The 62,929-nt window shown below is 40.5% G+C and overlaps 1 protein-coding gene across 1 annotated transcript; it reads right to left on the bottom strand.

Annotated features, from left to right (window-relative positions):
* Window positions 1–12,730: 12,730 nt before the first annotated feature.
* Window positions 12,731–59,502, bottom strand: terfa (telomeric repeat binding factor a). Its single transcript, XM_072279816.1, has 10 exons — window positions 59,205–59,502; window positions 49,766–49,843; window positions 48,401–48,513; window positions 46,969–47,055; window positions 44,082–44,219; window positions 23,255–23,406; window positions 20,996–21,400; window positions 20,182–20,276; window positions 18,030–18,085; window positions 12,731–13,305 (listed from the first exon to the last, which is right to left on the bottom strand). The coding sequence occupies exons 1-10, from the start codon at window positions 59,443–59,445 to the stop codon at window positions 13,147–13,149; spliced, it is 1,524 nt and encodes a 507-aa protein (XP_072135917.1). The 5' UTR covers window positions 59,446–59,502; the 3' UTR covers window positions 12,731–13,146.
* Between the last annotated feature and the right edge of the window lie 3,427 nt (window positions 59,503–62,929).

The following is a 62,929-nucleotide window of genomic DNA, read 5'->3' as shown; positions in this document are numbered from 1 at the left end:
AACAACATCCCGCTCATTGGCTGACATGCTCCGTTATCTCTAGTCGTGACCCAAACATTGCTGCTACCTAGAAACCATTACCTCAGCAGTGGAACATTACAGAGAAGCCATTGCATTAGCAGTGAAACCTTACAGCGTGTTACATTTATATAAGTGACTTACATGAAGGCACCTAAAATGAAATATGCTGATAAAGATGATAAAACTAAGATGTGAAGAGAACACAGAGGATACAAAGAACGAATAAATGAAGTATAATATCAAAAGTTGTAAATTTTCCCATTTATGGATGAAAAATAAAAATAAATATTGAAACGGTGAGATTGCATAACTCAGCTGCAGAAGGATTAGGCTATCCTAATGTCTGATTCACAAAGGACAGCAAGTAACTTGGAAAGCTAGCAAAAAATGTTATGCTTCAGTTCGGTGTTAAATGCTTTAGTTATGCAGCCCGAAAAGAGACCATATTTGGGGTGTGTGTTTTAAATGTTATTGCTTTGTGAATCATTCATTGGAATAGCCTGATGCTTCTATATTGGAAACAGTTCAGAGGTTTATGAAACTGACACCCAGAATGGGTAGATAGTGTTGCGAGTATGGTTTGTATGTAGGCATGTACCTGCTGGAGCTTGGAAGAAGAAAAGAGAATGAGGGTGTGTGTATATCTTGGTGGCTGTTCACAGGGTGCACGTGAAGAGGATGTTTCCTCTTGTGGAACAAAATGGAGTTTTAAGATGAGGTACTTTCCTCTTAAAGGGTTATGAGACTTTGAAACTCTATATCTCAAAGGACAGTAGAACCAGTAATGGATTTTTTTAAAGTGGAAGAAAATAAATACCTGAGAAGCAACAGGGTAAGTGGTTGTGAATGATGGGGAGGGGGGTGGTGGGGCGGGGGCGGGGATAGAATTAAAGTTACGGTGAAATTGGCTTGTGTACATTCTTGTGTACAGCCGCTCTGAAATGATATCGTGTTTGTAAGTAGGTACCATGCACAATCCTGATTTGATGGAGACCGACGTGAGAAGCACGGACGAACATCTGGAGAAACTTCTGAAATGCCTGCTTTGCTGTCGCTGCTACTGTGCAATCGAGAATCTCCAGAAGGCAAGGCCCCAAATCCTCGGCTTTGCCTATTGCCTGTTGCCGGGGCTGGGGCCAAAGCACTCGGCAGAGATGATGCTCGCTGCTCGGTGTCGGAGGGCTGGTCGGAGGCTCAAAGTTTTCGGACAGACTCAAGAGTCTGCTGTGGTCGGGTGCTTCCAGGGTGCTGCATCAGCAAGTTTGCGGTGCTGGAAGTTCGTGGCAGGGAGAGTTTTTCTTCCTTTTACCGTCTGTGTGAGATGATGAGGCTTTTGAGAGACTTTGAGACTTTTTTTTACTGTGCCCATGGTCTGTTCTTTATCAAATTACAGTATTGCTTTGCACTGTTGTAACTATATGTTATAATTATGTGGTTTTTGTCAGTTTTTTTAGTCTTGGTTTGTCTTGTGTTTCTGTGATATCATTCTGGAGGAACATTGTATCATTTCTTAATGCACGCTTTACTAAATGACAATAAAAGAGGACTGCGTGTCCTCATAATCTAATCTAACTGTACTTCCTGACTGTAAGCTGACTGTACTTCTTGAGAAGGCTCCAGTTATTCAATGTCTAAAGTACTATGCTGCAGATGTTCTACATCTCAGTGGTGGCCAGCATTCAGTTCTACGCTGTAGTCTGCTGGGGCAGCAGGGTGAGAGCAGCTGACACCAAGAAGATAGATAAACTTGTCAGGAAAGCTGGTTCTGTTCTGGGGTTGGAACTGGATTCCCTGGTGGTTGTATCTGAGAGGAGGATGCTGTAGAAGCTACAGAGCATTATGGACAACCTCTATCACCCCCTCCATGACATAATGGACAAGCAGAGAAGCACCTTTAGTAATCGACTGATTCCACCGAGGTGCACCACTGAAAGCCACAGGAGATCTTTTCCCCCTGTGGCTATAAGATGACACAACTCCTCCTCCTTAAGTATATAAGTGTATAGTTTCATTGCACATCTGTATTTTGCACTATTGCATTTTAATGCACATTTTGTATTCATTTTCGTATCTCAATGCTTCCATTTTGTATTTTAAAGTATATATTTCTGACTGAACAAACTTGCAACAATAATTTCCTTCAGGACAAATAAAGTTTTATCTTAATCTTAATCTTAACTGAATGGCATATCTAGAATTAAAATTTGAAGCTTTTGTTGAAATTTATTGAATATAGCTAGCATACTTTTCAAACAACAGACTCAGCATTTGCAGTAATTTTCTTTTATTCATCTCATTTTACTTAAGGAGCATTCTGTTGTTTACAAACCAGTGGTTACATTTACTAATAATTACATTAACATATACCTTTGGATAAAAATGCTTTTTAGATGTTTTAAAGGCCATACTAAAATATTCAGTAAATCCATATCATTATGGCTAGGTCTGCACACCATCATAAACTTCAAAGTGAAACACAGTGGTGCTACCAACATCAATGCCTCTCTCCCAGATGAGCTAAATCAGTTTTTACTCTTGGTTCAATGTCATCAACACTGAGCCACTGAGGAGATTAAATTAGATTAGATTCAACTTTATTGTCATTGTGCCTTGAGTACAGATACAAAACCAATGAAATGCAGTTAGCATCTAACCAGAAATGCAAAGGATAGTGTTATTTACAAAATAACTGCGAATAAAAAGTAAGTGCTACAGCACACAACTATAGAAGTACTGAGACAGTACAATACGGATGCAATACTGTTTAGCGATGTGATGAGAGGTTCAGCAGTGTCACAGCCTTAGGGAAGAAGCTCTTCCTGTGCCTGCTGGTGTGGGAGCGGAGGCTCCTGTAGCACCTACCGGATGGGAGGAAAGTAAAAAGTCTATGGTTAGGGTGAGATGCATCCCTGATAATGCTTTTCACCCTGCCCAGGCAGCATTTATGGTAGATGTTCTCAGTGGTGAGCAATGGGGTGCCGATAATCCGCTGGGCAGTTTTCACCACACGCTGGAGTGCTTTGCGGTCCGATACGGGACAATTGCCATATCATACTGAGATGCAGTTGGTGAGTATGCTCTCCATGGTAGAGCCACCAATGCAACCTGCACTTCGGTCAATCTGAGGCTGAAGTACACAGGAGTTTCCAACGAGTGGACAGCCGCAAGGCTGTGGGACCGGACGGCATCCCCGGGGGGAGGGTACTCAGAATGTGCACAGCACAGCTGGCTGCTGTGTTTGCAGACACTTTTAATCTCTCTGTCTCCCAGTGTAGAGTGCCCTCCTGCTTCAAAACATCCACCATTGACCCAACAGACCAACGTAATGTGTCTGAACGATTGCCGTCCTGTCGCACTCACCTCAATAATAAGCAAATGAGATGAGAGGCTGGTCAAGGATTACATCTGTAGCATGTCACCACCCACACTAGACCCCCTACAATTCACCTACCAACACAACCGATCGACAACTCTACACAGCATCCTTACACACCCGGAGAAGAAGGATGTTTATGTGAGAATGTTGTTCTTGGACTACAGTTCAGCATTCAACACCATAATTCCCTCCAGGCTCGACATGAAGCTCAGAGACCTCGGCCTTCACCCTGCCTTGTGTAGCTAGATCCTGGACTTCCTGTCAGATCGCTGGCAGGTGGTAAGAGTGGGCTCCCTCACCTCTGCCTCTCTGCCCCTCAACACAGGAGCCCTCCAGGGCTGTGTCCTAAGCCACCTCCTTTATTCTCTGTATACCCATGACTGTGTCGCCACCCTCAGCTCCAATCTGCTAATTAAATTTGCAGATGGTACTGCACTGAGTGGCCGAAATCTCAAATAATAACAAGGCAGCCTGCAGAGAAGAAGTTATCACCCTGACACAGTGGTGTCAAGAAAACAACCTCTCTCTCAATGTCACAAAATCAAAGGAGCTGGTTGTGGATTACAGGAGGAATGGAGACAGGCTAACCCCCTATTGACATCAATGGATCGGGGGGTTCAGAGAGTGAACAGCTTTAAGTTCCTCGGTATACACATCACTGAGGATCTCACTTGGTCTGTACATACCGGCTGTATGGTGAAAAAAGGACAACAGCACCTCTTTCACCTAGTTGGCAGAAGAAGTTTGGTATGAGTCCCAAATCCTAAGGACTTTCTACGGGAGCACAATTGAGAGCATCCTGACTGGCTGTATCACTGCCTGGTATGGGAACTGTACCTCCCTCAATCGCAGGACTTCACAGAGAGTGGTGTGGACAGCCCAGCGCATCAGTAGGTGTGAACTTCCCATGATTCAGGAAATTTACAGTGACAGGTTCGTAAAAAGGGCCTGAGGAATCATTGGAGACCCGAGTCACCCCAACCACAACCTGTTCCAGCTGCTACCATCTGGGAAACGGTACCGCAGCATTAAAGCCAGGCCCAACAAGCTCCAGGACAGCTTCTTCCACCAGGCCATCAGACTGATTAATTCACACTGGCACAATTGTATTTCTGAGTTATATTGACGGTTCTGTTGTATATCTTACTGTGCATACTATTTATTACAAATTACTACAATTTACACATTGCACATTCGGGTGGAGATGTAATGTAAAGATTTTTACTCCTCGTGTATGTGAAGGATGTAAGAAATAAAGCCAATTCAATTCAATTCAATTTTCCTTATAATGTTGAACTCCATCAACATTTCTGAGTAACTGTCATAACTTTGATTAGAATCCATAAAAGGAACATATTACTTCAAAATATTGAAAGTATTTTCATTTCCAAATTTCAAAAAGCAGAAATCATTGAAAATTACAGAATTTGAAGACAAAAGAATAAAAGATGTATTTAATGTTTGTTGCATTTAATTATAACATAGAAAACATTTACATTTTCTCAATGCTTTGCAAACCATAGTGCTGGCCAGGTGCCTAGCTCACCAATCACCAACATTCCCACCAGATCATAAAATTTATGCAAATCATATTACAAGAATTGGAGGAACTCAAGTCAGGCAGCATCCACAGAGCAGAATAAACAATGTTTCAGTAGAGTCCCATCATCCTGGCCCAAAACATTGACTCTTTGTTCCTCTCCACAGATGCTGCCTGACTTGCTGAGTTCCGCCAGCATTGTGTGTTACCCACATCAAATCTGTAGTTCTCTGTGCCTTGGTGAGTCCTGATGAAGGGTCTCAACCCAAATCATCCACTGTTCATTCCACTCCATTGATGTTGCCAGACTTGCTGAGTTCCTTCAAATTTGTGTACGTGTTGCTCAAGATTTCGAGCATCTGCAGATTCTCTTGTGTTTATGATCAGAATCAGGTTTAATATCATCGGCACATGTCATGAAAGTTGTTGTTTTTGCAGCAGCAGTACAACACAATAGATAATCATACAAAAACTGTGATTTGCATTATATCTACATACACTCTAAGTACAGAGGTACATCCATAGCCTAGGCTCTGGAAACTGCCAAACAATGGCTAACAGCTCTGGCTACCACACCACTGAGGTACTGAGATACACTAAGGGCACAAAGGCCAAGTGAATAAATGCACTCTTCTCCAAAGAACCAGGAACAGTATTTGCACAGTTCCAGAGCAACAACATGCCAATACCTGAACCAACCAAAACAGCAACTGAGGAGTACTGGAAGAGTATATGGGAGAAAGAAGCATCACATAACACCAGTGCCCAATGGCTGAAAAACCTACAAGCAAGCCTGTGCAACCAGTTACCATTACAGCAGTAGATGTCCAGCAACAGGTCGCTAGAATGCGGAACTGGACATTATTGGGGCCTGACATGATCCACGCCTATTGGCTGAAGAGTCTAACAGCATTACATACACGGCTGGCAGCTCAAATGAACCAGCTGCTTGAAGCGGCCTCCCACCCTGATTGGCTAACTCATAATGAAGGATCCTCTCAAAGGACCAACACCATCAAACTATCAGCCTGTAACCTGCTTGTCAACAACATGGAAGCTCCTATCAGGCATCATAGCCACCTGAGCTCTGCTCAGAGGGGCTTGGTGATGAAATCAGAGGCTCTAAGCACCGACAAAGCTGTCATGTGAGACTCCAAGATCAGGTAAACCTGGATCGACTACCAGAAAGCACACAACTCAATGCCTCACACATGGACCCTGGAATGCCCGTCTCTGTACAAGGTCAACAAGGCACTAAGGACCTTCATTAAGAATTCAATAAGCCATTGGAGGACAATGCTAGAAGTTAACTCAAAGGAAATAGCACAAGTGACCATCAAATGTGGAATATACTAGGGTGATACACTATTCCCTCTGCTGTTCTGCATAGGCTTAAACTCCCTCAGACAGATCATCTCAAAGAGTGGATATGGGTACAGGTTCAAGAGTGGCGTGACCATCAGCTACCTCCTGTACATGGATGACATAAAGCTGTATGCCAGAACTGAAAGAGACATTGATTCACTAATCCACCAGACAAGGCTGTACAGCAGTCATTTGGACTGGAAAAGTGCAGCCGGATGGTAGTGACAAGAGGCAAACTCTTCAAGACTGAAGGAATCAAGTTACCTGAAGACACATACAGATGTACAGGACAGCTGCAAATACCTGGGGATCCTGCAGCTGCATGGAAGACATGATGAGGACACAAGGAAGGCTGCAAGATCCAAGTACCTTCAAAGAATGAGACAGGTCCCAAAAAGCCAGATGAATGGGAAGAACAAGATCAGAGCCATCAACACATTTGCCTGCCTACCAGTCATCAGATATCCAGCCGCGGTAGTGTGCTGGCCAAGGAACAAACTGGAAGCAGCTGACATCAAGACCCAGAAACTGCTAACATTATGGAGGATTCCATCCAAAGTTCAACGCCAATGAACTGTACACCCGCTGGAATAAAGGACAGGGACTTGGAAGTGTCAAAGCCACAGTCCTGGAAGAAATTTGAAACATCCATGTCAGGAAGATGGCCCCTGAGGATGACCTACTAGGAGAATATCTCAGACAGCAGGCAGGGGATATGGAAATGGAAGTGGGTGAAGCAGAGCCAGAGGACCAGAGGCCATGGCAGGACAAGCCACTGCGCGTATGTACCATCACCAGATATCAGAGGTGGCTGACGTAAGAAAGTCCAACCAATGGCTGGAAATGGCAGGGCTGAGAGAGAGCACAGAGGCGCTGCTCATGACTGCACAAGAACAGACACTAAGCACAAGAGCAATAGAAGCAGGAGTCTATCACACCAGACAAGATCCAAGATGAGACTGTGCAAGGAATCTTTTGAAACCGTTCAGCACATAGTAGCAGGGTGCAAAATGCAGGCAGGGGCAGCATACACTGAATGGCATAACCAAGTTGCAGGAATTGTGTACAGGAACATCTGCGCTGAGTATGGATTGAACACTCCTGAGTTCAAATGAGGGACACCTGAGAAGGTAGTGGAGAATGGCAGAGCTAAGATCCTGTGGGACTTCCAGATACAGACTGATAAGCAGGTACTAACTAGCCAACCATCAAGGACAAGGAACAGAAGAGTGCAATAGTAATAGATGTGGCAATCCTGAATGACAGTAACATCAGGAAGAAAGAACGAGAAGCTAGAGAAATACCGGGGCTTGAAAGAGCAGATAGAAAGGATGTGGAAGTTAAAGCCAGAGTAATCCTGGTGGTGATAGGAACACTTGGAGCTGTGACACCTGGACTGGGAGAGTAGCTCCAACAAATCCTGGGAACAACATCTGAGATCTCAGTCCAGAAGAGCGCACTACTAGGAACTGCACCAAACCCTCAAGTTCCCAGGTCTTTAGTGGAGGACTTGAGATTGAGGGGAAAACACACATATGCACCACATGTAAGGGGTGAGAATTAAAAAAAAATTAAACAGTTTAATTAAATAAGCAGTGCAACAATAAAAAATTTAAAAAGTAGTGAGTTGGTGATATTACAAGATTTACTTTTTTGGGACATTTGGATTCATTTTAATTACATTGACTAAAATGGCTCGGCTGGGAAGCTTTGTAGGTTTCTTTATAATAACATTTAAAATTACAGGGAAATAGATTTGGTTGGCGGATTGACGTCTTTCTTTTATGGAAGCTTGTTAGGCGTATAGCTCCAGGTTTGTGCTCCAAATATGTTTTTTTTTGTTAGTAGGGTTTTTTTTAGTTAGCAGTGGTTCTTTTTCCTTCTTTCTTTTTTCCACAAAAAAAGCTTTAACATTTTGTTTTTTCTTATTATTATTGATATATTGTTTAGCTTGATTGATAGTTTAACTCTTATTGTATATATTGATATGTTGACTTGATTATTTCAATGTATTTTTTGTTGTTGTTGATTTTCAATAATAATTAATAAAAAGATTTTAAAATGCAATGAAAATTACAGGGAAATACAATATTTATTAAGGTACATTATCATTCACATCTAGCTACAAAAACTGGCAGTCGGACTGCAGACACACTGATGGAGAAAGAAAAATTCCAAGCAGGAAAACTGAATTTAGTTCATGTATATTCATGACTTATCTACCATAACATGAAAAATACATAGCTTATAACCACTGCAGCAATGTGATTGTACAAGTGTAAAATATGCAAGTTTGCACAATAGATCTTTTTCAAAAAAAGATGATTAAAATGATATATATTGTGAATTAATCTGAAGTAGTATATTAATTTACACCTTAGCAAATGAAGCAGCCTATGCACACATACAGCAATACACAAACAACATTCAAATATGGCCTGTTAAATGGCAAGTAACAGTACTGCCATAAAATTTCCAGGTAACAGCCATCTGCAAAGCATCTAACCAGCTTCCTTTGGTATTCAATGGAATTACCATTGTTGAGACCACCCCCCCCCCCCACACACACACACACATTATAGGGTGTTGCCATTGGTCAGAAACTCAATTGGATGTTTTATCAATAGTAGTTACAAGAATATGCTGGCCAGATATACTGCTACATGTAACCCAAAGCCTTGCAATATCTGCAAAGCCCAAGTCAACAGTGGAATCTCAAATTAGTTACGGCAGGTAAATTCAGCTTCAATTCAAGCAGCTCTACACAAGGACAAAGTAGTCTGTTTGAAAAATACCCCAAGCACACATCAGTAGTGACAGGAGATTTCATAGAGGAATAGAGATGAGATTCTGTGGACACAATGGAGACACCCAGATGATATGTTGCCTCCCATGTGCCAGGGTCAGGGATATCTCAGACTGGGTCCGTGGCAGTCTAAAGGGGGAGGGTGAGCAGCCAGAAGTCTTAGCACATATTGGCAGCAATGACATACTGCAGGTAGGAAGGGTGAGGAGATCCCGAATAGATTTTAGGGATCGAGGTAGAAAACTGAAAAGCAGGACCTCCAAGGTAGTAATCTCTGGATTGCTGCCTGTGCCACTCGCCAATGAGGGTAAGAGCAGGATGATGACGCAGATGAATGCATGGCTGAGGAACAAGGACAGGGGTTCACATTTCTGATCACTGGCATCTTTTCTGGGGAAGGTACGACCTGTACAAAAGGGACAGGTTACACTTGAACCCAAAGAGGACGCATATCCTTGCGGGCAGGTTTGCTAGAGCTTTTTGGGAGGGTTTGAACTAATTTGGCAGAGGGATGGGAACCGGAATGATAGGGAGTTGGTTTACAAACAGGGTCAGTGCGTAGTGAGACTGCTAGCAAGGAGAGGCTGATGACAGGACAAAAATTGCAGTTAAGGTTTGAGTTGCAATGTAAAAAGGGGAACAAAATCAAAAAGGGCGATGAATACAGGACTGCGGGTCTTATACTTGAAAGCATGTAGTATACGGGATAAAGTAGATGACATGTAGCACATTTACAGATTTGCATGTATGATGCAGTGGACATCACTGAATTGCAGCTGAAAAATTCAGAATTGATTAGACAGCTTAAGGTGAAGGAACACGAGGGGACCAGTGATCACATGACAAAATTCACCTTGCAATTTGAGAAGGAGAAGCCAAAGTCAGATGTATCAAGTATTACAGTGGAGTAAAGGGAATTACAGAGGCATGGGCGAGAAGCTGGCCAAAATTGATTGGAAGTGAATACCAGCAGGGATGATGGGAGAACAGCAATGGCTTGAGTTTCTGGGAGCAATTCAAAAGGTGCAAAATAGATAAATCCCAAAGAAGAGGTATTCCAAAGGCAGGATGATGCAGCTGTTGCTGACAACAGATGTCAAGGTCAACATAAAAGCCAAAAAGAGGGTATATGGTATAGCAAAAAAAAGTGGGAAGTCAGAAGATTGGGAAGCTTTTAAAAACCAACAGAAGGCAACTAAAAAAAAGTCATAAAGAAGGAAAAGATGGAATACAAAGGTAAGCTAGCTAATATTAAAGAGGATACCAAAGGCTTCTTCAGATATATTAAGTGTAAAAGAGGCAAGGGGTAGATATCGGACTGCTGGAAAATGATGCTGGAGAGGTAGTAATAGGGATCAAGGAAATGGCAGCCGAACTGAATGAGTATTTTGCATCGGTCTTCACTGTGGGAGACACTAGCAGTATGCCAGAAGTTCAAGTGTCAGGGGGCACTTGAATGAGTGAGTGGCATTGCCATTACAAGGAAGAAGGTGCTTGGGAAACTGAAAGGTCTGAAGGTAGATAAGTCACCTGGACCAGATGGCCTATACCCCAGGGTTCTTAAAGGGGTGGCTTAAGAGATTGTGAAGGCATTAGCAATGATCTGTCAAGAAACAATAGGTTCTGGAGGACTGGAAAATTACAAATGTCACTCCACACTTCAAGAAAGGAGAGAGGCAGGAGGAAGGAAACTATAGGCCAGTTAGTCTGACCTCAGTGGTTGGGAAGATGTTGGAGTCAATTGTCAAGGACATGGTTTCGGAGGCACATGATAAAAGTGGACCAAAGTCAGCATGGTTTCCTTAAGGGAAAATCTTGCCTGACAAATCTATTGGAATTCATTGAAGAAATAACAAGCGGGATAGACATAGGAGAACCTGTGGAAGTCGTGTATTCGTATTTCAGAAACCCTTTGACAAGGTGCCACACTTGAGGCTGCTTAACATGTTATGGTATTACAGGAAAGATACAAGCATGGATTGAGCATTGGTTGATTGGTATGAGGCAAAAAAAATGGAAATAAAGGGTGTCTCTGCTTCAACACTACAGAAAGACTTATTAGGAGGATGGGCAAAGAGGTAGCAGATTGAATACAGTGTCGAGAAGTATATCAATGTCAGTCATGCACTTTGGTAGAAGAAATAAAAGGGTTGACTATTTTTGAAAAGGAGAAAAAATTCAAAAATCTGAGGTGCAAAGGGTCTTGGGAATCCTCATACAAGTTTTCCTAAAGGTTAATTTGCAGGTTGAGTTGGTGGTGAGGAAGGCAAATGCAATGTTATTATTAATTTCGAGAGGACTATTAATTTCAAGAGGCAAGGATGTAATATTGAGGCTTTATAAGGCATTTGTGAGGCCTCACTTGGTGTATTGAGCAGTACTGGGTCCCTAACTAAGAAAGAACGTGTTGACATTGCAGAGGGTTCAAAGGAGGTTCACAAAAATGATTCTGGGATTCAAAGGTTCATCATGTCAGTGTTCGATAGCTCTGGGCTTGTACTCATGGAATTCTGAAGAATGAGGGGAGGAAATTGCATTGAAACCTATCAAATGCTGACAGGCTCGATAGAACGGATGGAGTAGATGTTTCCTATATTGAGGGAGTCTAAGACCAGAGGAGACAGCCTCAGAATAGAGGGACGTCCATTTAGAATGGGGTTGAGATTGAATATCTTTAGCCAGAGAGTGGTAAATCTGTGGAATTTGTTGCCACAAGCAGCTGTGGAGGCCAAGTCATTGGGTATATATAAGGTAGAGATTAATAGATTCTTGATTCATCAGGGTATGAAAGGATATGGGGAGAAGGCAAGAGTTTGGGTCTGAGAGAGAAATGAATCAGCCATAATGAAATGGAAGAGCAGACTAACTGGGCCAAGTGGCCTCATTTTGCTCGTACATCTTAAGGTCTTATTATACATTCATTCCCTCCAATCCCTGCAGAAATGTGGCTATTGTGTGAATTATTTACCAAATGTGCTGTGGTCATTCAGCTAGGCTACTCCAACAGAACTTTAACCAGCAAGGACAAGAGCAACAGACTTCACCATAAACAAGTGAAAATCTGCAGATGCTGGAAATCCGAGCAACACACACAAAATGCTGAGGAACTCAGCAGGCCAGGCAGCAGCTAGGAAAAGAGTGTGGTCAACATTTCAGACCAAAACGTTGACTGTACTCTTTTCCTAGATGCTGCCCTGCCTGTTAAAAGTTACTCCAGCATTTCATGTGTGTTGCAAAAGACTCCACCTGCAGGTTTCCCTCAAGTAGCATAGCATTCAGATTTGTAAACTCTGGAGCTCTTGACTTTGCTGACTTGTGGAAGTTCCTCTACCAGATGAACTGCAACTGTTCAAGGAACAAGCCCATCACCAATTTTCAAGGACAATTCAGGACAGGCAATTAATGTTGCCCTTACATTGATGCATAGAGCCCCAAATAAACCAGCTGTGTCATTTCCTACTATTACAGTTGGTGATAAAATACAAAATCTCTTCAAAAACAGAAGAGAAACAGTACCAAGTTACGGTGGAGGGTTTTAAGATTTCCTGAGGAACAAAATTCAGCCTTTTTATGTAAAACTACAAAAGATCACAACTCTTGAAAAATTACAACAAAATTGATGTGTGGTTCAGCACTTTTATTGTCTGATGATGAATCTTGAAATATCAAGTGTACTCAGCACATTTACATTAAGTATAACAAGTCAGATCTGGTTCACAATATTAAAACATCTTTAGCAGGGGTAGTATATTTCACCGAAAGGAAAGAAACCTAAAGCTTCTATTTTTCTTAATTGGTACTGTTGTCAGATCTTGCAGAGGTTTACGGATGAAAATATTTGCATTAATGTACATACTAAACACACAAATATCTTCAACAAACCATGCTCACATGAAATAAGGAGACAACCGAGCAGATTTTACTTCTTTTTGTTCCTGTAATAAATACAAAAGTTTATTTTCCCATATAATTAAAAAAACAATGCTTTTTACAGTTTATTTATGGTAAATAGTAAAACTCTTTAAAGAGCCAATTTTTTCAAGTCATTCCAAGCCTTTGCATTGTCCTCCACCGATCTTTAATCATGACGCTAGTGCGGTCACAAAATGGATAATGCTTCAGGATCTTCAGCCAGTTTCCTGCTCCAAACTTTTGTACACCCTGTTTAATCCATTCACTTTCTTCAACTGTCCATTTCTGGAAAATAATTTAAACATAAACCAAAAACATTCAGGTGGCTGGATATAAAATTCCTAAGTACTGTCTTAAGGTTGGGATACTAATGATGAGTCACTTTTATGAAAACCCTAGCCACACAATCATATGTGTAGAGAGAATAGAGCAATGGGCTAAGTATGCATCCTTGGATTGACAGCAAGGAGGAGATGATATTATTGATGCTCACTGATAGTGGTCTCCTGTTGAGAAAGTCAAGGATTCAATTGTAGCAGGAGGTTTAGAGACAGATTTTGAAGCATTTTGATTAGCATTCAGGAGATGATAGCATGGAACGCAGAGCTGCAATCAATAAACAGTAGTAAGACGTAGGTATTGCTCTTGTCCAGCTAGTCCAAGGCCAATTGGAGATTGTCTGGAAGATTACCTCTTCCTTGGCAACGTTAAAGTCAGAGACATCAATGTGGCAAAGACCAAATAAAAATCAAACCCAAGGTTATCTGAGCCATGAGACTTTATCACACAGTTATTAAATAAGCTGTACATTCACAGTAATGCATATGTTTTGACATCATTTAGTATAGATTTCTAGAATTACAAATTTCAACTCAAAATATTGAAAAGTTATTTATTTCTGAAAGCCAATTTAATTTTGTGCCCATGTTAATACCAAATTTAATACTAAATAAGGGTGGCAATAGGTACTTATCTTTCAAACTGAGCAATATTCTACAATATGACCAAGTCGACAGTGAATCAAGCTGTTGGGTTGCTAATAAACAGTAAAAGAATGATCATTTAAACGTTCATTTACCCTGCAACCATCTCAATCACTACAGTGTATTAATTTATTCATACTGCTGATTTTCATAATTCTAGCATCCAGACAGTGCAAAGGCCTATGTTAACAGCAAAACCTGAACAAAAGATGGGTTGAGGTTGGAACTAATGCCAATTGCTTACCAACACATTAAGCATTTAAATGCAATAGTCTAAGCATAATCTATCACTGATAATACAAGCAGTTTTACACTTGGGTGGTGGGGGGAGGGTTGTGATAAGCAGCATTACCTCTTCCATGATTATCCCTAACACTGGCATCCTGCAAAGCTGCTTCAGGCCTTACTTTACTCACTGTACACTGATGACTGCTCAAATTCCATCTACAAGTTTGCAGATAACACTACCACTGTGGGACAGGTATCAGGCAAGAACAAGTTGGAGTACAGGAAGGAGATGGAGAACTCAGAGACATGGTGTTAAGCAACACACACAAAATGCTGGAGGAACTCAGCAGGCCAGGCAGTATCTATGGAAAAAAAAATACAGTTGGCGTGTCAGACTGAGATCCTTCGGCAGGACTGGAGGAAAAAAAGATGAGGAGTAGATTTAAAAGGTGGGGGAGGGAAGAAAAACACAAGGTGATAGGTGAAACCTGGAGGGGGAGGGGTGAAGTAAAGAGCTGATAAATTTGATTAGTGAAAGAGATACAGGGATGGAGAAGGGGGAATCCTATAATCTTATAGGAAAAGACAGAATGCCAAAGAGTGAAGAAAGAGGTGTGGGGGGAGGCGCACCAGGAGGCGGCGATGGCCAGGCAAGGAGAAAAGGTAAGAGAGGGAAAAGGGGATCAGGAATGGTTCGAGAAATCGATGATCATGCCGTCAGGTTGGAGGCTACCCAGACTGAATACAACAAAGCATTCCTCCAACCTGAGTATGGCCTCGCTGCGACATGGATTGACATATCGGAACAGGAATGCGAAGTGGAATTAAAATGAGTAGGCACAAGGAAATCCCGCTTTTTCTGGGAGATGGACCTTAGGTGCTCGGCAAGACAGACTCCCAATCCACGTTAGGTCTCACCGATATACAGGAGGGCATGCCAGGAGCACCGGACACAGTATATGACCCAACAGACTCACAAGTGTCGCCTCACCTGGAAGGACTGTTTGGGGCCCCTAAATGGTATAAGTGTAGGGGCAGGTGTAGCACTAGTTTTGCTTGCAAAGATAGTGCCAGGAGGAAGATCAGTGGGTAAGGGTGAATGGTAAAGGGAGTTGCATAGGGAGTGATCCCTGCGGAAAGCAGATGGTGGGGGTGGGGGGGAGAGGAGGAGATGTGCTTGGTGGTGTGATCCTGTTGAAGATGGTGGAACTTACAGAGAAGTATGTGCTGGACACGGAGGCTGGTGGTGTGGTAGGTGAGGGCAAGAGGAATCCCATCCCTGGTAGGGTGGTAGGAAGATGGGGTAGGAGCAGATGTGCGAGAAATTGAAGAGATGTGGTTGAGGGCAGCATTGATGGTGGAGGAAGGGAAGCCACTTTCTTTGAAAAAGGAGGACATCTCCTTTGTTCTAGAGAGAAAAGATTCATCCTGAGAGCAGATATAGCAGAGATGGAGGAATTGAGAGAAGGGGTTGGTGTTTTTACAAGTAACAGGGTGGGAAGAGGTATACTCCAGGTACTGAGAGAGTCTGTGGGCTTTTAATAGACATCAGTAGATAAGCTGTCTCCAGAGATAGAGACAGTGAGATCAAGAAAGGGGAGGGAGGTGTTGGAAATGGACGAGGTAAATTTGAGGGCAGGGTGGAAGTTGGAGGCAAAGTTGATGAAGTTGACAAGATCCACGTGGGTGCAGGAAACAGCACCAATGCAGTCGCTAATGTATTGTAGGCAAAGTGGGGGACAGACACCAGCGTGGGCTTGGAACATAAGACTATTCCACGTAGCTGACAAAAAGGCAGGCACAGCTGAGAACCCATGTGAGTGCCCATGGCTACACCTTTTGTTTGAAGGAAGTGGGAGGACCCAGAGGAGAAATTATTAAGAGTAAGGACAAGTTCTGCTAGATAGAGGAGAGTGGTGTGGAGGGGAAACTGGTTGGGTCTGGTGTTCAGAAAGAAACAAAGAGCTTTGAGGCCTTCCTAGTGGGGGATGGGTGTATAGGGACTGGACATTCATAGTGAAAATACAACGTAGAATGGGAGACGACTTCACCGAGCACCAGAAAAAAAAAACAGGATCTCAGGATCTTCCAGAGGCCACCCATTTTAATTCCATTTCCCATTCCCATTCTGATATGTCAATCCATGGCTTCCTCTACTGTCATAATGAGGCCACACTCAGGTTGGAGGAATAACACCTTGTCTTCTGTCTGGGTCGGCTCCAACCTGATGGCATGGATATCGATCACTCAAACTTCCGGTAATGTCCCCTCCCCCCCTTCTCTCTCTCACCTTTTCTCCTTGGCTGCCCATGGCCTCCTTCTAGTGCTCCTCCCCCTCTCTTCTTTCTTCCATGGCCTTCTGTCCTCTCCTATCAGAATCCCCCTTTTCCAGCATTGTATCTCTTTCACCAATTTAACTTCCTAGCTCCTTACTTCATCCCTTCCCCTCCAGGTTTCACCTATCACCTTGTGTTTCTCTCTCCCTTCCCCCACCTTTTAAATCTGCTCATCTTTTTTTCTGACGAAGGGTCTCAGACTAAAACGTCAACCATACTTTTTTCCCCCATAGAAGCTGCCTAGCTTGCTGAGTTCCTCCAGCATTTTGGATGTGTTTCCAGTGTCTACAGATTTTCTCTTGCTTGTGACATGGTGTTAAGACAACCTTTCCCTCAATGTAGTAAAATAAAAGATCTAGTCACTGACTTCTGGCAGTGGGGTGGAGAACACACCCTGTCATTTGTCAATGTTGCTGACGTGGAGAGGATTGACAGCTTCAAGTTCCTAGGTGTAAATGTCAACAATAGCTTGCCCTGGTTCTACCATGTAGACACTATGGTCAAGGAAGCACACCAGCACCTCCACTTATTCAGAAAACTTAAGGAAATTTGGAATGGCATGGTACACCCTCAACAATTTTTATAGATGCACTATAGAAAACATCCTATCCAGATTCATCACAGCTTGGTGTGTCAACTGAAAAAAAATTAGAGTTGTGGACATAACAAAAATCAGCCTCTCTTCGATGGGAAGTCTATACTTCCCACTGCCCCAGGAAAGCAGCCAATGTAATCAAAGAGCCTCCCATCAATCTCATTTTCACTTTGCCTCCATCCCCTCCATCAGGCAGAAGATAAAACAAAAGCTTGAAAACAAACACCACCAGGTTCAAGGGTTGTTTCTATCCTGCTATTATAAGGCCTTTAGAACAATAAAGATGACTTCTTGATCTCTCAATCCTCAATCTATCTTATTTGTCTCTTGCACTGAATTTTCTCTGCATTATCTGAAATACTGTATTCTGTTAATGATTTTCTCTTTGTAATGCCCCAATGCATTTATATACAGAATGATCTGCATTGAAGACATGCAAAAGTTTCTCCACTGTATCGCAGTACATGTAATAGTAATAAATCAATTGCAAAAACCTTCTCTCTGACAGTCATCGTATTGTTTATGACTCAATTTGCAACTGATGTAGAAACCATTAAGAATTTCTGCAGTACTGTCATCAGACAACAAAAAGCAGAAACGAAAGGAAAATTATCAGAGAAGTAACTGCTAGTCAAATGGATGTGCTATAAATTACAAAGCAAATTTTAAATATGAGTATTTAATCAAACTAATCAACTCAATGTAGTCTATTCCTGATGCTCATATTATTTGCTACAGCATATTAAGGAAATTCAAAATGATTTAAGACTTGCAGTTCAATTCAGTTTATAGGAAACTGTGCACGAACCAACTTAAGTTTTCAGGATGTTATTGTAAATCATTAATTTTTCAAGGTAGCCAACTTACCTGACGTTTGCTTGAGATTAAAAAGTTACTCTCTGTTGGTGAGGTTCTTACATTCGCTGTGTAAGAAAATAAAGTAGATCAATAATAGCCAGTGTGGGAACTTTTACATGCAAGACCATAAAACATAGGAGCAGAGTTAGGCCATTTGGCCCAACAAGTCTGCTCTGCCCTTCAATCATGGCCGATTTATTTTCCTGCTCAACCCCGTTCTCCCGCCTTTGCTCCATAACTTTTGACACCTTTACTGAATAAGCAACGTACAAGAACATATCAATGAGAGTTTGTTGTTATTTACACATAACGTTGTATGTCTAAGTTCAAATTGCTTTGCGTCCTGTGGGTTGCTAGAAATGCAGACCTGGATAAAATCATTTTTGTGAACATGACAAGCAACTGTCTTCTTCCTTAGCTAATCAGTTGAAGTAATGAGTACAAGTACCTACAGTAGGTAGGTACTAAGGAAGAAATATAATTTACTTATATAGAAAGACAACATGCAAGAGAATGGAGAACTGTTCATTGAGAGAAAAGTGAAAAGTATACAGTTTAACTTTTCAAAAAAAACTTCAAGAATGTTCAAAACTTGAACAATTGTAACTCTGCATAGGTAATAGTTAACTTTCAGTGCCAGTGCTTTTTTTTGGCAGTGGCAAGACTAATTGAGCCTTTTCATGAATAAGATTCAACTTTGAAAAGCTGGTGGATATAATTGGAATTCAATGAGACAAGTGTTAAGTGTTGCACGCTGGCAGGACAAACCACAGTAGGACCTACACAGTGAATAATAGGGCTCTAAAGGATGTAGTAGAATAAGAGGATCTGGGAAAACAGATCCATAATCTTTGTAAGTATCATCAGAGATAGAAAGGATCATAAAGAGAGCTTTTGCCACACTGGCCTTCATAAATCAAAGCACTGAGTATAGGAGTTGGGATGCTATGCTGAAGTTGTACGAGAAGTTGGTGCATCATATGCAGTTCTGATCAACCTACAAGAAAGATATCAATAAGCTTGAAAGAATACAGAGAGAATTTACAAGAATGTTGCTGGTTCTTGAGGTCTTGAGTTATAAGGAAAGGTTAGAATTTTACTCCCTGGAGCGTGGGGGAATGAGGAGAGATATTATAGAGGTATACAAAATTATGAGGGTTATAGATTGCATGCAGCCTTTTTCCCATGAGGTTGGATAAATTAGAATTAAAGGTCATAAGTTTAGAGTAAAAGGTGAAATATTTAAGAGGAAACTGAGTGAGAATGAGCTGTCAGACGTTCTGGACCCAAGTTCAAGAATTTTGAATAGGTACATGGATGAGAGAGGTATGGAGGGCTATGATCCAGAACCAGGCAGAGAAACAGGTCACCATGGACTATGTGGGCTGTAGGGCCTGTTTTTGTGCTGCAGTACACCATAATTCTAAATTTATTTTGTAGGTTCTACACAAATATTAAATTCAAAATTTTTCTGTCAGAAGCTAATAAACATTGTTTTCATGAAGCTTCAGTGTTATTCTGATAGTTAATGTCACGACAAATTATTCAGCTAGCCAAAACCTATGATATTCAAATATTTATGGACATGTAGGAGTGTTTTGGTAGTCAGTATAATAACAGCACAATCAAACGGCACATACCATGAATGCTGCCTTAAGCTGGAGATTTACAATTTTAGTAAAAACAAAAAAAAACGCTGAATCTAAACATCGCCTTTTTTCTGCTTCCCTCATAAGTGTTATGATCAAATTTACATACATCAAGGTAACACCCCAACAATCTACATTTACCTATCTTCAAATATTTTACTTGCACATTATATACACAGCTAGGAGGCAATATCCATAGTCAAACCCAACCAATAGAGGACCTCAAAATATTTTACTATTTTCTTCTTAAATACTTTAGAGATCTGCTTGAGAAATATTTTGGAGACTTACAGTTATTCTCTTTGGTAGTGACTTCTGCTGTGCTTTGGATTTCTGTGAAGATTGTCTTTACTGTTGGTATTTGACAAAAGATTTGCTATTTTCCCCTCTCAATTTTTTTTAAACTACAAACTCATCAAGTCACTCACACCTTACAAGTCATGTTTAACATCAAGAGGTAGCTTATCCTTCACAGTGAAGAAACAATATTCACAAAGTACTTTTTTACTCACGAACTGAAAGCTTTCGAGGTACATCAAAAAGAAGCTCTTCATCACTCCACTCTTCCTTATCCTCAACTATATTAGGATGATTCAAGTACTTTTGCCTAATTAGCAAATTGAAGACAATTGGACATCAATCATTACCAAAAGCATTGCTGCCCAAAGTAAAACCTTCCCACGATATAGCAAGTGACAATATTATTTTTTTAACCACTTTTCTTCCCCAACCTTATCCCCATTATATTACATGTCCAAAGAAGAATGTGAGCAATATATTAGTGTTGCATTACAACAAAAGTGAAACAGAAACCAATGAATGGGTTTGATGATGGAAGCAAAATAACACTAATGCCTATTGCAGCCAGTTAAATTAATATTTGGAATATAAATTGGATCTATCTGACGGTGGCTGAGCTTAAACCATTTACACAAGCTTTCATAGGAGTAAACACGATGCAGAGACCGTTCCAAGTTATAACATGGTCAGACATTTGTACACATCCTTGGGAAAAGCAGTAAAACTGGCCAGAGGTGAGAAACTCTAGTTGGCTGGGGTTCCCTTTCCTCAATATTGTCTTACGATCCCCAACAGTAGAGTTTATATGTGGATACTGAGGACAAGGAGGCCAGGGAAAAAGAAAAAAATAACCTCTCATGTCTCCATGTTTAAATAAGCTCAAAACTCTTTCAGTCTGAGTTGCAGATACAACCCAAGGTATCAGAAGGCTATATAAATGTTATTCCAGCTGAAGTCAGTGACAGGAAAAAGGGCAAGAGAAAGTTTAATACAAAATTTAGAGTTCAATTGTTGAACAATACTCACCTCTTGGCTCTCAGGCTGGTTTTTTGACTTTCAATTTCTTTTAGAGTGCTATTTCCATTGCACAGCTTAATGGGACACTCTCTGTTATGTTTGATTTCTCTTCTGCCATCAGGTGTGGTATCAACACATTCCACCTCATCCTGACTGTCAGGCTCGATAATAAACCGAGAAACAGCCTGTATGCAATTTGCATTTGGCTTTTTGAATTGTTGAATCTCCTTTGCCTTAGCTTTCTCCTTCATGCTTCTTATCCGCTTTTGCGCTTCACTATTTTCACACAGTTGAAAATCCAACCTATCCAAATTTTTAAACAATGCCACTGGATCCACTGGTGATTTATGAAGGACACAGAATGCAGTTTGCAGGGCTGTGAAACTGCAAGGGAGGCCAGGCTGAGCTTCCACTCTGGAAATAAATTAAGAGTATCATGTTATCAAATACAGTTTCTTGGGATTTAAATATTTAAACATAGACAATCAAAAACTATCAATCTTACTGTCACCATACATTTGATTGATAATCTAAATTAATAATCTAGCCAAGTGAACCAAATGAAACATTGCTAGATTTGCTGATGAGAAAAATCTAGCTAGGGTGGCTATAGAGGTCTGGTCAGTAATTTTTTTTAAAAAATTGAAGTCACATTACAACTGTGCATGACGCTAGTGAGACCATAATTGGATTAATACAGTGGTGCTAGAAAGTTCGTGAACCCTGCAGAATTTTCTCCATTTCTGCATAAATGTGATCAGAGCTTCACGCAAATGCTAAAACTAGATAAGGAGAACCCAATTACATAAATAACACAAAAATCGTTATACTTGTTCATTCATTTATTGAGAAAAATTATCCAATATTACATGCATTTGTTGGAAGAAAAAGTATGTGAACCTTTGCTTTCAGTAATTGGTGCGACCCCCTTGTATAGCAATAACTTCAACCAAATACTTCCAGTGACTGGTGATCAGTCCCGCACATTGGCTTGGAGGAATTTTAGGTCATTACTCCTAACAAAACTGCTTCAACTCTGGGATGTTGGTGAGCTTCCTTCCATAAACTGCCTGCTTCAGATTCTTCCACAACATTTCTATGGGATCAAGGTCAGGACTTTGACTCAGTCTTTACAAAACACGAATTTTCTTCTTTTTAAACCATTCTGCTGATTTACTGTTCTCTTTCCGATCATTATCTTACTGCATTACCCAACTTCTATTACACTTCAGGTGACAGACTGCTACCCTGACAACGTCTTGATAAAACTTTTGTATTTGTTGTTCCCTCAACGATGGCAAGCTGTCCAGGCTCTGAGGCAGCAGAGCAGCCCCAAACCATGACGCTCCTTCCACTATGCTTCACAGTTGAGATGAAGTTTTAGTGTTGGTGTGCAGTTTTCCTCCCCTTTTCCTCCACATATAGCAATGTGCATTTCTGCCAGAAAGTTCAACTCTTGTCTCATCTGTCCAAGGAACACTGTCCCAGAAGCATTGCAGAACAACCAGATGGTCTTTTGCAAACTTGAGACATGCAGCAACGTGTGTGTGTATTGTTTTTTTAAAAAAACAGCAGTGGTTTCCTCCATGGTGTCCTTCCATGAACACCATTTTTGTTCAGTGGGACGTACATCCCACACACAATGTAGGGGTAAATGGAATGAGCTGCCAGAGGAAGTGATAGAGGTGGTAAAATTTTCATGCTCCCTCTCTATAGTCATCAACTTCCTTGTAGTTTAGATGTCAGCCAGTCTCTTCCTCAAATGTGGTCACCTTTACAATTCTCTGGGGAAAAGAATTCCAAATATATACAACTCGGAGAATTTACTTTTCATCTCCACTGACATGGGCAAGCTTTCATATTGAAGCTATAATGCTAGTTTCAGATACCCTAAATAAGGGAATCTAGATCCACCCTGTTCATCCCCCCCACCCTCCAGACAATTGCATCTTTCAATAAGCCTGTCTATACTTCCAACCTACTCAAACTTTTTTTTATTTACTGAATCAACATAATGAACCTTTCCTGCATTGTTTCCAATGCAAACAAATACCTTAAATACAAAGGATAAATGTGAATGCCATATTTCCTTGAAGAAACTCTCAGCAGCAGTAACCAAAAAAAATTCTGATGCAGACCGAGATTAATTCAAGAATTTTGCACTACCTGTCTACTACTCCTGCTCTATATGGTGATCACCCATGCCACTGCCTGAATGATTAAACTGCAACACAATAGAGAAAAAGGTGAAGAAAATCTTCCAATGACCTGCTTGAACATATAAAACATTTATCCTCTGCACTTGATGAGTATTTATTCCCATCAGAAGGCTGCAAGTTCTGATGTGCTGCTTGATTAGAGACCAATCTCACATCTTCATTTTGGGTCTCTGGAGTGCTTGAAGTAGATTTCTTTGCACTCTGAAAATTAAAAAAAAACTATTAATGTTTATTCTTTAGTTGCTTTTGTCAAGGAGTCGACTTGATGTATGAAAACTTTATAACTAGATTATTCTACCTACATGAACAATTAATTTTATAGCCCTGTAGAATATTGTTTATTGCCACCATAACAAACTAATAAGAGAACTAGGATAATGTTTTCCATTTTAGTGTTATTTCCAATACCACCACTACAACCATCAATTCTTTTATAGTCCTTACAAAAAGGAAATGAACAGAATGCTTAACCATGCCACTGCAAAGATTGCTATCTGCTAGAGATGTCAGAACAATTTGAAAGCAAGTAACACGGACATGTTTAGGAGGAAAAAAATGATTTGAGTCAGCAGTAAGACATAACCTAGTAGTTCATTTATACTCCAGTGTTTGAAATGGCAAAAGAAAATGGAAATGGGCAATCTTCTCAGTAATTTCAGAGTTTATAAAGTACACACATAGAAGTGATCTTTCAATATTAATACAAATTCATCAAGACCTCTTCAGCCTTGAAATAACTGGACACCTGATCTCAGCCCAGTCTTCAGCTCAAAGCATTATTTTCCACCACTTCAGCATAATCTTGTGCTGTATATCACAGCACTGAGTTTGCTGGGAACTTAGGACTATCCTAACATGCACAAACATTCAATAAAAAATTAGGAAAGTTTAAATATATTTTTAAAAGTTAAGCAGCATGTAAAAGTACATTCATATACTAAAATTTTAATCAAAAATTGCAGCTAGCTTCAATGGTATTGTTTCATTTTACTTCACAAGTAATTTGCCCATTCACTTGGGCAAGGATTGGGGAATTGGTGCCCTTAGTATTACAGTGTCGGCTCAACAAGCAGACCTGGAACTGGAAAATCTCTAGGACAAGATTATCTGCCCCATTGGAGTCTATGAGAAATCCACTGGAGCAGCAGGGAGGCAGCCAGTACAGGTGTCCCCCGCTTTTCGAACGTTCACTTTACGAAACCCCACTGTTACAAAAGACCTACATTAGTATCCTGTTTTCACTTTCAGAAGGTGTTTTCACTGTTACGAAAAAAATCAACACGCGTCCTGAGCAATGCTCTCCCCCGGATTCGGAACTGCACTCTCACTGGCATTGCTGAAACATGTGCCTGTGAGCAGCCATTTGCAAGATGAGTTCTAAGGTATCGGAAAAGCCTAAAAGAGCTCATAAGGGTGTTACACTTAGCGGAAAACTAGACATAATTAAGCGTTTCGATCGTGGTGAACGAAGTAAGGACAACATGAGTTTGGCTTGTGGAAGCTGACGAAGATGATGTTGAAGAGGTTTTGGCATCCCATGACCAAGAACTGATAGATGAAGAGCTGATGCAGTTGTAAGAGGAAAGGATCATAATTGAAACTGAATTCAGTAGCGAAAGTGAAGTCGTCCAGGAACTGAATGTGAGGCAACTACATGAGATTTTCGCTGCAATGATAAAGTACGACTTTAATTTTGAAAGGGTACGTCGGTTCAGGGGATATTTGCAGGATGGTTTGAGTGCTTACAAAGAATTGTATGATAGAAAAATGCGCGAGGCTCAGCAGTCAAGCAAGCCTTCCACATCAGCCACAGCAGATGACGAACCTCAACATCGATGCGGGCAGTCATAGGAGAAGATGAGCTTCCTGCTCTAATGGAAACAGACGATGACACCCCAGTGTCCCACCACCCCAACCCCTGGGCCACGGACAGATACCGATTCGCAGAGAATGCAGCAGTAGCCGGGAGGCACACAGCACATCTTTAAGAAAAAAGCCGAAATAAACATGCTAATTAATTAGGTGTCGCCCAACACATAACTGTCGGCCCAGATCAGAGGTGATGCAATCGGCACTAATCTGGGCCGACAGTTACGTGTCGGGCAGCACCTAATTAATTAGCATGTTTATTTCAGCTTCTTTTCCTTAAAGATGTGCTGTGTGCCTCTCGGCTACCGCTGCATTCCTGCATGCTTCGCGGATCGGTATCAGTCGGTGGCCCGGAGGGTGGGGGTCACTGCACCAGCCAAACTCTGACAACTCAGCCTAACACACCATCATCAGTGCGCTCCACGCTTTCCCAATTCCGGTAAGTGATACTACACTGTACATACATTATTTCTACTTTATATCAGCTGTGTATTTTTACGTGTTATTTGGTATGATTTGGCAGCTTCATAGCTTAAAGGTTACTGGAGAGAGTGCTTCTGCCAACAGCGCTTGCGTGAGATTTTCGCTTCAGAGAACAGTGCAGTAATGATTGTGGAGAAGTATATAGGCTGTGTATTTATCATATCATTCCTGCTTTCACTATATGTTACTGTTATTTTAGGTTTTATGTGTTATTTGGCATGATTTGGTAGGTTATTTTTGGGTCTGCGAACGCTCACAAATTTTTCCCATATAAATAAATAGTAATTGCTTCTTCGCTTTACGACATTTCAGCTTACGAACTGCTTCAAAGGAACGCTCTACCTTCAGATAGCGGGAAAACCTGTATCTGCATCAGCAACAATGTAAAAGATGCTGCCTTTGATACAAGCCTGTGCCAGGACTGGAAAGAGTTTTCAAGTAGTTATAGAGAAGGACCGCAAATTAAAGTGCTAAATTGTGTGGCAAGGCAAATTTTGACGCTATTAGGCAGGAACTTGCAGAAGTTGACTAGAGGGAAATCCATCAGGATTAGAGTGAGGCTTTTAAAAGTGAGATTACAGGGCTCAAGGTCTGCATGTTTCTTTCAGACTGAAGGGCAAGGCAAGGTTAGCAGGAGTAGGGAACTCCGAATGACAAGAGATGCTGAGACTCCCGTCAAAGAAAATTAAAAAAGACATGGCTCAGATACAGGTAATTGTGATCAAGCGAATCCCTGGAGGAAAATCAAGGATGCAGAATTATATGAAGAAAGCAGGACAGAAAGGGGGCACAAGATAGTTTTGGGAGAGAAAATTAAGGATAATCCAAAAAAAAAGATATTTTAATTATATAAAGGTGTAAGTAATAACTAGGAGGAAGAAAAAGGTCCCCTCAAGATCTAAGTGGATATCAATGTGTGGAGATGAGCAAGGTACTCAATGAATATTTCTCCTCTATTTTACTGTGAGAAAGACAAGACGACTAGGAAACTTGTGAAAGTTAATGGGGATATCTTGAAGATAGTCCACATCATAGTAGAGGAGGTGCTAGACATCTTAAAATATGAAGGCAGATAAATCTCTGGGGCTTATCAGGTACCCCAAGAACACTTATGGGAAGCCAGCGAAGCAATCGAGAAAGCTCTAGCTGGGATACAAGCTTCATTGTTGGCAATGAGTGAGATGCTGGAAGTCCAGAGGATTAGCAAGGTTTTGCCTTTATTTAAGAAAGGTTGCAAAGAAAAACCTGGCAACTATAGACCAGTGGGCCTAACATCTGTGGTAGGCAAGTTATTGGAGAAGATTCGAAGGAATAAGATATGCATGCATTTAGAAAGACGGGGATTGATTGGGGATAGTCAACACAACTTTGTGCATGGGCTATCTATGGAATTTGATTTTTCTTAAATGAACTACTCAAAGGTCAATGAGGTCAAGGCAGTGGGCATAGTACACACAGACTTCCGAGGAGATTTCTCTTGGTAGAGTGCTCTTAGATTGCATGGGATTCATGGCAGCTAGAGAACTGCTTACAGAATTGGCTTGATGGCAGAAGATAAAGAATGAAGATGGAGAGTTGTTTCTCGAGCACAGTTCTTTTCTCAGGGTTTGAAAATCAAGAACTCACAGTCAAAGGTTTAAGGTGAAAGGGAGGATATTTAAAAGGAACCTGACGGGGTAACTTTTTCCACACAGAGGTGGGTATGCATATGGAAAGAGCTGCCAAAAGAAGTGGTTGAGACAGATACAATAATAACGCGTAAAAGATATTTGGGCAGGAAGTTTGATAGGTGTGAGTCACACACAGGCAAATGAGAGCAGCTTGATTTTTTTTAATGTAGTAATCCAAAGGCATACTCTAGTTTTGCTTTGATCAGCTTGGATGAATTGGGTCAAAGGGCCTGTTTCTATGGTATGGCAGAGGTCCAGGCACAACTGAGAGATTGGGATGCTGCCTTCAGATCAGCAAGAGTTGCACTTTCCTGCATAATCAGGAAGGCAAAATGGAATGGTTCAGAGAATATTCAACCATTTTCTGTTAATCAGTGTCCAAAAGAAACAAATTAAATTTATAAGACATTGGAGCAAAATCAGGCCATTCAATCATGGCTGATCCAGAGTCCCACTCAATCCCATATATCTGCCTTCTTCACCAATCTGGAAACGATCAACTTCCACCTTAAATATACCCATGGACTTGGCCTCCATGCAGAAGGGGCAGAGCATTCCAGAGATTCACTACTCTCTGGCAAAAAAAATTCCTCCTTACATCTGTTCTAAAAGGTCGCCCCTCAATTTTGAGGCTGTGCCCTCTAGTTCTGGATTCCCCACCACAGCAAACACCCTCTCTGCATCCACCCTACCTAGTCCTTTCAACATTCAATAGGTTTCAATGAGATCCCCTTGCATTCTTCTAAATCCCATTGAGTACAGGCCCCAAGCTGCCAAAACCTGTAAATTAACCTTCTGGAAGTCTTGCATGAAGACTCCCAAGTCTTTCTGCACCACTGATGTTTGAATCTTCTGCCCATTTAGATAACAGTCCACGCTATTGCTCCTTTTACCAAAATGCATTATCATACATTTCCCCAACACTGTATTCCATCTGCCACATTTTTGCCCATTCTTCCAATTTGTCTAAGTTCTGCTACAATCAGAACTATTACCCTTCCACCTATCTTCGTCTCATCCACAAACTTTGCCAAAGCCATCAGTTCCATTTTCCAGATCATTGACAAACGATGTGAAAAGTAGCAGTGCCAGTATTGACTTCTGAGGAACACTACTCAGGGCAAAAAACCTGAAAAGGCCCCCTTCATTCCCGCTTGCCTGTCAGCCATTCCTCCACCCATGCCACTATATTTCCTGTAATGCCATAGGATTTTATCTTGTTAAGCAGCCTCATGTGTGGCACCTTATCAAACGCTTTCTGAAAATCCAAGTAAATGACACCCACTGCCTCTCCTTTGTCCACTCTGCTTGTTACTTCCTCGAAGAACTCTAACAGATTTGTAGGGCAAGATTTCCCTTTACAGAAACCATATTGACTTTGACTAATTTTATCATTAGTCTCCAAGTACCTCAAGACTTCATCCTTAATAAGAGACGCCAACACTTTCCCAACCACTGAGGTTATGCTAACTGGCCTATAATTTCCTCTCTTTTGCCTTCCTCCCTTCTTAAGGAAGGGAGTGACATTGCAATTTTCCAGTCCCCTGGGACCATGCCAGAGTCAAGAGGTTCATGAATAATCATGACCAATGCATCCATTACCTCTTCAGCAACCTCTCTCAAGACTCTGGGACATGGTCCATCTGGTCCAGGTGACCTAAAGGCCTTTCAGTTTGCCTAGCACTTTTTACTGTGTAATAGTAATGGCACTTACTCCTGCTACATGACACTCACAGACCTCTGGCACACTACTAGTGTCTTCCACAGTGAAGACAGATGCAAACTACCCATTAAGTTTATCTGCCATTTCTTTGTCCCCCATTACTAGCTTACCAGCATTATTTTCCAGTGGTCCAATATCAACTTTCATCTCCCTTTTAATCTTTATTTAACTAAAAAAAAACTTCTGGTATCCTGCTTTATATTATTGGCCTGTCTGCCCTCAGTTTTCATCTTTTCCCTTCCTATAGTTTTTATGCCTTTTGTTGGATTTTAAAAGTTTCCAAATCATCCACCATCCCACTCACTTTTGCTACCTCTAGGCCCTTTCCTTGGCTTTTATGCAGTTCTTAACTTTGCTTGTCAGCCATGGATGCCCACCTCTGCCATTTGAGAACCCCTGCCACTGTGAAATGTTGTAAAATAAGAAAACATGAAAATTTCCAAGGGTAAAGAATACATTTTATAGGAACTGTATATAATATAGATATTTAAAAAGTTAAATTAAGTTAGTGCAAAATGAGAAAAAAGTGGTGAGGTAGTGCTCATCGGTTCAACATACATTCAGAAATCAGACGGCAAAGCGAAAGAGGTTCCCGAATCATTGAGTGTCTTTGGCTCCTCTACCTCTTCCCTGATGGTAGCAATGAGAAGAGGGCACGTCTTGGGTGACAGGGATCCTTAATGATGGATGCCACCTTTTTGAGGCATTTTGAAGGTGTCCTGTACGTTGTAGTACTAGTGCCCATGATGGAGTTGACTCGAGATTACAACTTTCTGCAGCTTATTTCAGTCCTGTACAATGACCACCCCCATACCTGATGGTGATGCAACCAGTCAGAATGCTCAACAAGGTACATCTGCAGAAATTTGCGAGGGTCTTTGGTGAGCGGATGAGCTTAGAGCATGGACCAGCACTTGGAGCTATGATATTGTAGCCATAACAGAGACTTGGATGGTGCAGGGGCAGGAATGGCTACTTCAAGTGCCAGGCTTTAGATGTTTCAGAAAGGGCAGGGAGGAAGGCAAAAGAGGTGGGAGCGTGGCACTGTTGATCAGGGATAGTGTCACGGTTGCAGAAAAGGTGAAAGTCATGGAGGGCTTGTTTATGGAGTCTCTGTGGGTGCAAGTTAAGCCTGATTTATACTTCTGCGTTAACTCAATGTGGTAACCTATGCATTTATACTTGTGCATTGGTGTGCCTGTGTCACTCTGCAATTCGCGCACATCATGCATGCGCACACACCTGCCCGTGTGAGGCTTCATGGTCATGATAGTCTTTCTCGGGGTAAACAAGAAGTGAGCGTCTTTTTTTCATAAAAGCAAAATGTGTCCTCCATAATTTCGGAGGTCTGTAAAGCTTTATGGAAAGCATTGCAGGCACTGTTCCTTTCCTGCCCTTCAGTCGCCCAATGGGAAGCTATTGCAGCGTAGGAGGAAGGATGCTATCAAATGGACCAATCACAGTTGTTGCGTTCTGCATTGCCGCGACGCGTAGTTACATTTTGGGAGAGGTGTGCATCAGGCTACGGCGTAGGGATCCGCAGCAACGCAGTACTTACGACGTTGCGTTGACGCAGAAGTATAAATCAGGCTTTTGGAATAGGAAGGGTCAATAACTCTACTGGGTGTTTTTTCTAGACCACCAAATAGCAACAGGGACATCGACGAGCAGATAGGGAGACAAATTCTGGAAAGGAGTCGTAATAACAGGGTTGTTGTGGTGGGAGATTTTAATTTCCCAAATATTGATTGGCATTTCTCTAGAATGAGGGGTTTAGATGGGGTAGAGTTTGTTAGGTATGTTCAGGAAGGTTTCCTGACACAGTATGTAGATAAGCCGACAAGAGGAGAGCCTGTACTTGATCTGGTATTGGGAAATGAACCTGGTCAGGTGTCAGGTCTCTCAGCGGGAGAGCATTTTGGAGATAGTGATCAAAATTCTATCTCCTTTACCATAGCATTGGAGAGGGATAGGAACAGTCAAGTTAGGGAAACATTTAACTGGAGTAAGGGAAAATATGAGGCTATCAACCAGGAGCTTGGAAGCATAAATTGGAAATAGATGTTTTCAGGGAAACGTACAGAAGAAATGTGGCAAATGGGGACTCTCCTGGGGGCGCTAGATGGAGTAGGTCGCATTTTGGCTTTGCCCTCCATTCATTTTTCAATTTACTTACCACCCCTTTACTATCTATATCAAAGTGTTTACAACACTTTTATATACTTGAACTCTGAATTTTAATCAATGGAACTGACTTCCAGAAGAAAGGTATTAGCCGAAGGCAAGGAAACCGGTAATGGAAATGGAAAGAAAGGTATCTCTGAATAGCCTAAACAGTCTCAACTTATTTAGGAGGCTATCTTGAATCTCTTGGATGAAAAACTTGATAAAAAAGATTTGCTATTTTGGAAGTATTGTTAAAGGAGAACGAAGGTAGACTGGTAGCACTTGAAAAGGAGAATGAAAAACAGCAGCGGCAAATTTCAGAGCTTACTGAAGCTGGGAAACAGATCACAGATTGAACTCTTTGGAAAAGAAATTAACTTCGACCACTCATACATTGGAGCAGTATAAAGGAAAGATTACTGATTTGGAGAGTTGTAGTCGCAGACAGAATTTGCGAATAATAGGACTCCGTGAAGACGTTGAGAACGGGGATCTTACTAAATTTTTTTCTCAATTCTTAATGGAGGTCTTTCCTTCTCTTCCTGTACTTGACCGTGCGCTTCGGGCGCTAAGATCCAAACCATCGAAAGAGTTAAAACTGCGCCCTGTAATTCTTCGATTTCACTATGTGAATACTAAGGAGCACTTAATTCGAATTGCTCGTCGGAAAGGAATTATTGAGCATCAAAATCTTAAGTGTTGTCTGGTTGAAGATTATTGTCCTGAGGTAATGCAAAAAAGATTGTGTTTTAAGACGGTGATGTCAGAAATATATTAAAGGAATTTCTGACCCGCTTTGCTATCTCCTGCTCGTTCAAGGGCTGTTCTGCTTGATAAATCGTTTAAATCCGCGGATGAAGCACAACAATTTCTCGAAGATCTAAGTTTGAGCACAGATATCTAATTTCTTGAAGATCAATGTTTGAGCTTGGATGTCTAATAAATTTACAGTTCCTTTATGTTTGTATACATCTGGTTTATTAGTTAATAACCAGCTTATAGATTTGGGCATTTTAACTTTGCAGAACTTGGCCCTTGGGTTGATTCTACTCGTACTTTATTTTGATGTACCGATGTTTATTATGTTTCTATGTTAAAGTTCCTTTCTTTTTCCTTTATTGCTTTACTTTATTTTTAATTGTTCACTTTCAAAAATTATTAAGACTCTGACTTGGTGATTATTTCTTTTTTTGTTAAATATTATTAAGATTGTATTCTGTTTCATTTTTTAAGACGTTGTCTTTTAAAATGGTCTGCAAATGGCTGGTTTTTTTCTTAATGTGTTTGGCATTCCTTTTGTAATGTTTTGACTATGGGCGTTTTTTTTTTACTTTTTAAACTTGGAGACTTGCCCTAAAGAGAGATGGGGGTTCTTAGATAGTTTTCTGGCTGTCGACTAGCCAGGTTTCGGGTCTTTGTGGGTAGGGGGTGGGGTTATTTTTAGTTTAGTATTTTTCTCTTGGGCTGAATTGATACTACAAAAACATCTGTATTGTCGTAACTTTCAGTTCCTCTTCAAACTTTTTTCCCCTCTTCCTGATTCATGAGCTTCCTGTGCAATATGGTTAACCCTTTACATATTACATGGTTTATTTAAGGAAAATCAATAACATTATTTTCTTTCATGAAATACGAATGGTTTGAATCACCCAATTAAACGGAAGAAGATTTTTAGTTTTTCATAGACTGAATTATCTTTGCACAGGAGACTCATGAGGAAGGAGGATAATCAACATTTTTAGTTAGGTTTTGGAAAGAACAACAGTTCCATTCTAACTCATCGACTAAGGTGAAAGGTGCTTCTATTTTTATAGACTCCTCGATTTCATTTGTTCACTATGATACAATTTCAGACCCATATGGTAGATTTCTATTAATTACTGGTTTACTTCATAACCATAAAGTAGCTTTGGTTAATATCTATGCACCAAATATTGACTATCGTGAATTCTTTAAGCATTTATTTGTATCTCTTTCCAATTTAAATGAATATATGTTAATAATGGAAAAGATTTTAATTGTTGTCTGAATCCTATGATGGATAGGTCTGCGCCCAATCAGGTACTTCCAAACAAATCTGCTATTTTCATTAATTCCTTTTTAGTTGACTCTGGAATTTTAGAAATTTGGAGGATTCTATATCCTAATGAAAAAGAGTTCTTTTTCTTTTCTCATGTATATCACAATTACTCTAGAATCCATTATTGATTCTCGATTAGTTTCGTATGTCACTGCCTGTGAATATGATGCAATCGCCATTTCTGATCATGCGCCTTTGAAATTATCAATTAAATTAACTGATGTAACCTTTAGTAATTAATGATGGCAGTTCAACTCTATTTTGCTTCAGGGTTTAAATTTTGTTAATTTCATTAAAAAGATTGCCTTTTTCTTTTCAACTAACTCAACGGAAGAAATTTCCAGTGGGATATTATGGGATACCCTTAAGTATATATCTGAAGATTTTATTATTGGGCAATTAATATTCGATATTTAATGTTTTGGACACAAGAGTTGGATGAAACTCAATGCCCACGATGGATGAACCTTGAGCGTAAATCTGTACAAGGGTTTTCATTGGTTTCTATTTTAGGGGCTGTGCTTCCCTTTGCATTTACTAAATTGAAAAAAACAAATGATAAGTTCAATAATTAAATACACAATACGAATATGGTTTCAATTTCGTAAATTTTTTGGGTTGAATAAATTTATCCTCTCAAGTTCATAGACAGTCATAGTCATACTTTATTGATCCCGGGGGAAATTGGTTTTTGTTACAGTTGTACCATAAATAATAAATAGTAATAGAACCATAAATAGTTAAAGTTCTATTATATCTAATTTTTTCTTTCAAACATCTAGAATTGATCAAGCTTTTCTTTTATGGAAAACAAAGGGAATAACATGTTTTCATGATTTATTCATGGATGACTGTCTTATGTCTTTTGAACAGTTGTCTAATAAATATAATTTGCCTAGATCACACTTTTTCAGATATTTACAGATTAGAAACTTTCTGAATGTTATTTTACCTACCTTTCTGATATCACATCAAATTGAAGTTACAGAAAAAAAATTAAGTTGAAATCCCTATCAGAAGAGTTTAATATCATTTATTTATGTTTTAATCATGAAAATGCACTTAGGTACTTCCAATAAAATTAAGAATGAGTGGAAAGAGAACTTCAGATACCTTTACCTACAGAGAAATGGGAGAAAATTCTTCAATTAGTTAATACTTCTTCAATGTGTGCCAGATATGCTTTGATACAATTTAAGGTGGTTCATATGTCCAAGGATAAGTTAGCTCGTTTTTACTGCCATATATATCTGGTTTGTGATAGATGTAATTCTGAGGTAGCTTCTTTGACACATATGTTCTGGTCTTGTCCTCTTCTAGAAAAATATTGGAAAGATTTTTGATATTATTTCAGTAGTTCTGCGTATTGATTTACAACCTCATCCTATCACTGCAATTTTTGGACCACCAGTGATAGACTCTAGTCATTTATCCTCGTCAGCTTGTTGTTTAATTGCATTTGTTACATTAATAGCCATAAGATCCATTTTACTTAAATGGAAAGATTCCAATCCCTCTACTACATTTCAATCATTTTCCCAAATGATAGCATGCCTAAACTTGGAAAAAATTAGGAGCAGTAGTATGGATCCTTCGGTTAAATTTCAAGAAACTTGGAGGTCACTTATTCAATATTTTCATATGATTTAACTTGACCCTTTCTGAATCCTTTAGAGTAATTTTTTGTTCGTGTATAGAGGAGCGGAGTTAACGACAAATAATAATTTTAGCTAATGTAATATGACAGCCCAATCTTTGCTTGTTTTTTTTAAAATTTAGTTGTTTTTTTTAGTTTAGGGTTTTTTTCTCTTTATAAAATATCTTTTTCATGGTTAGTTATTAAGAGATTGGGAGGCTAAATTAAATTTGTTACTTGGAATCTGTGCTTGTACATGTTAACCGTTATTAATGTAATCCCAATCTCTTTGTATCATTATTATTGTTATGTTTCTTAATTTTGAAACTTAATAAAAAGATTGAAAAAGAAAGAAATGTGGCAAATGTTCTGGGGTTTTTGCATGGGGTTTTGCATAGACACGTTCCAATGAGACAGGGAACGGATGGTGGGGTACAGGAAGCATGGCGTACAAAGGCTGTTGTTATTCTAGTTAAGAAGAGCTTACGAAAGGTTAAAAAAAAACTAGGTAATTATAGAGATCTGGAAGATTACAAAACTAGCAGGAAGGTGCTTAAAAATGAAACTAGGACCTGGGGTAAGCAGAGGGTGTTTTGGAACAGGAAGTTAATATATTTCGATCATGATTACCCCCCAGCGGTCCTACAGAAACGGAAGGAATATTCCAAAGCGAAATGAATATTAAAGCAAAAAAAGATTAAATTCCAAACCCCTTCCCACTAAACTGAGAGTATTTTACGAAGGAGGGATACAGCTATATCAGACAGTGGAAGAGGCAACTACAGACATGAAGAAGAGGACTGCCTGTTAGCGTGGTCAAACCAAGGGAAAGTCTGGCTGAGCAGTTATCCCGATCTGCTTGGGAAATAGTAAGAGAACTGAGAAAGCGGGGACGGGAGGAGGACGAGAGGATATTAGAAAGAGACTGTGGGTTCTCCGAAGACAGCCCTCACCTCCTCCAGAAGAGCCATAAGGTTTGGCTAACTTTAAAAGTGCTGATAAACTAAACGGAAGCAAAAATAGACGGTGATATACCTATCTCAAGAAGTTCGTATTATAACGTGGATTTTATATTACTCAATTTACTTTATTCATTCATTCACTCCTTTCACCCCCCCCACCAAATGAGAATATATATAGATATGGGAGGAACACACAGGGAAATCATTTCTGTGTAACTGGCATAGATTTTTTTAAACTTACTTTTATAAGTACTGCAGCAGGGACCCTCAACTCACAGGTAGGAGGGGCTATCCCCCACGGCTAGATGTTTCCCCTAGCTCAACCCAGGGTCATCTAGAGATCCCAGCCTTGGAATCACACCTTTGTTACCTTTTTGTTTATTATTCATGTTTCTTGGTTATTTGTTCAGAGAGTAGATCGATTAAGTTATATTATGCAAATTTCAGTGATAATACTAACAGATAAATACATGTGGCCAATGTCAATGGGCTGTTAAATTCAATCAAATGAAGTAAAATTCTATCAAAAATGAAAAAAGAACAAGCCCATGTAGTATATTTATAGGAAACTCACTTAAGTGATAATGAGCATGGAAAATAAAAGAGAACGGGCTTCACTAATTTGTTTTTCTCCTCATATAAATCAGGACATAGAAGCGGAGTTGCTATTCTCATCTTAAGCAAGCTAAATTTTGAAAAAGTATTCGAAATGGGAGATAATGAGGGTAGATTTATTCTGTTAAGGGGGAATATAGATGGAAATCTAGTTACTTTATTGAATATATACGCACCCCCAGGAAGTAATATTAGTTTGCAGAAAATAGTTCGACACAGCCAAGAAGGGCCAAAAGGCCTGTTTCCGTGCTGTAGTTTTTCTATGGTCTTTTTTTCTAAAATTACTAATATTATGGTAACGGAAACAGAAAGTCTCTTGATATGTGGGGGAGACTTAAATTTACAATTACAACCAAAGCTAGACTCTTCCAGTAGAAAAACTTATGAAACAAAGTCCTTACATAAGAAAGTTAACACTCTTTTTGAGGATGTTGGTCTAATTGATACATGGAGGGATCTTTTCCCCGATAGAAGGTATTACACTCATTATTCTGCCCCCCCCCATTCCGTATATACATGAAAAGACTATTTCATAACATTTGGAAAAGATAAAGACAAAATAAACACCTGTGGAATTGGGACAATAGATGTAAATGACCATGCACCTATATATTTATCTGTTGATTTTGACCTACAACCAAAGAATACTATTTGGAAACTAAATACAAGCTAACTCAATGATTCCTATTTTAAGGAACAAATTAAAAGAGAAATTGGTCTTTACTTAGAATTCAATGATAATGGAGAGGTTTCACCTCCCATTCTATGGGATACTATGAAGGCTCTCTTAAGAGGGAAAATTAGAGCGGTATCATATAAGAAAAAAATAAGGAATAAAACATTAAAGGAATTACAAAATAAGTTGAACGAACTAGGAAAAAAAACACAAATTGAGTTTGGCATAGGATACACTAGAGGAAATTTTAAAAATTAGGAATGAAATTAATAGTTTGGCTACACAAGAAATTAGAAAAAAATTAATGCTTCTGAAACAGAGACACTATGAAAGTGGATCTAAATCTATGAAAATAGTGGAAACTGAAAAAAAAGATAGCAGAAAATACAATCCATAGAAGTAGGGATCCAAGAACAAAAGTGATAAAAAAAAAGCTAAGTGAAATTCAAGAAGCTTTTGAAATGTTTTACAAAATTCTATATTCCAAAGCTCTAGGGGGAAGCATAGCCCAGACTGACATCTTCCGTAATTCTTTAGAGTTAACCACTTTAAGCCAAAAACAACATAGAACGATGACGGCTGACATAACTGAAGCTGAACTAAAAACTGCAATTAGTAGGCTTAAATTAAGCAAGTCACCAGGATCAGATGGATATACAGCATAGTTGTATAAGGAATTTAGAAGTGAGTTAATTCCTGTTTTACTCCCCACACTGAACTGGGCTCTAAGAAAGGCAATAATCTCAGCTATTCCGAAAGAAGGCAAGGATAAAATGGAATGTGGGTCATTTAGACCAATATCTGTTCTTAATGTGGATTATAGAATATGATGGCCAAACGATTAGAAGAGTTTCTACCCACACTGATACATAATGATCAGACAGGTTTTATACAACAACACCAAACACCAGACATTATACGAAGGACACTTCACATTATGGATCATATAAAAAAAAACAAAACTGAAGCAATAGTGATAAGCGTGGACGCTGAAAAGACATTTGATTCGGTTAATTGGAATTTTCTTTACAGAGTTTTATATAGATTTGGTCTACATGACGCAATTATTAAAACTATACAGGCACCATACGACAATCCTACTACAAGGATTAAAATCAATGGATACTTATCTAATAGTTTTACCCTAGAAAGGGGCACGAGACAGGGTTGTGCATGGCCACCGCTACTCTTCGCATTATATCTGGAACCATTAGCTCAACACATCAGACAAAATGAAGGTATCAGGGGAATTACTATTAAAGGGACAGAGCAGAAATTGGCCTGTTACGTGGATGACATTTTGATCTATCTACGGCAACCAACATACTCTTTATCTAAATTGATGCAATCCTTTGAACAATATGGCCAATTATCAGAATACAAGATCAACATAGATAAAACCCAACTACTTTCATATAACTATAGCCCACCAAGAGAAATTGAAAGAAGATATCCTTGGGCATGGCAAACAGAGTCTGTCAAATATTTGGGCATCATTATCAGAATGCAATTATCAGCCTACATATATAAAAAAAATTAAGGAAGATATAACAAGATGGAACCTAATTCCTTTTCTTGGTCTCAGTTCAAGGATTGAATCTATTAAAATGAATATACTGCCCAGACTACTACATCTCTTTCAGACCCTACCAATAGAGACTAACCAAAATCAATTCAATAAATGGAACAAGATGCTATCAAGATATACATGGCAAGGTAAAAAGCCTAGGGTTCCTCTCAAAACTTTGCAATTAGCCAAGGAAAGGGGGGGATGGGGCCTACCTTCCCTTAGAAATTACTATTTTGCAGCACAGTTGAGAGCTGTGATATGCTGGTGCAATCCACCATATGACGCTCAATGGAAAAACTTTGAGGAGAGGATACTTTCCATCCCCATACAGGCAATTTTGGTTGAAAACAACCTACAAAGTTACATAAATACTATTGATAACCCGTGGGTGAAATGGACTCTTAAAATATGGAAAACTATTATAAAAGAATATAAACTGGAGAGATATTGCAATTCTTGAATGGTGTGCATATGACTCGGATTTTACGCTGAACAAACTGGATGTTAGATTTGAGGACTGGACAGCTAAAGGAATAACAGCTATTTGCAATATAATGAAAGAAGGAACACTGTTCAGTTTTGAAATGCTCAAAGTGAAACACTTATTAGAAAAACAAGACTTTTATTGATATTTACAGATGCGACAGTATGTTAATAGGATGGTTAAAAATGTAACCAAGGCAAGTACATGTTTGATAGAGCTATTTAGAAAAGCACATAAATCAGACAACAGTAGTAGAATAATTTCAAGCGTGTATAAGGGTTTGTCAAATCTTAAAACTCATTCGACTTCATGCATTAAAACAAAATGGGAGAAGGAAGGAGGGATAATAATATCTGAGGAAGAACGGACAACAATATGGAGGTAACAATGGAAGTGTACTGGTTCATAGAAATGGAGGGAGTTCAGGTGGAAAAACTTGTTAAGATATTTTATTACACCCTCTCAGAAATCCCATTACGATAGTATCCTCCCTGTTTGCTGGAGAAATTGTGGAAATCAAAATGCAAACCATTATCATATTTTCTGGGAATGCCCCGTTATCAAAGACTATTGGAGTGGGCCACACAATGTCCTGCAAGACATCTTCAAATGTGAAATATCCTTAGAAAGTAAGACTATATATTTTGGGTATATACCTCAAGAATGGTTGAAAAGAGATAAATATTTAATGAATATACTGCTGTGGCTGGTAAAAAGACCCTTACCAGGAAATGGTTACCACAGGAGAGCCCAACTTTAAATGTATGGATGGAAATTACATCCATACATAAAATGGAGAAGATAACAGCATCTATTAATCATAAGTTGGAACCATTTGATTCATACTGGGAAAAATGGTTTAACTACATAACACCTCATAGGCCTGATTTAATTCTCACAAGTCAACGAATATGTTGCAAAAAAAAATCACGCCCTACTTTGTACATAGTTTTCTTCTTTTGATTGTTCTTTCTTTCCTCTCTTTTCTATAAGTGTATACGTCAGACAAATATTATGTGGAGATTTGTGACAAATATGACTATATGATATATATGTACAGTATCTGAAATACATCTTATGGAAAGTTTTGTTTGATGATGAACTCAATAAAAAATAAATTACAAAAAAAGAGAATGAAATTAGGAGCCAGAAGGGGCCATGAGAAGGCCTTGGCGGACAGGATCAAGGAAAACCCCAAGACATTCTACAAGTACACGAAGAGCAAGAGGATAAGGCGTGACAGAATAGGACCAATCAAGTGTGACAGTGGAAAAGTGTGTATGGAACTGGAGGAGATAGCAGAGGTACTTAATGAATACTTTGCTTCAGTATGGTGATTGTAGGGATGACTTGCAGTGGACTGAAAAACTTGAGAATGTAGATATTAAGAAAAGAGGATGTGCTGAAGCTTTTGGAAATCATCAAGTTGGATAAGTCACTGGGTGCGGACGGGATGTACCCCAGGCTATTGTGGGAAGCGAAGGAGGAGATTGCTGAGCCTCTGGCGATCTTTGCATCATCAATGAGGATGGGAGAGGTTCTGGAGGATTGGAGGGTTGCGGATGTTGTTCCCTTATTCAAGAAAGGAAGCAGGGATAGCCCAGGAAATTATAGACCAGCCAGTCTTACTTTGGTGGTTGGTAAGTTGATGGAGAAGATCCTGAGAGGCAGGATTCATGAACATTTGGAGAGGTAGAATATGATTACGAATAGTCAGCATGGCTTTATCAAAGGCAGGTTGTGCCTTACGAGCCTGGTCGTTTTTTGAGGATGTGACTAAACACATTGATGAAGGTAGAGCCGTAGATATAGTGCATATGAATTTTAGCAAGGCATTTGATAAGGTAACCCATGCAAGGATTATTGAGAAAGTAAGGAGGCATGGGATCCAAGAGGACATTGCTTTGTGGATCCAGAACTGGCTTGCCCACAGAAGGCAAAGAGTGGTTGTAGACGGGTCATATTCTGCATGGAGGCCAGTGACCAGTGGTGTGCCTCAGGGATCAGTTCTGGGACCCCAACTCTTTGCGATTTTTATAAATGACCTTGGGGAGGAAGTGGAGGGATGGGTTAGTAAATTTGCTGATGACACAAAGGTTGGGGGTGTTGTGGATAGAGTAGAGGGCTGTCAGAGGTTGCAGAGGGACATTGATAGGATACAAAACTGGGCTGAGAAGTGGCAGATGAAGTTCAACCCAGATAAGTGTGAGGTGGTTCATTTTGGTAGGTCAAATATGATGGCAGAATATAGCATTAATGGGAAGACTCTTGGCAGTGTGGAGGATCAGAGGGATCTTGGGGTCCAAGTCCATAGGACACTCAATGCTGCAACACAGGTTGACTCTGTGGTTAAGAAGGCATATGGTGCATTGTCCTTCATCAATCACAGGATTGAGTTTAAGAGCCAAGAGGTAATGTTGCAGCTATACAGGACCCTGGTCAGACCCCACTTGGAGTACTGTGCTCAATTCTGGTCACCTCACTACAGGAAGGATGTGGAAACCATGGAAAGGGTGTAGAGGAGATTTACAAGGATGTTGCCTGGATTGGGGAGCATGCCTTATGAGAATAGGTTGAGTGAACTCGGCCTTTTCTCCTTGGAGAGACAGAGGATGAGAGGCGACCTGATAAAGGTGTATAAGATGATGAGAGGCATTGATCATGTGGATAGTCAGAGGCTTTTTCTCATGGCTGAAATGGCTTGCATGAGAGGGCATAGTTTTAAGGTACTTGGAAGTAGGTACAGAGATGTCAGGGGTAAGTTTTAAAAAAAATGCAGAAAGTGGCGAGTGCATGGAATAGGTTGCTGGAGGCGGAAATGATAGGGTCTTTTAAGAGACTCCTGGATTCATACATGGAGCTTAAAAAAAATAGAGGACTATGGGCAAGCCTAGGTAGTTCTAAGGTAAGGACATGCTCGGCACCGCTTCGTGGGCCAAAGGGCCTGTATTGTTTTCTATGTTTCTGTGACATCTAAAATCTCCTGAAACTCAATGAAATATAGCCACAGTTACGCCTTCTTTGTAACTGCATCGATATGCTGGGCCCAGGATAGATCCTCAGAGACGTTGATACCCAGGAATTTGAAAATGCTCACCCTTTTTACCTCTGATCCCTTGCTGAGGACTGGTGTGTGTTCCCTCATCTTATCCTTTCTGAAGTCCACAATCAATTCTTTGGTCTTACTGACATTGAGTGCAAAATTGATGCCACAACCCCACTCTACTAGCTGCTCTACCTCACGCCCGTACACCTTGTCATCATCTGAAATTCTGCCAACAACAGTTGTGTCATCAGCAAGTTTACAGGTTGCCCTTGAGCCACACAGTTGTGGATGTAGAGAGAGTAGAGCAGTGAGTTAAACACACATCCATGGGTCTCACCAGTGTTGATTATCAGCGAGGTAGAGATGTTATTTTCAAGCTGCAGGCTATGGTCTTCCAGTGAGGAAGCAGAGGATCCAGTTGCAGAGGGAGGTACAGGCGCCCAGGTTTTGGAGCCTTATCATCAGACCTGTTGGAATGGTTGTGTTAAACGCTGCAATACGATCAATAAACAGCAGCCTGACATAAGCGTCAGTATTGTCCAGGTGATCCAAGGCCACTTAAGAAAATGATGAGATTACATCCACTGTCGACCAACTGTGGCGGTAGGCAAATTGCAGTGGATTCAGATCCTTGCTGAGGCAGGAGTTGACCCTAGCCATAACCAACCTCTTGAAGCACTGATTGCTACTGGACAGTAAGGCAACTCACCCTGCTCTTCTTGGGCACTGGTATGAGTGTTGCCCATTTGAAGCAGCTAGAACTTCTGACTGTAGCAATATGAGATTGAAAATGTCTTTGAACACATCCGCCAGTTGGTTGGCTCAGGTTTTCAGAGCCCTACCAGGTACACCACTAGGGCCTGTCATCTTGCAAGGGTTCATCCTCTTAAAAAACATTCTGACGTTGGCCTCCGAGACAGAGATCACAGGGTGACTGGGTGCTGCAGGGATCCTCATAGCTGTACTTTCATTCTCCTTTTGACAGTGAGCATAAAAGGCACTGAGCTCATCTGGCACTGAAGCGTCACTGCCATTTATGTTAGGTTTTGCTTTGTAGGAAATAATGGCCTGCAAACTCTGTGCAAGTTGATGTCCCCAACTTTCCCTTTTACCTTGATTGGAATTGGTCTTTTGCTCTCGAGTTAGCCCCCTGAAAGTCATACCTGGCCTTCTTGTATAATCCTGGATCACCAGACTTGAATGCTATAGACCTAACCCTCAGCAGGCTATGAATCTCCTGGATCATCCATGGCTTTTGATTTGAATATGTACAGTATGTTCTCGTAGGCACACACTCATCCACACAGGTTTTAATGAAGTCAGCGACAACTGTGACATATTCATTCAGACTCGAAGATGAATTCCTGAATACAATCCAGTCCACCGACTCAAAGTAGTCCTGCAAGTACTCTTGCACCTCCCTTGTCCATACCTTCTTGGTCCTCTCTACTGGTGCTGCAGTCTTCAGTCTCGGCCTATACTGAAGGAGTAGAATTACAGCCAGGGGATCAGACTTTCCTCAGTGTGGGCCTGGAATGGCACAGTAGCACTCTCGATGGCAGTGCAACAGTGGCCCATTGTATTGGCTCCTCTGGTTCCACAAGTGATATCTTGGTGATAGTTAATTAGAGACTTTTTCAAGCTGCCCTGGTTGAAATCCCCCAAAATGATGGAGAAGACATCTGGGTGTACTGTTTCATGCCTGTTGATTACATTGTTCACTTCATCTGGGGCCTGTTTGACATGGGCCTGAGGTGGGATGTGCACCACTACCGAGATGATGGCTGAAATGAATATTGTGAATGAACACTTATAGAAAACAAATAATTGAAATACCTTGCAAATTTCTGAAGCATATTTCACCAAACAACAAAAGAAATTAATCAGAACACATACGAGAAGAAGAAATGGCTCCGAGTTGCCAATCAGTGTTTCTGCAAAGCATAACATTCTCCTTTTCAAAGTGCTGTATGATAAGAGGTCTAGATCCGGATGAGATGAATTCTTTTCTTTAATGATTTTTGAAAGCAATTTCTGAAATAAGCAAATGAAAACAATTAAAAATCAAATCATATGCTAAGCACATATTAAAAGCACAATTGCCACAGCTGCACTTCATTTTTACCTGTTGAATATTCATTATTTCATTATATACATTATTACAGTGGATTCCAGTTAATTGGACCATTTGTTAATCAGGGCAGCCAAATATTTGGGACAACTCAAAGAACAAATAAATAAAAATCAAGAGAATAGCTAGGTTTCTCACTGTTTATTTGGGACACCATGCCACTTAACTGGGACAAAAGACTGCGCGCATGTCATGTAGCATTATGACACTACACCATGCTTAGAGTGAACAGCTTTTAAACAGCGTCACTTGCATGTATTTGTGTTCAAAAGGCAGCAATTTTTGTCACTGACAGTTGGCAAGTAATACACAGTAAGACAATTCAGAACTACTTTGTTCACTGAAATTCCAAGCATTCAGGCTTAGAGATGCCAGAAACAGCTCTGAGTGAAAATGAAACTATTTTACTACCTCTACAAGTTAGGAAGTATAAAGAATTAAGATATTGATAATCATCTTGAATGTTACAATGAAAATGAAGATTTGGAGGATGCAATCATCGAAAGCAGCCCATTATCTGCAATAGGTGTCTGATTTTGTTCATTTACAATCAAAAAATCATGGCAGCGTACACTGTACAAATTCCTCCTTCGATAACTATAAGGAACTAATACACAATTTTATAGTACTGTAGTAGTTTTGGTAGTGTTTCAATATGTTTTGTATTTCATTTAAATAAACAATTTGTTACTCAATTAAACCGTAGCTTGCATTTTTATCCCTTTATTACTGTTTCCATGTAACTTCAGCTAATTGGTGCAACCGCTTAATTGGGCCAAATTGTTCTGGCCCTGATGTGTCCCAATTAGCCAGAATCCACTGTAGCTTGGAGTTTGTTCCATTATCTTCAACTCAAGCCATGGCAAAAATGAAGCATAAACTGGACGTAATCTTGGATAGAGATACACAGTTATAATTGATTTAACTCTAGTGTATTACATGGAAGAATCACAATCTCCTTTAGTACTTCTCCACCATTACCAATTACGTACTTAGTCAGACCAACAATTATCAATGGCCTACACTTAGGAGACTGATAAAGAGTTTTTCAAATAGTTCCTATTTCAGTCTCTTGCTGACTGGAATGTAGCTGGTGTTATTTGCAATTTTCTAACCATCTACAAATAAGGGAGCTCTATTTAAAACTGCAAGGAATGTGGCAGTTAACACAGCAAGCCTTCAAAATTTACTGACTGGATTTCAAAGAAGTTCAGATCCCTCAGCATGGGAGTTGATGCACACAGGGACAACAATAGTAGCGTTACACAGTATTCATAACATTCATCTAGAGACACAGAATAGCCAACTGTCACCTCAAAGATGAGTAACTTCAGACTTTTCACTTAGAAGACTACAACAAAAAAAAATCAATGAGATTGAAACCAATGGGTCCAGTATTACAGAGATTCCAAATGTTGGTTAATGGCTTTGCCTAACCAGAGATGGTAACACAAGCATTTAACAGACTAACATCTGGTTCTGGCAAAGCTTTCATTAGTTTTTGTTTGGAAGAAACAGTCCACCACTTTTCATAACTAGTTGCTATAGTATTTTCAGTGTGGCCTCTTTTACATTGACAAGATCAATGGTAGACCAGGCAACTGATATGCACAATTGCAAACTTGGATAGCCTACAACCCAATGGCATGAACAATGAATTTTCCATTTTCAGGTAACCCATTTCTCACGTTCCTTTCCCACTCCATGAAGTCCATTTATGTTTTCTCTCCTTTTGCTGATTGTTTGTAGACCCACATGGCCATTACTCAGACTCCTATTCAACTGCGTTTCTTGTCTCCTACTGTCTCACCTTCCAGGCTCTGTCTGCCCATCATCCCTCCTTTGTTTCCACTTATCAACTTCCATCCTCTGCGTGTACCATCCTCTCCCTTCCTCCACCTGCCTATCTGCCTGTCACCACCCCCCCCCCACTCCACCTAACCAGTTCCGCCATACTTGATTACACAGACTTTCCTCCCTCCACACTCTCAGTCCTGATGCCTGGTCATGGCCACCTTTTCACTTCCACAGAATGAATTCCTCAACTGACTGAATTCCTCCAGCAGCTTTTTAAATCCAGAAATCAGAGTGGAGTTGGTGCACAATGCTTTCACTCTTTGCTCAACTACTGAAAGGACATTATCAGCGCTTCTACTATTAAGAGTACAACACACTACCATTCTTTGAGCATCATTTCGAAAGACTTACCCCTTGCTGTATTTCTCTCCATGATCAAAAACATGTTATAGATTAACCCAATGTGGGTTAACCCAGTATAGATTAACCCAGTGTGGGTTAACCCAGTATAGATTAACCCAGTGTGGCCACCTCCTGCACCTTTTGAAAAACTGTAGATTTGTGTTTTGGCATATCCTTCAAATCCAAGCACATTGCCTGACAAACCTTCAGATTCATGGAAAAATTGAATTGCATCTTACTTCACAATAGATTCAAGAAAAATATTTCACATGCTACTTAAGCAAGACCATGGGAGTTATACTTCTATTCCTTCTTTCCTGCTACAAATGCATACAACCATTGTTATCAGGGTGGAAAAAATGGCAACAGCGAAAGACCAATAATATAATGCCTGCCACAACACCAAGAAACCTTATTTTACCACCCCAGGTTAAGTAATTACCCCAAACATACCTGGTCAATAGTATCCTTACTGCAAGGTTGTTCCAAAATCTTAGATGCTTCTTGAAAACGGTTATTCTTAATAGATTCAACCACAGCCTTTAGAGAGGACCAAAATGTTATTCATAGTGCAGAAAAAAACTTACTAATTTTGCAAAAGCTTTGACTCCCAATCATCTCAACATGATACATGATTCATGAACTACAATTTAGGAAAATCAATGGCTACTACTCCTACAGCCCATCTTGTACAGGTGGAAAGCAGAGAATCAACTTCAAGGAGTTAACTGTGGCAACACCATTGTTGTCTTTGTAGATTTTCTGCATCCCAAGAATTACCCAAGAGGCTCAGATCCGCTGTACATCATCTTAGCATCCTTTCAAATAACACCTGAAATATTCAGATAATACCCATTTTTCTTATTAATCTTGGCAACTATTTTAAATTTGATGAGATTGAAATGGCTGACTGCTGGACTTAGCTGACTAATAAGTAGATGCTTTCTTCAAAGCCTTGTAGTAGATTAATTAAAATCAGTAAGCCAGGTATGACTAAAAGCTATTACCAGAACACTTCCTTACTACAAATGTTCAGACATTATTAATTGTTACATTTATACCACATCTTATTTCAATGCCTCAGAAATATTTCACAGCTGACTACTCATAGTCTTAGAGCACTACAGCACAGAAACAAGCCTTTTGGCCCATCTAGTCTATGCCAAACTGTTGTGGTCCCACACGTGGATCACAACCATCCATACCCTTCCACTACACGTACTTAAATGCCAAACTTCTCTTATATGTTGAACTTGAACCTGTATCCACCACTTGTGCTGGCAGCTTGTTCCACACTCTCACCACCCTCAGAGCGAACAAATTCCCTTTCACGTTCCCCTTCAATATTTCACCTTTCAACCTTAACCTATGACCTCTAGTCCAGTTTCACCCAACCTCAGTAAAAACAGCCTGCTTGTATTAACATCTCTCATTCTCCAGGGAATGAAGTCCTAATCTATAACTCAGGTCTTTAAGTCTCAGCAACATCCTTGCAAATTTTCTCTGTATTCTTTCAATCTTGTACCTTTCCTGCAAGCAGGTGACCAGGCTGCACGCAGTAGTCAAAATTGGGTCTCCCCAACATCTTACACAGCTTCCATATAACATCCCATCTCCTGTACGCAATACTTTGATTTCTGAAAGTTTATGTGTCAGAAGCTCTCTTTTACCACCCCATCTACTTGTGACACCACTTCCAAGGAATTATGGAACTATATTCCCAGTTCCCTCTGTTCTACTGCACTCCTCAGTGCCTTAACCGTTCACTATGCAAGTCCTGTTTTGTAAGGCTACAGTATAATAAGTTATATCAGTCATTCTGTTGTACTAAAAACTCACACAACAAAAAAATTGAATTGGTTAAAAAAAAAAGTGCTGAACTAACCTGCTGCACCAAAGCTCCTCTGGTCTCTTGGAACAAACCCTCATCCAGTGATAACTCTGTTTTCATTTGGTCCAGAATTGATAAAACAGATTCCAGTGGAAAGGTATCTTTCCCTGAAAATCAAAAAATCATACAATCTTGATAGCACAGAGTTGACTGATTTGTTCTTCAGATTTGTGTTAGGTTTTCAGTAAAGAAACATGGTCATCCATTTCTCACTCTTTCCTAACCCAATAATTCCTCCAAGTGCCCTGCTGTAATGAACCCTGCATACTAACTATACAGTTGCTGCACTGTGCACCACCAAACAGATGCACTGCATTTATTTGTCAAGAATACCATTTAGGTACATCTCCAAAACCATGAAGGTCTCTAGCATCAAAATAAAAGGATCTGGCACAGATTTCTTGCCAAATCACACACCACCTTGACCAGATATGTCAATGTTTTACCACTTCTTCATTGTTACTAGATCTCCACCACTATCTGTAAGCAGTATGCACATTCTACCCTTGACCCCTTGGGTTTCCTCCCGGTGCTCCAATTTCCTCCCAGAGTCCAAAGACATACTGATTGGTTGGTAGGTTAATTGATCATTGTACATTGTCCCGTGATTAGGCTAGGGTTAAATCAGGAGTTGCTGGGTGGCGCAGCTCGAAGGGCTGGAAGGGTCAATTCCATACTGTAGCTCAATAAATAAAACCAAAGGATACCATAGAGGTATATTCATCTGCAGTTTATTAACACCTTCTCAAAGGAATGAGTAGTTATATCTCACAAACAAGTACAGAAAAAGATCTGAAATCTGTGGCCTCTGGTTCTCAATATCTTCATTAAGGGGAACAGTTTTCCTATACTGTTTAGACCTCATTACTCTGAAGTCCAGAGTTTTCATCTCAATCTTTTCTGTTCTTAGGAGAAAAATTTCACCTTTCAATGAAAGTAGTCTCACATTTCTTAAGGATTCACAGACTTCCTAAAATGTATTGATCAAAACTAAACAAGACTCCAGTTGTACCCAAACCAGTAATAAAAGTTAATTGTAAGTTCCAGTGTTCGAATACACTATGCATTTTGTTATGAACCCTAAGATCGTTAAAGTTTTTATTAAACCATTAATCACTGTCCTACCTCCACTCTTGAGCATAGTACTCTTTAATTTAACAGGGCCTCTCCTCATTTGTTGCTGGGATGTGGATACTGATGTGGCTGAAAGTCTGAGAACTTAATTAAAGCAATGTGTTGGTAACAAATTTGAAAGCTTTATGAGAACAAAGTCAGAAAAATATTTCAAGAAGTATTATGATAACATCAAAGTCAGAAAAAATAACTAACATTGAGAGCCTAGATAAGTACATTACTTACCAAATTTGGTTAGAAATTGTATTGTGAGCAGTTTCTTTCCAATCTCCTCTGTGTCGATGTATGGTCGATTAAGGACAGCTATTATTTGAAATAAAGTAAAATGTATTATTTTATTAAATAAAAACCTGATTTTTAAAATATCTTTTGAGCAAATACACAAATTTACAGATTTTCCCCTTCAATCATTCTATCAAAATCTATATTCTTTATTTATCACTCTAACAGAAACAGCTTTTCCTGTTCACTGCCTTAACCACTTAACCACTGAATTTTGAGCACGTCAATTTGTTCCAAAGACATCAACTACAGCCTGCATTTTCTCTTCAGTTATACATTTCTAAATCTCCTCTCCATACTCCAAAGTTTTAACATTTTTCTTATAGTGTGACTAGAACTGTGGAAAAAGTGAACCACTAGTTGAAACATAAATTCACCAACACCTTCAGTGTGAAAGAACAGTCCATAAGGCCATATAATGTAGGAGCAGAATTAGGCCATTTGGCCCATTAAGTCTGCTCCGCCATTTCATCATGGCTGATCCATTTTCCCTCTCAGCCCAATCACCTGCCTTCTTCCCATATCTCTTCATGCCCTAATCAAGAATCCATCAACCTTTGCCTTAATGATTTGGCCTCCACAGCCAGCTGTGGCAACAAATTCCACAGATTCACAACTCACTGGCTAAAGAAATACCTCATTTCCATTCTAAAAGGATTCTGAGGCTGTGGCCACTGGGCTTAGAGTCCCCCACCATAGGAAACATCCTCTCCACATCTACTTCATCAAAGCCTTTCAACATTTGATCAGTTGCAATAAAGCCAACCCTTCATTCTTCTGAATTCCAGTGAGTAGAGCACCATAGCCATCAATGCTTCTCATATGACAAGCCTTTCAATCCTGGAATGAACCCTTGCCAATGTCAGCACTTCTTTTCTTAGATAAGGGCCCAGTTGTAGGCCAATTGATGCAAGTTACATTTGAAAATCAAGTTCTTAAATAAGGCACGAAACTTATTGTCTACCATGTAGCAGTGCTCTAAATCCAGACTACCGACTGAAAGCAGAAGACAGCTAGGAGGTAGCACCAACGTCCAAATTCATGCCAGGTCAACATCCTCAGGGTCTAAGGCATGGGTGGCCAACCTTTTACATTCCATGTGTCAATTTTTTCATGCACAAGTTCAGATGCGATTTTTTTCACACACGAGTTCTATATTAACATACCTTCACAAGAATTGTGGGGGTACAAGAGTTGTATGGCGCATCTGAACTTGTGCGTGAAAAAAAATTGATACATGGAATGTAAAAGGTTGGCCACCCCTGGTCTAAGGTTTAGGTCAGCTATGTTGGACAGCTCAGATCCAATGCACACCAGCCCCAGACTTTCAAATCTATTCTGAGCTCTCTCATGTGAGATTACCAGGCAGACAGAGGAAAGGATTCAATATTGTGTTCAAAGGCTCCTCAAAGAAATTCAACATCCACTGACTTCTAGGTATTTCTGATCCATAATCACTCAATGTGAAGAAGTCTTCAAATCCCAGCTGATAAAGGCAGGTGTTTGCCTATCTTAAGTAACATTCCAGTACTTTCAAGGATTACTTTCTCTACAGTTCTTGTATCCTACCATTATTCACTTGCTTTGGTCACCAGCAAATGCATTCTCAGAATCAGGTTTATTATCACCGGCATGTGACGTGAAATTTGTTAACCTAGCAGCAGCAGTTGAATGCAGTACATAATATAGAAAAAAAATAAAATAATAAATAAGTAAATCAATTGCAGTATACATATATTGAATAGATTAAAAACCATGCAAAAACAGAAATAATATACATTTTAAAAAGTGAAGCAGTGTCCAAGGGTCCAATGTCCATTTAGGAACCGGATGGCAGAGGGGAAGAAGCTGTTTCTGAATCACTGAATGTGTGCCTTCAGGCTTCTGTATCTCCTACCTGATGGTAACAGTGAGAAAAGGGCATGCCCTGGGTGCTGGACGTCTTTAATAACGGATGCTGCCTTTCTGAGACACTGCTCCTTGAAGATGTCCTGGGTACTTTGTGGGCTACAACCCAAGATGGAGCCAACTAAATCTACAACCCTCTGCAGCTTCTTTCAGTCCTGTGCAGTAGCATCAAGGCCACAACAACAAATCAAGAATATCACTAGTAAAAAGCTCCTCTGTTCTTCAGGTGGATGTTTGAAAGCAAAGGACGGTACTGTTATCATGGAAAAAGGATGAGATTATGAACAGATGGACTGAATATATTCAGGAATTGTTTGAAGATGTTCGAGGCGAAAAACATCGAAGGTCCAAGTATTTTAAAATCTGAAATTTGTAAAGCAATAAATAAGATGAAGAAAGGTAACAGGTCCTGATGAATTAGTAATAGAACAAATTATCACCCTTGAAGATTATCGAATTGAAAAACTTACTGATTTAATCAATGACATTTATGAGACTGGAATAATACCAGAAGAGATGAAAAAAATCAGTATTTATCACTCTTCCTAAGAAACCTGGAGCAATAGAATGTGAATTACATAGGACCATAAGTTTAATGAGTCATATCACCAAGATACTTCTAAGAATTTGGTGACAAGAGCTAAAAGTATGATACAAGCTGAAATAGGTAAAGTACAATGTGGTTTTGTGAAAGACAAAAGGTACAAATATTGATGTTAAGGATACTATCAGAACGAGCTATTCAAGTGCAAAAAGATTTGTTTGTTATTGACTACACAAAAGTATTTGATAAAGTGAAGCACAATAAGTTATTTGAAAACTCTAGATCTAGATTCGAAAGACCTCCGCCTAATCAGAAATCTGTACTGGGAACAAACTGCTGCTGTAAGGATAGATGGAGAAGTGACACACGTCAAAGTTGCTGGTGAACGCAGCAGGCCAAGCAGCATCTGTAGGAAGAGGTGCAGTCGACGTTTCAGGCCGAGACCCTTCGTCAGGACTAATGGAGAAGTGAGTTAGTTTATGAAAATCAAGAGAGGCATTAGACAAGGGTGTGTTTTCTCCCCTGATTTATTTAGTGTATAGTGAAACAATATTACAAAAAATAAGAGACATCTTGGGAATCAAAGTTGGCGGTGAAAACATCAACAATTTCAGATATGCAGATGACACTGTGTTAATTGCAAGTACGGAGGAAGAACTACAAAACTTAATTGATATAGTTGTTGAAGAAAGTGCAAAGATGGATCTATCTATCAATTGCAAAAAGACAGAATGTATGATGATATCCAAAAAGAAGGAGAATCCTATCTGCAGGCTAAGAATAAACGGGGAAGACATAAAACAAGTACAGAACCTTTTGCTACTTAGGAAGCTGGGTGACATCAGTTGGCAGGTGCGACGTGGTCACCAAAAGAAGAACAGGGATGGCAAAAGACACCTTTACGAGAATGAAGAGTATACTGACCAATACTAAACTAGGCATGACAACCCGCCTCAGAGTACTGAAATGTTACGTTTATCTAGTTATGTTATATGGCTCAGAATGTTGGACAATATCTAGTAACATGAGGAAACGAATTGAAGCAGCAGAGATGTGGTTTTTGAGGAGGATGCAAAGAATATAATGGACGAAATGAATATCTAATAATGATGTCATGAACAGAACAAAACAAAAAGAGAAACAAAATGAGAGATCATGAAAACTTCAACGTAACTTCATTGGACATGTGATTAGGAAAGAGGAGTTAGAATGCATGGTAATTATGGGAAAGATTGAAGGGAAGAAAGCAAGAGGGAGACAAAGACAAATGATGGTAGAGACAGCAGCCAGAGAACTGGAAATGAATACCAATGAATTGATCCACTTGACCCAAAACAGGTGTGTGTTGGCCATGGCAGTCAAAGCTCAATCTGGACATGGCACCTGATGATGATGATACTACAAACTTTCAAACGATCAGGAGATAATTGAGCAGATGTGCCCACAAATCAAGATAGCATTTCGGGTCAGGTATCCTTCCTCAAAAAGGAAGCATTCATTATTAAAAATCCTCACCATCCAGGACATGCCCTCATCTCATTACTACCAATGGGGAGTAGATACAGAAGCCTTTTAGGAACCGCTTCTCCCCCTCCACCAGATTTCTGAATGGTCCATGAAAACTACCTTGTTATTTATTGCATGGACTATTGCTGCCACAAACCAACAAATTTCAAGACATATGCCAGTGATAATGAACCTGATTCTGATCAGAACTGAGAAAGAGAGAAACCACTTAGCCTAGGTCACAGAATTATCTATTGAACATGGAGACAGGTGGAATGAAAGGGAAGGATGATATATTAACACATTACAGTTACAAAGAAACTTTTATGAAGAATCTCAAATCCAAAGTATCTGTTTCATTTTCCATAGATTCTGCCTGACCTGCTATTTTTACTTATTGACATACAGCACAGAATAGGCCCTTCCAGCCCTTAGACGTGCTGCCCAATAACCCCTGATTTAATCCCAGCCTAGTCACGGGACAATTTGCAATGACCAATTAACCCAACAGCATATCTCTGGACTGTGGAAGGAAACCGGAACACCAAGAAGAACCTGACACCGTCACAGGGAGGATGTATAAACTCCTTACAGACAGCAGTGGGAATTAAACACAGATTGCTGGAATTGTAAAGCATTGTGCTATCCATTACATCAACCTTTTTTGCACCGCGGACCGGTTTATTATTGACAATATTCTTGCCGACTGACCGACCCGGGGGGGGGGGGGGGGGTGGGGGAAGAGAAGGGGGGGAAGAGAAGGGGGGGAAGAGAAGGGGGGGAAGAGAAGGGGGGGAAGAGAAGGGGGGGAGGGGGGGAGGTTTGCCAACGGACAAGAGTAGCAGTCAAATACATTGTGTTTACCCTGAGAAAGACTACCACGACCATGAAGCCTTGCGCGGGCACATGTGTGACATGTACGTGCCGATTTTTTTCTACAAATTGTTTTTGGCAATTCTGTTCAGTGAAACTACACTGTACATACATTATTTCTACTTTATATAGGCTGTGTATTTATCATATCATTCCTGCTTTTACTATATGTTACTGTTATTTTAGGTTTTATGTGTTATTTGGTATGGTTTGGTAGGTTATTTTTTGGGTCTGGGAATGCTCAAAAATTTTTCCCATATAAATAAATGGGAATTGCTTCTTCGCTTTACTCCATTTCGGCACGAAAGGTTTCATAGGAACGCTCTACCTTAGCAGGGGAAATACGGGACAAGGGCAGTCCAGTATGGGACAAACCAATTTAGCCCAATGTACAGGATGTCCCGGCTAATACAGGACAGTTAGCAACCCTGGGGCAGGGGTGTTAATCACGACCAGAATACACTATAGGTGATAAGTCAACTATAAGTCACTTATAAGTGGCCAATACACTCAATTTCGTTTCTAAAAGGGTTTATCTAACGAATTCAATATTAATAACACAGCGCATATTTTTCTCGCATGAATATAGTGATAAGTCTATTATAAGTTACTTATAAGTCACTAGCATCATAACATTTTAAGTAACGTTTGGATATTAAACACACAGCACGTATTTTCCCCGTATGAACATATAAAATCACTGCAACACACCAATATCGCTGAATCAGTGGGAGCCCTGGGCTTGCTTCCCTGCAACAAGACGGTCCCATCGAGGGGTGATGGGAGACAGCGATACTCGAAGGGGGTTCCTTATGTACAGTCTATTCCGCAATTTTGTTTTCATTGCATTCATTGCAGAAAACCCCACTTCGCAGAGATGTGTTGGAAATGGAAGCAACGTCTTCAGTGCTTTCATGGCTATCTCAGGATATTTGGCCTTGATTTTGATCCAGAAAACTGGCAGAGATGTTATGTCAAACATACTTTTCAGCCCGCTGTCATTTGCAAGCTCGAGGAGTTGATCTTCTTCCCGCGCTGACATGGACGACGTGTGCGTAATGGCTCAACAGTGGGCATGACAGGGAATGAGGAAAGGTGCAGCTGACTCATATCGCCAAATCATATCGTTTCCTCGTGGCCCGGTGGCTGGGGACCACTGCACTGCGCTACCATGCCATTCTAGCATAGTGTTCTTGTTAGCCTGATTCAACCGACACTATTATTTCACCCAATCGGAGATTATCCCTTAGTTCTGCCTTGTCCGGTATACATTCAATCCAGAGGCTCACAGCTTGATACAGCAACTTCCCTGCCAGAGACTGCAAGAAACTGCAGAGTTGATGTCACAGCTCAGCACCTCACAGAAACTTGCCTCCCATCCAGACTGTCTTCTCCTCTTGCTGCCTTGGTAAAGCAGCCATAATTAACCATCCCAAACATTTTCCCTTCTCCCCCCACCCCCCACAAGGCAGAAGATACAAAAGCCGAAGATCATGTACCAAGGTCAAAGACAGCTTCTATCCTGCTAATAAATTGCCTCAATAAAGTGCACTCTTGATCTCGCAATTTACCTTGTTATGGCCCTGCACCTGTTCTGCATGCTCTATAACTGTAACACTTTATTCTGTACTCTGTTATTGTGTTCCCTTGTATTACCTCAATATACTGCTGTAGTGAAATTATTTGTATGGATGGCATGCAAAACAAAGCTTTTCGCTGTACCTCCAGACACGTGACAATAATACAGGTGTCCCCTGCTTTTCGAACTCGCTTTATGACATCTTGCTATTACAAAAGACCTACATTAGTTACCTGTTTTCACTAACAGAAGGTGTTTTCACTGTTACGAAAAAAGGCAGCGCACGCCTCGAACAGCCAAGCTCCTCCCCCGGAACAGCATTCTAGCCGGCATTTCTTAAACACGTGCCTGTGAGCATCTGTGCATTATGTCAATTTATTCTGAGCAGCCGTTAGCAAGATGTGTTCTAAGGTATCGTAAGGGCTCGTAAGGGTGTTACACTTAGCGTAAAACTAGACATAATTAAGCATTTCGATCGTGGTGAACAAAGTAAGGACAAAGCGAGTTTGGCTTGTGGAAGTTGACGAAGATGATGAAGAGGTTTTGGCATCTTATGACCAAGCAGAGCACCTCCACTCCTCTGTCCACCACAACACACAGGATCTCCTGGTTGCCACCCACTTCAACTCTGCTTCACTCCCATTCAGATATGTCCATACATGGCCTCCTCTACTGCCATGATGAGGCTAAACTCAGGTTGGAGGAGCAACACCTCATATACCGTCTAGATAGTCTCCAGCCCCTTGGTATGAACATAGAATTCTCCAACTTCTGGTAATTCTCTCCCCCTCCCTTCCCCATGTCCCTCTGCCCCTTCCCCCAGCTGCCTACTACCTCCCTCTTGGTTCCACCTCCTTCTACTACCTATTGTGCTTTCCCCTATTCCTTCTTCACCTTTCCTGCCTATCACTTCCCTGCTTCCCCTTCCCCATCCCTTTATCTTTCCCCTTACTGGTTTTTCCACCTGATACCTACCAGCCTTCTCCTTCCCACCCTCCCCCCACCTTCTTTATAGGGCTTCTACCCTTTCCCTCTTCAGTCCTTACGAAGGGTTCCGGCCCGAAATGTTGACTGATCATTTCCACAGATGCTGCCCGACCTGCTGAGTTCCTCCAGCATGTTGTGGGTGTTGCTTTGACCCCAGCACCTGCAGAGTATTTTGTGTTCATGACCAGGAACTGATAGATGAAGAGCTGATGCAATTGGAAGAGGAAAGGATAACAATTGAAACCGAATGCAGTAGCAAACGGACCGAAAGTGAAGTCGTCCGGGAACTGAATGTGAAGCAACTGCGTAAGATTTTTGCTGCAATGATTGCAGAAAAGTACAACTTTAATTTTGAAAGGGTACGTAGGTTTAGAGCATATTTGCAGGATGGTTTGAGTGCTTACAAAGTGTATGATAGAACAATGCACGAGGCTAAGCAATCCAGCATACTGTCGTTTTTCATGTCTTCCACATCAGCCCCAGCAGACGACGAACCTCGACCTTCAACATCGAAGCAGGCAGAGATAGAAGATGATCTGCCTTCCCTGATGGAAACAGCCAATGATGAGATGACACCTCAGTGTCCCACCACCCCAGTGGTCACAACCCCCGGGCCGCAGACCTATACATTGCCGCGAAGCATGCAGTGGTGCAGCGGTAGTCGGGATGCATCCAGCACATCTTTAAGAAAAAAAGCCAAAATAAACATGCTAATTGATTAGGTGCTGCCCAGCACTTAAATGTCGGCCCAGATCAGAGGCAATTGCCGATTGCGTCACCTCTGACTTGGCCCAACGTTTAGGTGCCGGGCGGCACCTAATTAATTAGCTTGTTTATTTCGGCTTTTTTTCTGGGCGCATCCCGGCTACTGCTGCACCCCTGCATGCTTCACGGATCGGTATCGGTCGGTGGCCTGGAGGTTGGGGACCACTGCACCACTCCAACCTCTGACAACTCAGCCTAACACATCATCATCAGTGTGCTTGGCGCTGTCTTCCCGATTCCGGTAAGTGATACTACACTGTACAAACATTATTTCTACTTCATAGGCTGTGTATTTTTATGTGTTATTTGGTATGATTTGGCAGCTTCATAGCTTAAAGATTACTGGAGAGAGAATTTCTGCCGAGAGCACTTGCGTGAGATTTCGCTACGGTGGACAGTGCGGCAATGATTGCAGAAAAGTATTTCTACTTTATATAGGCTGTGTATTTATCATATCATTCCTGCTTTTACTATATGTTACTGTTATTCTAGGTTTTATGTGTTATTTGACATAATTTGGTAGGTTATTTTTTGGGTCTGCGAACGCTCACAAATTTTCCCCATATAAATAAATGGTAATTGCTTCTTCGCTTTACGACATTACGGCTTACGAACCGTTTCATAGGAACACTCTACCTTCGGATGGCGGGGGAAACCTGTAAACCAAATTATTTAATTTAAACACAGACCAATTTGTTTCTCTCTCTCTCTCTCTAAACAGTAGGAAAGCAGAATTATTTTGTCTCTCCTCTAATGCTGTCTGACCTGATGAGTTTAATCCAGTCTGTGAAAATTTTCACGGATACTTGTCTATAGCTTAATTGCTTCTACTTAAACTTTTAAAAGTCCTGATGAAGAGTCTCGGCCCAAAACGCCGTTATACTCTTTTCCGTTGATGCTGCCTGGGCTGCTGAGTTCCTCCAGCATATGAAGATTTTCTTACGTTTTAAAAAAAAGTAGTTTTATTCTGAAACACAACCGAAGAGTGATGCGCGAACGCAGCAAGTTCACCAATAACTAACTTATTAGGTTACACTTCCTTAAAAAGTTTAAACTACATTTTCTGGAAATAGGTACATCCCTCTTATGAAAGGTCTCGGGCCTGGACTTTTAAGTTTCTCCTTCCAGGATGGTCAGCTGAGTTTTTCCAACGTTTGTTTCCCCCACGGTTTACTTAAAACTGACCTTGTCCCCGTTTGTTAATCTGACTTTTTTCTCACCCGTTATCACATTTAGAATGGCGCAGAATTCTTCGTACTCGCCGTCTCGAAAAGCCTGGACTGCACAATGGAAGTTAAACTCCAAAATCCAGTGGTTCACTAAGCGCTCGGGACTCCGGAGCTCAGCTTCAGTTCCGCCAGACGACGTGCAGTTTGATCTTATCCCTATTTCAGATTCCACCACACCTCCAGTTGACCCTCTGGGCTGCAAATCCGATTTCCTAAACAATCGCCCCGCCATTTCGCACTTAAAATTAAATGGAAACTGTTGGGCATAGCTCTGGCGTCACAGCCTCACCATCCATAATGCATCGCGCCACCGACCGGAACAACAAACCGCCTGGTTGTGAAGGGATAAAGCTACCGTTTGCTGCAGGGAGGGACTTCAGTCAAAATCATATACTTCTTCCCCTAACTCAGTTCCTAGGAATGCTAGTTTATTGATAGCACACAGCAAACAGTGACTGAGAGCGCAGACATCCCATCCTGCAAAAACTCATTTCAGGGAGGTAGCACCCCCGCAACCCCATATTCCGCCCCATCGAGCTCCAAGGGTGTATGTAAGACTTTGTTTAGTGATTTTTGTCTAATCTGTAAACCAAGTTGGGTATGCAGAAAATGGGACATTAAAATATGTACTTACATTATATTATGCTTATTCTATTACGACTTAAGCAAGTCTACAGGGAGTTTGGCCTCAGGTAGGACATCAACAGCTAGCCAGATAGTTTAAATCAGGGGCCCCAACCTTTTTTGCACCGCGGACCGGTTTAATATTGACAATGTTCTTGCGGACCAGCCGACGCGCGGGGTGGGGGGGGGGGGTAAACGCGACTGGAATATAGGTGATGTCAACTATAAGTCACTTGTAAGTGGCTAATACACTCAATTTTGTTTCTATAGGGGTTTATCTAGCGAATTTAATATCAAACACACCACATATTTTCCTCGCATGAATGTAGTGATAAGTCAATTATACTAGTGGTCCCAAACCTCCAGGCTGCGAAGAATGCAGTGGTACAGCGGTGGCCGGAAGGCACCCAACACATCTTTAAGAAAAAAGCCAAAATAAACAAACTAATTAATTAGGTGCCGCCCGGCACATATATGTCAGCTCAGATGAGAGATGATACAATCAGCAATCGCCTCTGATCCCGGCTGACACTTACATGCCGGGCAGTACCTAATTAATTAGCTTGTTTATTTCTGCTTTTTTCTTAAAGATGTGCTGGGTGCGTTCCAGCCACCACTGTATTCTTCATGGCCTGGAGGTTGGGGACCACTGAATTATAAGTCAATAGCATCATAACATTTTGTTATGTTTGGATATTAAACACACAGTTCATATTTTCCTCGTATGAACATATAAAATCATTGCAACAAACCAATATCACTGAATCAGTGGGAGCCCTGGGCTTGTTTTCCTGCAACAACGTGGTCCCATCGAGGGGTGATGGGAGACAGCAATACTCAAAGGGGTTCCTTATGTCCAGTCTATTCCGCAATTTAGTTTTCGTTGCATTCATTGCAAAAAACTCCACTTCGCAGAAATATGTTGGAAATGGAAGCAACATTTTCAGTGCTTTCGTGGCTATCTCAGGATATTCAGCCTTGACTTTGATCCAGAATACCGACAGATGTTATGTCAAACATACTTTTCAGCCCACCGTCATTTGCAAGCTCGAGGAGTTGATCTTCTCCTGTGCTGACATGGATGATTCACCGGGGACATTCATAAATGGGTCACGGACCCATTCCTTTGCACATCTTGGGTCACTGATGACCTCGCGTGCGTTAAAATTCAACAGTGTGTGACAGGGAATGAGGAAAGGTGCAGCTGACTCATATCGTTTAATATCGCCAAATCATATTGTTTTCTCGCGGCCTGGTGGTTGGGGACCACTCTTAGCACGAAGAGAGGCCAATCAGGATGCTCGCTGTCCCTCTCAAAAAATCTATTTCCGGGATATTGTATATAATTTCTGGGCGTCAGGGAGCCACTATGGATATACGGGAGACTCCTCGAACCTCCGGGAGAGGTGGGATGTCTGAGAGCGATTTGTCATTTCCATCCTCAACTACGCACACATTCAATGCTTCCATTCTTTGGAAACTTCGAAGCCTACCTACTGCTAGGGGAAATACATTTTATAATCTTCATAAATATGATGTTTATTAATGTGATTTACTCAGATTATAATAATTTATACTGCAAGATAATGTTTTCTTACTAACATTCAATTAAGTTTAACAGACATCCCACCCTGCAAAAACTCATTTCAGGGAGGTCTCAACCGGAAGTCTCAACCTCATAGCAGTCTGTGTCAATGAATTTGTTAATTTTGCAAGACTTCAGATTCACAGAGACAGCTGACCTCTGAATTCTGTCTTAATGTGTCATGTTCACAATAGCTGCTGTCTTCGTTGATGAGCAGGCATAGTTTTTTGCTATTTCTGAATCAGGAAATATTTTCCTGAATAGCTTGCTTGTGTGCTTACACACCTGGAATGGCAGGTTATGCTCAATGATGAAAGATGTAAAGTACACCTCAGCTCTAGCGACCTTCTCTGTCAGACCTTGGTTTTCTGCTGAAAAGAACTGTGAAATACTTGAGCAGTTTTCCCTGCACTTAGCCTCCCTAATATGTTGTGGTCCCTAAAAGAAATAAAAGCATAAGGTGTGTCCTTATTACAGGTGTGCACCGCTTAACGTCCATTCGGACAACGTCCGATCGCATATACGTCCGTAGTCACACACACATATTGCCTGCAATAGTCGGGATCAGAACTTACTTTTGTACGTTGAAATGGGGGATTTTAAATGAGTGATTTAGAAGTCCTGTATCTTCAAGTTCAAGTTTATTGTCATCTGGCCGATTGTCCGCAAACGAAACAACCTCTGTCCGGACCACGGTGTAGCCACAATACATATATCACGCACACCAAATAAAACAATATATTATTATATTATTTAATAAAGTGTAATTCAAAATGCATATAAAGTGCCCAGCACAGGTAAACAGTTTGCTGTCCTAATGACGAGACCACGGTGGTGGCTGGGTATTTATTAAAATCAGTTTTTCTTCTGAAAACGGCTGCGCTTAAACCAAGGCCATTGCGGGCTTCGATGTACCTGCAAGGAGAAGTGTTTCAGGAAAAAAAAACCCAAAGAATTTACTTGCTGCGAGCGCATTTTTATAGATGTCTTTGCGGATGATTTTGGAATTTCGTTCCAATTTAAACTCTGCCTTAATCCCCTTTAAATTGACTGTAAAGCCCGCCCACAGAGAAAACTGATAGAGAGACCAATCAGGATGCTCTCTCTGTCTCTCTGTCACTCGTGCTCTCTCTCTCCCTCTCCCTCCCTCCCCCTCTCTCTCTCTTGCTCACTTTCAAAAAAGTCGATTTCCGAGACATTGTATATAATTTACGGACATCAGGGAGTCACTGTCGATATGCGGGAGACTCCCGGAACTTCCGGGAGAGGTGGGCTGTCTGGTTTAAGCATTACACAAAGCACTGGAGAAGTTCAGTAAGTCAGGCAGCATCAGTGGAGGGAAGTGTACAGTGGATGTTTCAGATGAAGACCTGGAGTCCAAATGAAGGGTTTCAACATGAAATATTAACTGTTCACTTCCCTCAAAAGATAACGTATGAACTGCTGAGTTCCTCCAGAATTTTGTCTGTTGTTCAACATTCCAACATCTGCAATCTATGTCTCCCAA

Source organism: Mobula birostris, chromosome 15 (assembly GCF_030028105.1).
Source record: "Mobula birostris isolate sMobBir1 chromosome 15, sMobBir1.hap1, whole genome shotgun sequence".
Lineage (NCBI taxonomy): Eukaryota > Metazoa > Chordata > Chondrichthyes > Myliobatiformes > Myliobatidae > Mobula > Mobula birostris.
The sequence above is the reverse complement of the archived record's forward strand: the minus strand, read 5'-3'. Positions and strand labels throughout refer to the sequence as shown.

What these genes read in the sequence shown, in the direction of transcription:
- terfa (XM_072279816.1), bottom strand. Translation starts at nt 59,445, where the DNA reads ATGGCGGGGCGATTGTTTAGGAAATCGGATTTGCAGCCCAGAGGGTCA. An exon ending in GTAAGGATACTATTGACCAG is followed by an intron (nt 44,220 to 46,968) that starts GTATGTTTGGGG and finishes TGCTTATTTCAG; the next exon opens with AAATTGCTTTCAAAAATCAT. An exon ending in TAATCTCAAGCAAACGTCAG is followed by an intron (nt 13,306 to 18,029) that starts GTAAGTTGGCTA and finishes ATTATTTTCCAG; the next exon opens with AAATGGACAGTTGAAGAAAG.